This window comes from Anolis sagrei, chromosome 2 (genome assembly GCF_037176765.1).
Source record: "Anolis sagrei isolate rAnoSag1 chromosome 2, rAnoSag1.mat, whole genome shotgun sequence".
NCBI lineage: Eukaryota > Metazoa > Chordata > Lepidosauria > Squamata > Dactyloidae > Anolis > Anolis sagrei.
In genome coordinates, this window is record NC_090022.1 from 21,659,970 (window position 1) to 21,732,058 (window position 72,089).

Consider the following 72,089-nt stretch of genomic DNA (forward strand, 5'->3'; position numbering starts at 1 on the left):
ATCATATTGTACTTTGTTCTATCACTTGTTTACAGCCTTAAAACCTACTGAAAGATGTTATAGGACCAAACTGAGAATCATGTTTGTGATGAAAATGCAAGCAACAAACAAATGAGAGTTTAAGGCAGTGTTTCTCAATCTGGGGGTCGGGACCCTTGGGGGGGTCACGAGAGGGTGTCTGAGGGGTCGCCGAAGACCATCAGAAAACACAGTATTTTCTCTTGGTAATCTGTGTTACGTGTGAAAAGTTAGGTCCAATTCTATTGTTGGTGGGGTTCAGAATGCTCTTTGATTGTAGGTGAACTATAAATCCCAGCAACTACAACTCCCAAATGCCAAGGTCTATTTCCCCCAAACTCCACTAGTGTTCACATTTGGGCGTATTGAGTATTTGTGCCAAATTTAGTCCTGATCCATCATTGTTTGAGTCCACAGATGTAGATGAACTACAACTCCCAAACTCAAGATCCATGCCCACCAAACCCTGCTAGTGTTTTCTGATGGTCATGGGAGTCCTGTGTGCCAAGATTGGTTCAGTTCCATCATTGGTGGAGATCAGAATGCTCTTTGATTGTTTGGTGAATTATAAATCCCAGCAAGTACAACTCTCAAATGATAAAACCAGTCCCTCCCCCCAACCCCACTAGTATTCAAATTTGGGCATATTGGGTATTTGTGCCAAATTTGGTCCAGTGAATGAAAATACATCCTGCATATTGGATATTTACATTACGATTCATAACAGTAGCAAAATTACATTTATGAAGTAACAATGAAAATAATTTTATGGTTGGGGGTCACCACAACATGGGGAACTGTATTAAGGGGTCGCAGCATTAGGAAGGTTGAGAACCACTGGTTTAAGGGATCTTTTGAGTATAGTTTCATTTCTCACGTGAAAGAAAGAAAGGAACAGTGGAATTGGAAGTAAAGCATCTCTGTACTTTGTTTATTTTATGTATGGCAGAGATTTCCTTCTGGAATTAATAAAACTCAGAGATGGATCAGATTGTGCCCAAAGGCTGCTGAATCTGGTCTCAATAGCATCCTTGATTGTGATTCCTTGATGTGGTGTGGAGATGCTGAATGGGATGAATGAGTGTAACTTATGGCATTCATGGCTGAATTGGCAAAGAAGATCTCCCTTTCCAAACTTTAAAACAAAAGATTAAGTCATGCACTGATGCATCCTTTCCCATACAATGAGTATTTGGCCTCTGCAATAAGTCAATGATTCAGATGTTAATTTGTTGTTGATTCCTCTCCTCCCTTTTCCACACAGATCTGAAAAACAACAGTCCTGGGGTGCATCTACACAGTAGAATTAAAGCAGTTTGACTCCACTTTAACTGTCATGGGGTGGTTTGGTGAAGCACTAGCACTCTTGGGCACAGATGGCTAAGTAACTTGTAAAGCTACAGCTCCTATGATTCCATAGCAATGAGCCATGGCAGCTAAAGTGAAGTTAAATTGCATTAAGTCTATAGTATAGGTGGGGAAAATGGAAGGAAAAGGGAAGAGGGGCCGACCAAGGGCAAGATGGATGGATGGTATCCTTGAAGTGACTGGCTTGACCTTGAAGGAGCTGGGGGTGATGACGGCCGACAGGGAGCTCTGGCGTGGACTGGTCCATGAGGTCACAAAGAGTCGGAAGTGACTGAATGAATAAACAACAAACATAGATGGATCTCTGGACAATAGGTCAGGGATACAGATTTTATGTTGCAAAACCCACAAGGCATACACAAAAAAACAATGCCTTGTAAACTCACACTAGAAGCCCCCAGCAGGACTAAATATCAACAGGTTGGAGGTTCGAATCCCAGGAAAGCACAGATGGGCTCCTTCTGTCAGCTCTAGCTCCCCATGCAGTGACTTGAGAGAAGCCTCCCACAAGGGTGGTAAAACATCAAACATCCAGGCATCCCCTGGGCAACATCCTTGCAGACAACGACGTCTCTCACACAAATAGCGACTTGCAGTTTCTCAAGTTGCTACTGACATGGAAAAGAAATCTCACTATAATGGCCAAGATGCCAAATAAATGTTTTCCCAACCCATGTCATTTGGGGACCTCACCAAGAGATTTCTGCAGGGGAATTCCATTTCTGCAGGGGAATTTCTAGCCCCCTCCCCATGTGGGGTGAGCAGAGTGGGTCCTCAAAAGGGCTGCTCAGTCGCGGATACAGCTGCCGAACTACTCAACTGCCTCGGACCTTGAGGTAGAACGACTGAGTCCGTACCCACCGCCCATGTGCCAGTCTGTGACTAGGGGCTTCCAGATTTCACAGTCCTGCCCCCGTCGCCACTCGCTAATCGCCATGGGACTTTGGTTGGTTGGTTTTTGTTTTCTTTGGAAGACGCCTGTGCGTGGGTTTTTTTAATGTGTGGAGGTCAGTGCACAACTGAACAACACACAGTCTTCACAGATGAGGTTCCACTGGTGATGTAGTTTAACACAATGACCATGGCTTCTCAGTCTGTTGCAGCCTTCTTCCGCCTTCGCAGCCGTTGTAACATGTGCCATGTTATCCTCCGCCTGCTCCGCCGTTGAGGTCTTTGGGTCTTCGGACTGTGCTTGGTCTGGGACCTCCCCCACAGCCACTCCTGGGAGTGCACGACTCCAGTTGTTGTGCCCACAGGTTCATCGGAACACGCAAGCCCCCTCACCACGACAAGGTGACAGTCCATCGAGGGGGGAATTCCAGACAGGAAACAATCAGGGCTAACATATTCCAACAAAGGATTCCCCAGGCAGGAAGCAGCCAGGCTTTGAAGCTGCAAGGCCATTCAATGCTAATCAAGCCGGCCGATTGCAACATTCACACTTGCCTCAAACAGTCAAGAGTTCTTTCTCCCACCCTGGACATTCCACAAATATATAAACCTCACTTGCCTAGTTTCCAACAGACCTCACAACCTCTGAGGATGTCTGCCATAGATGTGGGTGAAACATCAGGAGAGAATACTTCTGGAACATGGCCATATAGCCCGGAAAACTCACAGCAACCCAATGATTCTGGCCATGAAATCCTTCAACAACACATCAAAGCAACTATTAATCAAATCATCTAGCAAACAGCCCACCCACATTAGAGTATTATGGCAGTTTGACACCACTTTAAGTGCCATGGGATCCTGGAATTTGCAGTTTGTTGTGGTCATTCTAGTCTCCAAAGAGTAAATTTTCTTGTATTTGCCATTGCTCACTGCAAGAGGTGTGCTCACACACTATGTTCAATATAGGAACAATCAGTGTGGACATAGACTACTGAACTGTGCACTGGTAGAATATCTCTTAGGTAGCATTTAACGTCTTTATGTGGGTGGCTGATATGTGCCCTGGTAGTTATTCAGAGTGTCAGCTGTAGATTGTTCCCTATTGAGGATTTAAGAACAGTTGTATATACACATACTGACTGGGAACAAGGACTTCTGAATTTGTATATTGCCAGCACGAACATATGTGCAATATAAACTCTTATTATTATGGTGTGCCTTTAGGTCATTTCTGACTTATAATGACCCTAAAGTAAGCTACCTCAGGGTTTTATGGGGCTGAGAGTATGCGACTTAGATAAAGTCACCCTGTGGATTTCCATGGCTGAATGCGGATTAGAATCCTGGTATCCAAAATCATAATCCAACGTCCAAAGGATTACATCAGGTTTAAAGTCAACACATTGCATTGCCTGTTACTTTTCTGATACTTTTCATTACTTTGAATAAATAAATATTTCAAAATAATGATATAAACATTTAAAAAATCATATGTAATGCTTCTAACATTGCTCATTCACTAATGGAGCAACTTTGTTTCCATTGTTTGTGCTACTTACCATATGTAGCTTTGCGACAGGAAACGGTGTTACTCATAATGTGTTAACCTTCAACCCACAAGTCTTCCCCTGCTACAAGCCTCCTCAGCCACCTCTCTTCGCTGTTGAGAGTTAGAGTTTAATCAGTGGAATTAGTGAAGTTTGATACCACCTTAACTGCCATGGTTTAGTGCTATGGTATCCTAGTAGTTGTAGTTCCCTCTTGTCCTTTGCTGAATGTAGCATTTGTTGGATTTTCTTAGTGGATCTGTAGATTGTGTTTCTTCATCAGCTTCACTATGTGGTCAGTGGTTCCCTTGATGTATGGCAAGAACACTTTTCCTCTGAGTGGATCTTTGTCTTGACTCTCATGGCTTGTTCTTGGTCTTTCAGCACTTCTGATGTCTAAGGTGGAGTATCCATTGGCCTGTAGAGCCCAGTTTAGGTGGTTTGGTTCACCTTGGTGGAGGTGGGCTTCGCAGATTCTTTTTGCATGGTCTGTCAAGGCTTTAATGGTGCTTCTTTTTTTACTTGGGTGATGGTTGGAGCTTTTATGCAGGTATCTATCTCTGTGTGTAGGTCTTCTGTAAACTGTGTGGACCAATTGTTGGTTGGGCTTTCAGATGACTAGGACATCTAGAAATGGCAGTTTTCCTTCTTTTTATTTTTCCATGGTGAATTGGATGTTGGGGTGGATGCTGCTGAGGTGGTCCAGGAACTTATTTCTTTATTTGTTTGTTTAGAGTATTTACTATATTCCACCCTTCTCACCCCGCAGGGGACTCAATGTGGATTACAATGCACATATACATGGCAAACATTCAAAGCCAATTAATATGCAACATATAAACAGACAAAGAGGCAATTTTAACATTCCACCTTCCCGGCTTCATATCTGCTTTGAACTGGATTATCTGAGGTCACACTGCCATATAACCAGTTCAAAGCAGATAATATGGGATTTTATACAGCTGTATGGAAGGGGTCTGATTCATGCAATTATGGTACATGGTGAATGGTAGGAAAACCCACCTGCAGTGATCAGCTGTGATTTTTATTTTATTTTCATGTGAAAAATGGTTTCACCTGGTAATGCCCACTCCTGTCCTTAAAAACCCATTAAATGCAATTATAATTGTACTGTATTTTAATTTTATGTCCAGGACACAAATATAATAATAATAATAATAATAATAATAATATATTTATTTACAGCTTTTATATTCCACCCTTCTCATCCCACAGGGGACTCAAGGTAGATTACAGTGTACACATATATGGCAAACATTCAATGCCAATTTTGATGTGCAGACATATACAGACTTACACAGAGGCTATTTAACCTTTTCTGGCCACCAGGGGAGCTGTCGCTTTCATCGTCCATCTGCGATGCTGATGAAGTACCTCTGCATTCCTTGCATGCTTCCCCACTGGAGTGCTTCTTTATGGCCTCATAAATTAGTTAATTTTAGCCTCCCCACACTTTTAAGGTGGTACCTTATTTTCCTACTTGAAAGATGCAACTGTCTTTCGGGTTGCAAAGGTTGACAACGGGCTACACAATGGTTGGAAACCCACTCCAATCTGGGCTGGCTTCGAACTCATGACCTTTTGGTCAGAGTGATCTTAATGCAGCTGACACTCAGCCAGCTGCGCCACAATCCCAACAACAACAATTTATTTATTTATTTATTTCGAGGTTTTATATACCGACCCTCTCACCTTCAAAGAGGGATTCGGACCGGTTCACAACATGTGTTAACATACAAAAAATATACAACAACAACAACAAAAACAACAACATGGATGTGGCTAACAAATTGAACTTTGAAAAGGAAACTGGGGGCCTGATTCTTGCAGCCCAAATGCCATTAAAGCCAGAACTGAAAAGTCGATGACAGATCCCAAGTGTACACTCTGCAAGAAGATTGTGCAGATGGACTACAAGCAGAGGCATAACATCTTGCTCAGATGATCCACTGGAACTCGTGCCACAAATACCATCTGCCTGCGACAACGAACTGGTGGGATCACAAGCCTGAAAATGTTACAGAAAACGAACATGTCAGACTACTCTGACACTTTCAAATTCAGAGTTTTGGAGCACAATAGTCCTGACCTCATGATCGTGAAAGTATGGATCATCGATGTTGCAATCCCAGGTGACAGCAGAATTGACAAGAAGCAACTGGAAAATCTGACACAATATGAAGATTTAAGATAGAACTGCAAAGACTCTGCCACAAGCCAGTAAAGTTGGTCCCAGTGGTGATCGACACACTGGGTACGGTGCCTAAAGACCTTGGCTTGCACTTAAAAACAATCAGCACTGACAAAATTACCATCTGCCAACTGCAAAAGGCTACCCTACTTGGATCTGCACGCATTATTCACCAATACATCAGACAGTCCTAGACACTTGGGAAGTGTCCAACGTGTGATCCAATACAACAGCCAGCAGTGATCTTGTTTGCTGTGTACTAATCTTGTTGTGTTTCAAATAAATAATAATAATTTTGTATTTGCTTTGTTTTATATTGTTATTGGGTCATAGAATCCTAGAATCCTAGAGTTGGAAGAGACCTCATGGGCCATCCAGTCCAACCCCCTGCCAAGAAGCAGGAATATTGCATTCAAATCACCCCTGACAGATGGCCATCCAGCCTCTGTTTAAAAGGTCGTGTAAGTTGCCTTGATTCCCTATGCAGAGAAAGGTGGGGATAGAAATTAAGTTAATAATAATAATTAACGGGCCAGGAAAAATATTGATTGCGGTGCATCCACACTGTAGACTTAACACAGTTTGATACCAGTTTAACTTCCTTGGGGAATTTCTATGGAATCTGGCAAGTTGTGGTTTTAGCAGGCCTTTAGCCTTCTCTGCCAAAGTGGACTGGTACTTACCCAAACTACAAAGCCCAGGACAGTTAAAGCGGTATCAAACTGTGTTAAGTCTACAGTGTGGATGCACCGCAATTAATATTTTTCTTACAGTGCAGATGCAATGATGTAGAGATAAGAAACATTGTTTTAAAATTAAGAAAAAAATAACCGAGGAGTGGTTGTGCCCGTGTATACAAAACCCGCGGATACGGAGGGCCGTCTACCCGCGGATACGGAGGACAGGCTATTGCATTGACTCTCCATGTATTGCATTGACTGTATACTTCCACCCTCTCGCTCGGAGGCCAAACAAAATGGCCGCCGCCGTGAAGTCAAAGCCGGAAACCCTATGTCTGAAGCAACTCTATGCTACTGGGCTTACGCTCTAGGCTGGACATTTCCTGTCTCTGTGATTTTCCGTCGCTTATATTGGATCGGAAAAGAGCGAGGCCGGGCCGTTTACTCCCCGCCAACCATTGAAATAAATCAACCAATCGTCGGACGGGAAGCGTTTAAAGTGGCAGCCTCGGTATCCAATAAGAAAAGGGTCCTGCGCAAAAGAAGGCGGGGCGCACGAAAATTGGATGCCGGAGTGCTATTTGGGGGAGCGGAGACCCCTTTCAATAGGTTCAAATGGGAAAGAAAAAGGCGGGAGTTAGATTTAAAGGGACAGGCACCTAAAAATAAGAAAGACTTAGGTGCATAGGTGTGTGTGGGCTAGCCATTAGGATATAATTGGAAGCAGGATATCAAGGCTATCAAAGGAATAATGCAAGGAGATGGATACAGATGAGGTTTGGAAAGGCAAAGGGAAGGAGTAACATTGTACCTACATATATATAGCTATATAGTTATTGCAAAATGGAGCAAACTCAGTTGTTGGACTGGGACGAGGAAGGGGATCCCAATGAGGCTTCTCATGGGAATACCCCCAAACCTGTTGGGCGCCTGCACCTTTTGAGCAGCAAATATGGCCCTGAAAAAGGTAAGGATGTCTACAATTAATGCCTTTATATTTATTAACATTGTGTATGTATATTTTATTTATATGCCACCTTTCTCCCAAAGTGGGATGCAAAGGTGACTTGCAAATACATTAAATTGCAAGGTTTCCAACACATTTTATTATATGCATTTATATTATTGTATTTATATGCTCCCTTTCCCCCAAAGTGGGATGCAAAGGTGGCATGCAAATACATTACATTGAAAGGTTTATACCACATTTTATTATATGTATTGATATTATTTTATTTATATGCCAGTTTTCTCCCAAAGCGGGGCACAAGAATGGGAAAACGTTATTTGCCGACTTTCTCTCAAAGTGCAATGCAAAGGTGGCTTGCTAATACATTACATTGAAAGGTTTCCAACACGTTTTATTATATGCATTTATATTATTGTATTTATATGCCAGCTTTCCCCCAAAGTGGAATGCAAAAGTGACTTGAAAATACACGAAATAGAAAGGCTTCCAACACATTTTATTATATGCGTTGATATTATTGTATTTATATGCCACCTTTTCCCCAAAGTGAGATACAAAGGTGGCAAGCAAATACATTACATTGAAAGGTTTATACCACATTTTATTATATGTATTGATATTACTGTATTTATATGCTACCTTTTCCCCAAAGAGAGATACAAAGGTGGCTTGCAAATACACTAAATTGAAAGGTTTCCAACACATTTTATTATATGTATTGATATTATTGTATTTATATGCCACCTTTCCCCCAAAGTGGAATGCAAAAGTGACTTGAAAATACATTAAATTGAAAGATTTCCGACACATTTTATTGTATGCATTTATATTATTATATTTATATGCCACCTTTTCTCCAAAGTGAGATACAAAGGTGGCTTGCAAATACATTACATCAAAAGGTTTCCAACACATTTTATTATATGCATTGATATAATTGTATTTATATGCCACCTTTTCCCCAAAGTGGCATGCAAAGGTGGCTTAAAAATACATTACATTGCAAGGTTCCCAACACATTTTATTATATGTGTTGATATTATTGTATTTATCTGTCAGCTTTCCCCCAAAGTGGGATGCAAAAGTGGCTTGCAAATACATTAAATTGCAATGTTTCCAACACATTTTATTATATGCATTGATATTATTGTATTTATATGCCAGCTTTCTCCCAAAGTGGGACACAAGAATGGGAAAACGTTAAATTAGGTGGCTTGCAAATACATTAAACTGAAAGGTTTCTAACACATTTTATTGTATGTATTGATATTGTTGTGTTTATATGCCAGTTTTCAACCAGAGTGGGATGCAAAGGTGGCTTGCAAATACATTAAACTGAAAGGTTTCCAACACATTTTATTATATGTATTAATATTATTGTATTTATATGCCAGTTTTCTCCCAAAGTGGGGCACAAGAATGGGAAAACGTTATTTGCCGACTTTCTCCCAAAGTGCAATGCAAAAGTGACTTGCAAATACATTAAATTGAAAGGTTTCAAACACATTTTATTATATGTATTGATATTATTGTATTTATATCCCACCTTCTCCCAGAGTGCGATGCAAAGGTGGCTTGCAAATACATTACATTGAAAGGTTTCCAACACATTTTATTATATGTAGTGATATTATTGTATTTATATGCTACCTTTTCCCCAAAGAGAGATACAAAGGTGGCTTGCAAATACACTAAATTGAAAGGTTTCCAACACATTTTATTATACGTATTGATAATATTGTATTTATATGCCAGTTTTCTCCCAAAGTGGGACACAAGAATAGGAAAACATTAAATTAGAGTGGGGCGCAAGGCAGCTTGCAAATACATTAAATTAAAAGGTTGTTGTTGTTGTTATTAACAACTGTATTTATACTCTGCCTTTCCCGCTGTAGGGACTCAAGGCAGTTAACAAACCCACACTTTTAAAAGCTCATTACAAAAGTTACAAAACAATTAAATCGTACAGTGTGGTAGAGACATATTAAAACATTACCAATACACTTAAAATAGTCTTTACAACTAAATTGTATTTATTGATATTGTTTCATTTAGATGCCACTCTTTCACCCAAGGTGGCTTGCAAAAACATGATTCCACGGCATTGGGCCATTGGAGTTAAAGTGGTGTCAAACTGCATTAATTCTATAGTGTAGATGCACCCTAAGAATGGGGCTATGCCAGGCATGGGTAAACTTGGGCCCTCCAGGTGTTTTGGACTTCAATTCCCACAGTTCCTAACTGTTATGATTTGAGGGAGTTTTATTTTGAACACTTATACCCCATCCATTCTCGACCTCCAGGGAGAGACTCAGGACGGCTACCTACAGGCAACAATTCGATTCCGAGACAATATAAACACATAATAAATACCTAAATATAAATATAAATATACATTAAAACAGTTGATGTCCAAAACACCTAGAGGGCCAAAGTTTGCTCATGCATGGGTTATGCTGCTTGTTTACAAAAGCCCTTCAGAAGTTTGCATAGAGAGCAAAACTGAAATCCTGTTGGATTAATTAATTAGTTTATTTTATTTACATATTTATACTCTGCTTTTCTCACCCCTGGGGAGACTCTAAGCGGTTTTAATCCCAAATAGAGGATTCTCATTGAATCTGTTGATGTACAGTGTATTATCATGTAGATCAGGCATGGGCAAACTTTGGTTTACTAGGTGTCTTGGACTACAACTCCCACAATTCCTGTTAAGAATTGTGAGAGTTGAAGTCCAAAACACCTGGCGGGCCGAAGTTTGCCCATGCCTGATGTAGATTAATCACATTAATTCAAAGGCTAGTTAGTTGAGACTGGCAATAGGATTTAGCCCTCAATTTGTGGTATAATTTAGAGCAGTTATTCTCAAACACTGGTCCTTCAGGTGTTTTGGACTCCAACCCCCAGCAGCTCCCTGTCCGTGGCTACCCCCAGCTCCTTCAGAGTCAAGCTAGTCACTTCAAGGATACCCTCCATCCATCTTGCCCTTGGTCAGCCCCTCTTCCTTTACTCTTCCATTTCCCCCATCATCATTCTCTTCTCTAAGCTTTCCTGTCTTCTCATTATGTGGGGAAAGGTATCTCCACTGAAGCTTTCTCTTCAACAAGCCAAATTTTTCAAAATTCAGTTATCACAGGGACCGAAAGTGAGGTGAAATCTACTGAACAGGGGTACAGACAGTAAAAGAAACACCAAGGGTATAAACCCTTCACTATTCTATCAAAAGCTTATATAGATGGCTGGCTGAAGTTACACTTAAAAATGTACCTGTTCCAACTTACATACAAATTCAACTTAAGAACAAACCTACAGAACCTATCTTGTTTGTAACTTGGGAACCACCTTTATATTGACTGAATGCACAAAGATAGTTTTTTTCGTACTCATGCCATGTGTAAAATCCAAATGACGGACATACCCGTGAAATTGGGGATTTCTTCAGATTTGAAAATAGTTTTTCTTAAGTGGTTACGAGGAAATTAGCAGGTTAAACTTTCTAAACTTTGGTGGGGCCTTTTGGGGGCTGTGTGATGCTGAGTTATGCCTTACATAATCGCCCTCCTTACATATTCCTGAACTAAGCAAGATTGTCGGCTAGCTTTAGATTAGCTTCAAACTATGATTCACCTTTGATTATGTAATCGTATCAGAGGTGCTTATGTCAGATTGAATAACCACTTACTGCCTATGATAGAAATGGGGTCAGGGAGGAAGTTTGAAAAAGTGTTTGAAGTGATGGTTTATTTATTTATTTATTTCAGATATTTATACCCCACCCTTCTCAACCTCCTCGGGGGACGGGGTGGCTTCCAGCCGGCAACAATTTGATGCCTCCAATGTACATATAATAAAATACGTAATAAAATCCAATATTTAAAACGTTGTTGTTGTTCATTCGTTCAGTCGTCTCCGACTCTTCGTGACCTCATGGACCAGTCCACGCCAGAGCTCCCTGTCGGCCGTTACCACCCCCAGCTCCTTCTAGGTCAGTCCAGTCACTTCAAGGATGCCATCCATCCATCTTGCCCTTGGTCGGCCCCTCTTCCTTTAAAACATTAAATCACATTAATTAATTAAAATCTGTTTCTGTTTCAGTAACAGCCTGGTGGCCTTATCTGAGCCGAATTCTGTAGTTAGAGACTCCATCAAGCATGTCCATAGTCCATTTCCATAGCAATTGTCATTATTGTCACTGTCATTGTCAGCAAGATTACCCGAAGGCCTGGTCCCACATCCATGTTTTTAACTTCTTTCTAAAGGAAAGGAGGGACGTCAATAACATAATTTCACTGGAGAGAGAATTCCACAGGCGGGGGGCCACCACTGAGAAGGCCCTGTCCCTCGTTCCCGCCAAGCGCGTTTGCGACAGAGGCGGGGCCTAGAGCAAGGCCTCCCCAGGAGATCTTAAACTCTGAGGTGGGACGTAGAAGGTTTGGTACTATTTCTCACTCAGAAAAAGTAAGCAAGACATATGGAAACACATTAAGCTGTTTTATGCTAAGTCAGAACCTTAGAATCATTGAATTGGAAGAGACCCCAAGGGCCATCCAGTCCAATCCCATTCTGCCAGGCAGTAAAACAGTCAAATTGATTTCAACAGATGGCCGTCCAGCCTCTGTTTTAAAACTTCCAGAATAGGGGTTCCCAAACTATGGCCTGAGGGCTGAATACGGCCCTCCAAGGTCATTTACTCAGCTCTCGCTCAGGGTCAACCTAAGTTTGAAACTTCTCGAATGCACACAACAACAACAACAACAACAACAACAACAACAATCCTATCTTATCAGCCAAAAGCAGGCCCACACTTCCCACGGAAATACTAATAAACTTATATTCGTTAAAATTGTTCTACATTTTAATTATTGTATTGTTTTAAACTGTTTTTGCACTATGAATAAAATATGTGCAATGTGCATAGGAATTCATTCATGCTATTTTCAAATTATAATCCGGCCCTCCAACAGTTTGAGGGACTGTTTAAAAAGTTTAAGGAACCCTTCCCCAGAGGATAAGATTCCACCACAGTCCCAGACAACATGCTACCTGAGAGTATGGTTGAATCTCCTTCTCTGGAGGAGGCTGGATGGCATCTGTCAGGAGCGCTTTGATTTACTCCATGGCAGAATTGCGTTGGATTGGATGGACATTGGTATCTTTTCCAAATCTCTGTGATTCTATGATTTTCATGTCTTGACTTCCTCCGTTTCCAGATTTCTGGATCTACCCAGGGGATAATGTCATTGGGCGCCTTGAAAGCTGTCAGATCTGCTTGCCTGCCTCGTCGGTCTCCAAGGCCCACGCTGTGATCGAGGTCCCCAGCTCTGATGGGCCCCACCTCTTGTATGACAAGGGCAGCCTAAACCGCACCCGGCGCCAACGGATGGTCTTGATCCCGCAGGTCCGCTACAGCCTTCAAGATGGGGACTCTTTAATCTTTGGTGATGTGGGATGCCAATATTTCATGTCGACGACAGAGGCTGAGCTTGAATCCCCCAATGACTCAATGGAGATTCCCCCAACCCAGAGAGTGGATGCCAGCACCCTGGTCATCGAGGAGACACCTGCGCCAGGGAGGAAGAAGCGGATGGGCTTTGGCGGGGTCCTGGTTCAGGATTCGGACAAGGAGGAAGAAGAGGAAGACGAGGTGAATGGAGCAAACAGAATCCTTCCTCACAAAACGGAAGATGGTAAGTTTTAAAGGAAGCCCATGTTTGGTCTTTCATCTCTTATAGTGCCAGTATTTAAGCTGCTATAACAAGCATGGGCAAACTTTGGCCCTCCAGGTGTTTTGGACTTCAACTCCCACAATTTCTAACAGCTGGTAATAATAATAATAATAATAATAATAATAATAATCCTTTATTTGTACCCCGCTACCATCTCCCGAAGGACTCAGTGTGGCTTACAAGAGGCTGAGCCCAAATACAACAATAAAAACAGCAGCAGCAACAACACAATAACTCAAAAAACAAAAAACAAAGCAATAATATTAACAACATCTAATGACGCAATTAAAAACAATGGCCGGGACAAATGTAATAATTAAAATTAAAAAGTGCTGGGCATGACAAGGTGGGGTGTTTGGAGGGGGATGGGCATGCAGATATCCTGGATCTCTGATAAAGTGCGTTGGGACACAATGCTAGGAGTTTCCTTATTCTGGAAAGGCACACTGGAACAACCACGTTTTCAAGCTCCTCCTAAAGATTGCTAGCGACGGGGCCTGCCTGATGTCCTTAGGGAGAGAGTTCCAGAGTCGAGGGGCCACCACCGAGAAGGCCTTATCCCTCGTCCCCACCAATCGCGCTTGCGATGCAGGTGGGATCGTGAGCAGGGCCTCTCCAGATGAACGAAGAGATCGTGTGGGTTCGTACACAGAGATGCGGTCCCGCAGGTAGGCGGGTCCCAAACCATTTAGGGCTTTGTAGGTAAACACCTGCACCTTGAATTGGGTCCGGAAAATGAATGGAAGCCAGTGGAGCTCCTTAAACAGGAGGGTTGACCTCTCTCTGTAAGGAGCACCAGTTAACAATCTGGCCGCTGCCCGTTGGACCAATTGAAATTTCCGGGCCGTTTTCAAGGGCAGCCCCACATAGAGTGCACTACAGTAGTCCAATCTGGAAGTGACTAAGGCATGGACCACCCTGGCCAGATCCGCCTTCACGAGGTACGGTCGCAGTTGCCACACGAGTCTTAGTCGTGCGAAGGCCCTCCCAGCCACCGCCGACACCTGAGCTTCAAGCGACAGTGATGAATCCAGGAGGACACCCAAACTGTGGACCTGTGACTTCAGGGGGAGTGTAGGCTGTTAGGAATTGTGGGAGTTGAAATCCAAAACACCTGGAGGGCCAAAGTTTGCCCATGCCTGTGCTTTGAGTCGCCTGAGGGCTGAGAAAAGCGGTATAGAAATAAAGTAAATAAATAAAGTAAATAAATAGTGAACACTATTTGAATAATCCTGACCAACACACATTTTGGTACCTCAAATGTTATTGAGCCATGCCTGTTGACGTGGTGTCAAATTGCATTAATTCTACAGTATAGTTTGGAAGCAAACAACAAACTGTAGCTTCTAATTGTACTCTGAATTCGGCTAAAAGGTCAGGGCTTGTTTATGGTGCGACAAGCATATTCTGAGGGTTTCATGCTGTCATTTTGGGTTGATGAAGTTCTCCATCGCAACCACCGTTTTGGTGAGCCAGAGGTTATATTCTGATGGAGTAGAAGAGAGTTTACATGTGGCAGCTGCATAAGAAATAGGGGACAATTTCATCCCGATTTCTCCTATGCAGCGTGTATCTCTTCCCCATCTCCCAAGACTCGAATATTTCCATTTTTCTCTCCAATCCCTTCCAAAGTAGTGCTACAAAGTGGTGTTTGCATCTTTTCCTGTTAACCTTTTGAGAGGGATTGCATAGAAAACAGAGATATTTGGGGGTAATACGGGCTTCTGTGGTGCTTATGAGGTTGGGATTGGATTTTGCACATTTTGTGTGCTTTTTACATGGTTTGTGGGCAAGATTTGCCTAAAACCAGTGCCATTTAAAAATAAAAATAAGAAAGGTTGGAGAACCAGTTGCATAAAAGTGGGGTATAAGGTGCATTTTTCAAATCCCTGTTTTATTTGAATGGTGTTAAGCATAGTAAAAAGGCAGAATTGGGGGAGGGGGGCCGTAACTTGGTTCATCTTTATATGTCGATCTAATCCGTATGATTTCAGATTCAGGAAGGAGAAACTATTAATTAGTTGTATTGTCGAAGGCTGTCATGGCCGGAATCACTGGGTTGTTGTAGGTTTTTTGGGCTGTATGGCCATGTTCTAGAATGGTCTCCAAGAAACAATTAGTTGTATTGTTGAAGGCTTTCATGGCCAGAATCACTGGGTTGTTGTATTTATTTATTTATTTATTTATTTATTTATTTTATTTCTATACCACTTTTCTCAGCCCTCAGGCGACTCAAAGCGGTGAACAACATCAGTACAAAATATCACAAAACAAGTATAGGGCAATTAAAAACAATTATCACATAAATCATTAACATCAGAATAACAATCATTAGCACCTCAACCGTAAAATCAGAATCCAGTCCCGTCATCCATTATTCCGTATTCCTATGTTCAATTACACTGTTTAATCAAATGCTTGTTCGAACAGCCAGGTCTTCACTTTCCTCCGAAACGCCAGCAGGGAGGGGGCCAATCTGATATCTGCAGTTCCACAGCCGAGGGGCCACCACTGAGAAGACCCTGTCTCTCGTCCCCGCCAAGCGCGCCTGTGATGCAGGTGGGACCGAGAGCAGGGCCTCCCCATATGATCTTAGTGTCCTAGTCGATTCATAGGAGGAGATGCGTTCGGAGAAGTAAGTAGGGCCAGAACCGTTTAGGGCAGTGTTTCTCAACCTGGGGGTCGGGACCCCTGGGGGTGTCGCGAGGGGGTGTCAGAGGGGTCCCCAAAGACTATCAGAAAACACAATATATTCTGTTGGTCATAGAGGTTCTGTGTGAGAAGTTTGGCCGAATTGTATCATTGGTGGGCTTCAGAATACTCTTTGATTGCAGGTGAACTATTAATTCCAGCAACTACAACTCCCAAATGTCAAGGTCTATTTTCCCTAAACTCCACCAGTGTTTACATTTGGGCATATTGAGTATTTGTGCCAAGTCTGATCCATATCCATCATTGCTTGAGTCCACAGTGTTCTCTGGATGAAGGTGAACTACAACTCCAAAAACTCAAGGTCAATGTCCTCCAGAACTTCCCAGTATTTTCTTTTGGTCATGGGAATTCTGTGTGCCATGTTTGATTCAATTCCATCATTGATGGAGTTCAGAAGACTCTTTGATTTAAGGTGAACTATAAATCCCAGCAACTTCAGCATTACCAAATGACAAAATTGATCACCCCCAATTCCACCAGTATTCAAATTTTGGGCGTATCAGGTATTTGTGCTAAATTTGGTCCAGTGAATGAAAATACAGCCTGCATGTTTACATTATGACTTTTAACAGTAGCAAAATTACAGTTATGGAGTAGCAACGAAAATAACGTTATGGTTGGGGGTCACCACAACATGAGGACCTGTACTAAGGGGTCGCGGCATTAGGAAGGTTGAGAACCACTGGTTTAGGGCTTTATAGGCTAAAGCCAGCACTTTGAATTGTGGTATAAAGTTATACACTTGAGAATTTGTTCTCCTCAGGAGATACAGATTTTTGGCTCAGTGGTATATGATACTCTGCTCTATGTCGCAGCCAGAACTCAACATAGAGCGGAGTATCATATACCACTGAGCCAAAAATTTGTGTCTCCTGAGGAGAACAAATTCTCAAGTGTATAACTTTTCCACCAGAAGAAGGCCTGAGGTAGGCCGAAACCGGTCATGGACGACTGATCTACAAGCTACTCATAAGAAGATACGACTGTACTAAAATTTGCACGATATTGTTTGTTGTCACTGTGAGGTTGAACAGTGCAGCATGTTTATAGACTGCTGTTGAATTACATTATTGTTTATCTTATATAAGTGGTATTTTTGTTGTATCCACTACTATCTCACTCAGGGTTTTATCATTTTTATCGTGCGCATTTGGCCTACTCATTGTGTTCTATCTCTTCGTTATTTTGCAACTATTTATTTTATTTTATTATTTCATATATCTTATTTTGATGTAATTTTTTTTTTGTTTCTTTGTATTTTATTTCACTGTATTGTATTTTTGGGCTTGGCCTCAGTGGTATCTACATCAAAGGAACGAAATGTGGCTATGAGAGTTTGAAAATTACTATGTTGAATATGATTATATTGTAGAAATACTTAATATTGAAGTATTTTACACACTGACTCAAAAATATCTGTAACCCCTGAGGAGAATTTGTTCAAGTTTATAACTTTGTAAGTACTTAAATGTGTTGTAACTTATGATATTTAATGATACAGATGTTCAATATGTATGCTACTGGAGTAAAACATTGATTTATACATTAATTTCAGTCCACCAGAGGAAGGCCTGAGGTAGGCCGAAACCGGTCATGGATGGCTGATCCACAAGCTACTTATAAGAAGATACGACTGTACTAAAAATTTGCACCATATTGTTTGTTGTCGCTGTGAAGTTAACAGTGCAGCATGTTTATATACTGTTGTTGACTTATATTATTGTTTATGTTATACAAGTGGTATTTTTGTTGTATGCATTTCATTCAGGAACCCATTTATATTATAGTATATAAATACTGATTTATTGTCAGTAAATGTTTGATTTTTCTACCTATTTTATATATCTATAAACCTGGGCCGCATAAGAATTTCTCAGGCAGAAAGGGGTCACAAGGGGAAAAAGTTTAAGAAGGCCTGATCTAGTGTGATTCTGGTAGAAGTTGACCATAGAGTTATGCTGGAAGACCAAAAGAGGTATTCTTCGATACAAAAATAGAGTTCTTTTAATTCCCATTTTTTTCCACTTTTGTCAGGCTCCTGTGCTTGTAACCCCAGAAAATGTGATGGCTGGTCATAGTGTAATCATGCCTCATGGGCACAGGTTTTCCCACTTTGCACAATGACCAAGCAATAGTCCTTTTCAGAAGCTACAATATGACTTATGGCAGTAGGAAAGAAGAAAACCTTTTCCTGGCTGTTTCCTCTGTAATGTTCCTTATCTCTTATGCAACTCTCTTCTACTCCACTAGAATATAACTACTGGCTCACCAAAACGACCCAAAATGACAGCACGAAGCAGGAAAATCTCAGTTTGGGGTGAATGCAATTTTCCTGCTTCCTGGCAGGGGGTTGGACTGGATGGCCCATGAGATCTCTTCCAAATCTATGATTCTATGCTGTCTTTTCTCCCCCATTAGGTTCAGTTTCCTCTGTTGAAGATTCTAGACGGTCCAATTTGGCCTCCTCCATGTTTTCTTCTCCTTCTGTTGTGCCAGAAAGGTATGCCATCTTTGAGTGCTAGTTTTGGGGAATGCTTTGGTAACTTTAATTATTGTAATACGTAAGGAATATATATGTTTGTATATATATGTGTGTGTATATATATGCACACACACACACTGTGGGAAGAATTGCATTTATCCATGAAGAGTGTTTCGGATTCTTATTTAATCTTGTTTCCTGTCATTTTCTTATGCTTGCTAACTTTTAAATAATCCTTGCACTGTTATTCACCATACCTTTTTTCTGAATATTGCTCAGAATGATAAAAGTAGTGAAAACTTAGTGGAACCTGAGAAGAAATATTTCAAGAAGCCCAAAAGATGATTACTTTACTAGTAAAGAAGGGGAATGGTTACTTTTAGAAGTTTCTAAAGCAGCAAATTCACATTTTTAAAAGGCTGTCCCCTTTAATAAATACCTTTAATACTAATCACGTGCTGTTTAATGTTAAACACATTATTTTCAAAACCAGGAATTGACTTTGAGCCACTCCTGGAATTTCCTATTGGTTGTCCACCCCTCCCCACCCTACATTTTGAGACACGGTCCCAGGGACAGAAAATTAATGCCCACCCCTGCACTAAAGGATAGTTGCAGAGCTGCACAAAGCTTATGAAAGTTACTATTTTGACAGCAAATCCCAGATGTCTTTAGGTTGCACTATATGGAAAATTCTAGTAACTGCTGTGCAAAAGTGTAACTACAGTCTCTGGGGAAGTAACTCTGGGGCATTAGATTAAATGGATTAAAAATTTAAAAATCAAGCTCCCATTAACTCATCTTTAATAAAATGGTTATATTCCTCAATGGACTAAGAAATACATTTTTAAAAGCTACCATTTCAGTATCTCTTGCCTGAAATGCTTGGGTAATGCAGAAGAGGTTTGGGCTTTGGATTTTTTTAAAAAAATATTGAAATACCTGTATAATGGGATATCTTGTAGATGGGGTCCAGGCTTTGTTTCATGCACAAAATTGTCTAAAACAGTGGTTCTCAAATTGTGGGCCCCCAGTGGCCTACAACTGTTTACCAGCTGTTAGGATTCCTGATAGTTGAAGGCCAAAACATCTGGGGACCTACAGGTTGAGAACCACTAGTCTAAAATATTGTATAAAATTGCCTTCAGGCTATAATAAACATTGCCTAAAGGTAATTTTATACAATATTTTAAATAATTTCGTGCATGAAACAGCTTGTATACACAGAAAGCAAAGGTGTCACTATTTCAGTGACCTCTGTGTACAATTTCAGACTTTGGGAATATTTTGGACTTTTAATCCTGGATAAGGGATGCTCTACCTTTATTGTTATATATATATCTATATATATATATATAGATATCTGCAGATGACAAAACCATATGATGAATTAAAAACCTGAATCTTATGCTTTGTCTCTGTTTTGTATATTTTAATATGTACCAAATCTTCTGAAAATATATTTTAATATGTTTATTTCAGTTAATGTTTTTAGGTGAATGTGTGTGTGAATGTTGCAACCCACCTCGAGCTGGCAAGTTTTGCCTTTCTTTTTTTTAAAAAAAAAACAAACTGTTCTTACCTGCATACATATTTAATGGCTTAGTAGAGGAATCACTACTGTTTCTTTGAGTAAGCCAGAAGTGTAAGTGTTTGAGTAGAGGAATCTGCTTTTAATTGTAACATTTATCGTTTGTATCCCACAGTGATGAGGAAAGTGGGGAACTCTCTGTCAGTGACCTGCCTTGTCCTTCCTTGCGCCTGCGCTTTGAAAGTCAGGATGCTGAAGTAACCGCCTTGGAGAATGGTGGCCCTCCTCCTTTGGACCAAGAAAGAGCAGCTGTTGAGTCAGGAACTGCTGAAGTTGAAGCAAAAGGCCTCCCAGGCATGGAAGACAATACAGCTGAGAAGCAAGGAGCTGCGCCTTCTGGCCATAGCCTTATAGAGAACTTCCAACTGGATAGTGATACTGATGAGGAAGATGAGGAGGGAGCTGGTAGCATGTCCAGACCATCAGGACCTGGAGACTTGGCAGAAGTTGACAAACCTCTAGAAATAAGCAGTGACACAGATGTGGACGAACCTGTGGTGATGGATCCAGATGCTACCAGTCAGAAGGCCCAGCCCACAGTTATCTATGTGAGCAGTGCTTCTGATCAGAAAGAAGTAGCAAAGGACTTGGCTATCCCAAAAGCCCAGAAAACTGCTGAAAATGGGGACGATGACACAGATGTAGAAGATGGGATGGAGAACCCAAGTGTTACGTGCCTTGAAAATCGTGGGCCTGAGCCTCAAATGAAAGGTGGCTGCGTTGGTATGGGAAAAGCAGAAGAACAATCACATCCCAAAGGCTCTCAGCCTGGTGAGAATGAGGACAGTGACACAGACGTGGAGGAAGTCACCCAAGAGCCAGAGGTGAAGGCTAAGTCTCAGCCATCTCATGAATGTCAGAACGGTGGTGCAGATCTGGTTGGCACGTCCCTTAAAGTGGACAATTCAGATGAGACTCTGAAGACTCATAAAGCTGCTCTGGACAGCGATGAGGATACAGATGTGGACGACACATTCCCGAAAGCTGAGACTTTGAAGACCCCTAAGGCTGCCCCAGACAGTGATGGGGATACAGATGTGGAAATGTCTAACTTGGTGCTGGAGAACTCACATGTTGCTCAGCCCCACAGTTCTCACTGTGGGGACAATGATTCAGATTTGGAGGACATCCCTCTCAAAAGGGCTGTGTGTCAAGTTAGCAGTTGCCTGGATCAACCGAGTGCTGATGCTAAAGAAGTATCTAATCTTAATGTTCAACAGCAGAGCAGTGAGGAAGTTGTCCATGAACAATCCAAGAGCTCAGATGGGAAGGAAAACCCAGAGATCATTGACAAGGGAGCCGTCTTGCCTCAAATTCAGTGCCTGCCTGCTCTCTCTCTGGATAGTGATACCGATGTTGAAGAGGAGGAGGAGAAAGTGGTGGTGGAAATTCAAGATGTGGCCTCCAAAGTGGAGCATAAACCCATAGTTGCTGGTTCTAGCAGAAGCAACCCTGAGAATCATTCTATTAGACCTCCAGATAGTCCTGGGTCTATTGAGGATAGTGATACAGATGTGGAAGTGGCTTCTCCATCCCGTAAGGAATTGGCAACTCGAGATGGTGATACAGGCGTAGAGGAAGTGGTTGCACCATTGCCAGTGAAACCCATAGAAGAGCAAGAGACTCAGCTATTAGCTCCTCGGAGATCTCACATGAATGGAGAGAAATTGGATGGCTCTGCAGCAGATGTGAGAGCCCACCATGAACCTTGCAAAAAGGATGAAGATACAGATGCAGAGGGAAACAAGTCCAGTTCAGGAGAGGAGAGCAGCACTGATGGTGAGTGAAGAGAAAGGAAAGGAAAGCAAATTTCCTTTCCTGCACTGGTAGACTTTCTAATTGGGGGATCTTAATAGATTTTTTAAAGACCTCAGTTCTGTGATCTGGTTAGGCATAAAGGATATAAATATGTTGAGGTCAAAAGGTCATTTCTCCAACTCTAAAATATAAGTTGTGGTGTCAAATCAAAAGCTGGGAACAGATGGCCTTCCAGATGTGATAGGATTGCAACTCTCATTATCCTGCACTGTTTTCTCATCCAGAAGAAAGGTGGGATATACATTCAATAAACAAATAAATAATAAGATTTCCCATGCTAGTTAGGAATGGTGGGAATTCCAGTTGTAACAGCACCAAGAAGGCCACAATTTCCATGCTGCTCTTATGTTGCAGAGAAATATCTGAGAAGTTGAACCTCCTTTTAGCTGTAGAATTACATTTGGACCCTAGTGTGACCTTGTATTGGTTTGGTGTCCTTTAGAAACTACAACACCGTTTGTTAATGCAGTGCATGCTGGGATATGAGATATACATGTGGGAGCTGCAGTAAAGCATTGCAATGTGGGTGAATTTTTCCTCAGCATTTGAGCCAATGCTGAATGGGATACTCAATTCCTTTTAATCCTTCCCATAATCTGCCAGCATTGTTTACTCACTGAAAATGATAAGATTATACTCTTTTTGTGGTGCTCCACCATCTACCTCTTAGAGAGTTTCTTCTAAAGATATTTTGTAGTTTATAAACTTCGCCCTCCTCCCAAAACCATATATATGGAAGTGCCATTGTCCCTGGTTGCATTTACACTAACGTTTCTCAACTTGGGGGTCGGGAGGGGGTTATGAGGTGGTGTGAAAGGGGCCGCCAAAGGCCATAAGAAAACATACTATTTCCTGTTGCTCATGGGGGTTCTGTGTGGGAAGTTTGGCCCAATTATTTCGTTAGTGGGGTTCAGCATATTTTTTGATTGAAAATGAACTATAAATCTACAACTTCCAAATGTCAAGGTGTATTTTCCCCAAACTCCACCAGTGTTCACATTTGGACATATTGAGTATTTGTCCCAAGTTTAATCCAGATCCATCATTGTTTGCGTCCACAGTGCTCTCAGGATGTAGGTGAACTACAACTCCAAAACTCAAGGTCAATTCCCACCAAACCCTTCCAGCATTTTCTGTTGGCCATGAGAATTTTGTGTGCCAAGTTTGGCTCAGTTCCATCATTGATGGAGTTTATAATGCTGTTTGATTGTAGGTTAACTATAAATCCCAGCAACTATAACTCCCAAATGGCAAAATCGACCCTCCCCCCAATCCCACCTGTGTGCAAATTTAGGCGTATTGGATATTTGTGCCAAATTTGGTCCAGTGAATGAAAATAAATCCTGCATATCAGATATTTACATTATGATTAATAACAGTAGCCAAATTACAGTTATGAAGTGGTTGGGGGTCACCACAACATGAGGAACTGTATTGAGGGGCCGTGGTATTAGGAAGGTTGAGAACCACTGATCTACACTAGAGAATGAATGCAGTTTGACACCACTTTAACTGTTGTGGCTCAATGTTATGGCATCATGAGAGTTGTAGTTTTACACAGTCTTTATCCTTTATTGCCAAAGAGGGCTGGTGCCTCAGCAAACTACAACTCCCATGATTTCCATAGCATTGAGCCATGGCAGATAATGCATTGAGATTCATGGCTGAACATTAGAAGTAAGAGGGTCCTGTTCCATTTTGTCCCCACAGATGATCAGGACCTGGATCTCCAGGCAACACAATGTTTTCTACCTTCTGAGCTCTCGCCGCCTGGGATTGAGACAACAAGAAATCCCAACGTGACAGGTGGGGAATGTTCCAGGATTCAAAGAGGAGCAGCTTTTGAGGACTTTTTAGGCTTGTGTGTACTTTGTGATTTTAATGCACTAGCTGCATGTAATATCAGTAATTCACATGCCTGGCCCTGAAGGTGAGGAAATGGTCATCTGTAGCTGTAGCCCAAAGCTGTTTTAGTATAGGGGCTAGTTCCCCTATCTCCTCACAGGCCACATTCTCACCTGCAAGCTCAATTACCAATTTTTCTCTGTAGTTTCTTTTGAAATGGACACTAGAAATCCCACTGTGCAAAAATGCCAGAACTTCCAGTGCTCTGTCTTAATGGTCTTCAGCTCCCTTTTTCAGCTCTATACATATTGATGCTTCCCTTGTCATGCAGTTATAAGTTTGGTCATTTTGATACCATTTTCACTAGAGCAGGCATGGGCAAACTTTGGCCCTCCAGATGTTTTGGACTTCAACTCCCACAATTTGGCTGTTAGGAATTGTGGGAGTTGAAGTCCAAAACACTTGGAGGGCCAAAGTTTGCCCATGCCTGCACTAGAGGATAACACTAATACTTTGCCTTCTTTTTTCCAATCCCATGCCAGATTCCCATCCGAACCTGGAAGAGGAGCCGACCCAGGACTTCAGATCTCCTCCTGCACAAACCAGCCTCCTATTTGGGAAAAGTAAGCTTGTTCAAGGCCTCTCTAATTAATAGCCCTTTAGTGTAATGCATTCCACTTGGGGCTGTATTTGAAGAGTGTCCAGAAACTCCTTCATTTGTTTTATAATTGTATTTTAATTGAATCTTTTAAATTATTGATATGGCTTGATTCTCTTCTATTTTTTTTTAGCTTCGATCTGTTTTTAACTGTATTGCTTTTTTAAAGTTGTTAGGTGCTGTGTGTCCCAATCTGGGGAAAAAGTAAAGCACAAACAACAACAACAACAGTACTTCTATAGTTCAGCTTGCACTCTGATGGTATTTTAGAGGGGATGCAAAGGAGCTGTTATCTGGCCATCATCATCATTCATAGTGACGTTGGCATTGATCTTCTTAATCTATGATTAGGACTAACAGAGGTTGTTATAGTCTCTTCTGGGATTACCCAGAAATCCCTCTTCTGTATCTCTGCTTCTTGCATTCAGTTCATCTGAAAACACTTGTGGAGCTTGTTCCCAAAAAAGTACCAAATATACCTGAACAAATTTTACAGGAACCTAAACAAAACATGCAGAGGATATGCGTTCTTTTGCTATAAAATATGCTGTGTTTAATTCTGTTTAAATGTTTGCATATTTGTATATTTTCAATCATTTGGTCATACTCAATTATTTGGTCATACTTTTAATTGTAAGCCACTTTGAGTCTCCTTTGGAAGAGATAAAATGGGGTATAAATAAACATAATACCATGTTGTTGAAGGCTTTCATGGCCAGAATCACTGAGTTGCTTTGAGTTTTCTGAGCTTTATGGCCATGTCCCAGAAGCTTTCTCTCCTGACGTTTCACCCACATCTATGGCAGGCATCCTCAGAGGTTGTGAGGTCTGTTGGAAATGAGGCAAGTGAGGTTTATATATCTGGAATACTGTCCATGGTGGGAGAAATAACTCTTTGTCTGCTTGAGGCAAGTTAAATGTTGCAATTGTTCACCTTGATTAGCATTGAATGGCCTTGCAGCTTCAAAGCCTGGGTTTTGGCTTTTGGCCTGGGTTTTGCCTGGGGGAATCCTTTGTTGGGCTTCCACAGACATATAAACCCTACCTGCCTAGTTTCCAACAGACCTCTCAACCTCTGAGGATGCCTGGCATAGATGTAGGTGAAATGTCAGGAGAGAATGCTTCTGGAACATGGACCTACAGCCCAGAAAAACGCACAGCAACCCAAACATAGCAACAACAATAACAACAATAACAAATTTTCCAAGCCTTGTACCAAAGTGACTTGATACATTTTGATAATTTTGATCTGTACACAATTTGCTGCCACCTATAACTCATTTTCATTTGGAAGCAAGCTCTACATTTTTCATTAAGGTTATTTATGAGTATGTGAACTGGCCCGATTTTCACAGATTTCAAGGTACATTTGGTGCAGTTGCAGTAAAAACAATTTGCAACCATTTCATTTGAACAAGCCCCAAAGCATGCTAGATTGAAATCTAGTGTCATAGCCTCGCCAAACCCTAAATGTGGGGGCGATGAGCCAAGTTTCAACTTGATGCTGCAAGAAGGCATTCTTCTTTTAAAGCTGGTGTAACACATAATTTTTATATAGTTCTCTTGGCGTTTTGTACTACTTACACCCTAGAGTGACAACTTCTGATATGAGCATGTTTTCATGAATGTGAAGGAGGCATACGTATGAGGGAAGTTCGTGTGATTGAATGGATCAAGTGTTTCTGTTTAATGTTCATGGCAGCAATGAAACCAGCTTGTAATTGCATCCTGTTTTTGATTTTCACAGCCTCTCTGATCAGGCACTCCTCTCCTATGAGCTTCCCAAACATTTCAGGTGAGGAAAACATATGAAATGGGGTGGGGCTGATTGTGGATGGACTGCCAGGAATCTTTCAGGTCTTCAAGTTCATAGTCTGCACTCACATAAACTCTTAATAGTTCTGACATCATTTGAATTGGTCAATATATGCTAAATTAGTGGTTCTCAACATGTGTCTCCCTAGGCGTTTTGGCCTACAACTCCCAGAAATCCCAGCCAGATTACCAACTTTTAGGATTCCTGGGAGTTGAAGGCCAAAACATCTGGGGACGCACAGGTTGAGAACCACTGTGCTAGATGTAGCCTGGTTGCTTTGCAACCCTCATGGAGCCTCACCAAGTTCTTTTTTAGTGTAAACACATCGCAATATGTGTTTCTCTTGCTGAAGGCAATTAGATACCTCTGACTTCTGGTACCCACCTCTTTCAAAGGTTTTGAGCAGGGTACCGTAGCTAAATCTAATAGATAAAAATACAAAACTGTTAAAAATGTATACATTAGAAACACAAAGTTTAAAACATACCTTACAAAAATTCATATTTCTAAATTATCAATTTATAACACTATAAAAATGTGTAACAAAATGTGAAAAACGTTCTGTTCTTGGTTTTAAAGAGTTATTTTCTGTGTAATTGTGTGGTAATTACTTTGAAAGTGGAGCCCTGGTGGCGCAGCTGGTTAAACCACTGAGCTGCTGAACTTGCTGACCGAAAGGTCAGTGGTTCAAATCTGGGGAGATGGGTGAGCTCCTGCTGTTAGGCCAACTTCTGCCAACCTAGCAGTTCGAAAACATGCAAATGTGAGTAGATCAATAGGTACCACTCCGGCGGGAAGGTAACAATGCTTCATGCAGTCATACTGGCCACATGACCTTGGAGGTGTCTACAGACAATGCTGGCTCTTCGGCTTAGAAATGGAGAGGAACACCAACCCTCAGAGTCGGACTCGACTAGACTTAATGTCAAGGGGGAAACCTTTTTTTTAATTTTGAAAGTAGTTGTTATATTCCAAAAACTTTGTTTTTGTGGCTGCCGCAAATGATGTTTGACACATTATTTTGTTCCTGGGTTATAAATGTCATTTCCTAATTGATTTTTTCATGAAAACTTGGGTTTTTTTTATTAAATTGCAAAAACTTTGTTTTTATGGGACATCCAGCAGCATACCTTGCTAGTTTTTCAATGACTATCTCATAAGAGTCTCAACCAATTTAACATAGTTTGTGGCAACCACAAAAACAAAATTTCTGGAGTATAACAACTGAAATAGAGTCTTGCTTATAATACACTTTATTTATAACCCGCCACCATCTCCCCATAGGGGACTCGGGCGGCTAACATGAGGCCAAGCCCATGAGGCCAGGCTTTTAAAAATGAACTTGAAGCATTCAAATCAAGAGTAAGGATTTGTTCGCGATCACAAAACTTTCAAACTGCACCTCAGCAGAACCCCCCGTTTCATCCTGATCTGAATTGTATAGGAGGGCATGCATCTCTTTCACAGAACGTAGACTCGCTTCACGGCTGCAATTCTAACTCCATGGTACACAGAGAGGGCGAAGAACCCAAAATGATGGATACAGTATAGTGTTTATACAACATAATAAACACACAATAACAAAATACATCATAGCAAAATATGAAATAACAAAATCAACAATATAAAACAGCATAGTAAAACCAGACACAGAGGGCGGGCCAAATGTATGAGGTAAAATGTTAAATGTTATCCAACCTTCACCCATTCAATGTCCTGTATTATCCAACACAGTCTGCCTTCCTGGATCCACAACTGTTTCAATACATTGCAATGTTTTGGTGCTAAATTCGTAAATACAGTAGTTACTATAGAACGTTACTGTGTATTGAACTGGCTTTTTCTGTCGATTTCTTGTAAAACATGAGGTTTTTGGTGCTTAATTTGTAAAATCGTAATGTAATGTGATGTTTAATAGGCTTTTCCTTAATCCCTTCTTATTATCCAACATTTTCGCTTATCCAGTGTTTTGCCAGCTTGTTTATGTTGGATAAGCAAGACTCTGTTGTACTTTCAAAGTAAATATCACACAATTAAACAGGAAAAAAAACCACTTTCAAACCAGGAGCATAATGGGAGTTGAAATCCAAAACACCTTTTTTGCATACTGTTAGAGATGGCAATAATAATAATAATAATAATAATTATAATTATTATTATTATTATTATTATCATTATTATTATTTTCTTATCCGACTTGAGGTGGGTTACAGAATTGCTAAAACACATAATCAAACACATAATTACTTAAAAACTCTGAAAAATACACATATTAAAACATATCTCCATAAAATGCAAATTAAAATATACAAAACAAAAGTTAGACATGGAATTGAAATTTAAAATTAATCATTAAAACTGTCTGGGTTGGGCTTGAACCAAGCAAGGTCTGTGTTATAATCAGTTTGATGATGAAGGCAGGCTGGGATGCAGTATGAAAACTCTTAGAATTTTATCTTCTTTTTCTCCCCATAGCGTTGAAATCCCCACTGAGAGAGGAGGATTCAGACTCAGATGCTTACGCATTGGAAGCTACTCAAGCATTCTGCACAGAGCCTGGGCCTCTCTCAGAAGAGCCCACACAGGCCTTTGTTGTGGAAGAGGAAGATGAGAGTATCCAGAATCCATCTGAAAGGAGTAAATGCTCTGTGCCAGACACACAAGACGAGGTGACAGTTTCAGCCACTAGCAAGCAGCAGGCCACCAGTCTCTCTGAGGAGAGCACTCAACTTTATTACATAGGATCAGCCTGTTCTGAACCCATCTCTCAGACTGCTGTGGAGGAGGTAGCAGAGGAGTGCAACAAAGAAGATGAAACTCAGGGAGGTCAATCCGTACAAATGCCTCTTGTGGGTAGCAGACAAACTTTGACATTGCAGGAGGCGAAAGGGAGCTCTACGACTGAGGAACAAGTGTCTGTGGTGGTCCCTGAAGGTGGAAGCATTGCTGAAGGCTCACAAAGTGCAGCAGGTGAGCCATGGGGATGCCCTGGACAGTGTTTGGTTGTCTAGCAATTGCACACACACCTGTGGCATGTAGACCCATTAGCCTGGCAGCCAGTGTGAGATGCTGGGGTTTGAGTGTTGGGTTGATACATGGGAGTTCTGAAATCACAACCCTTACTTAGCTATCAAGTTTCAATAGGTGGCCTTGGGCCAGTTCGCCTCCCGTTTATCTCATCTACAGAAAAAACTGGAAACACAGGGTGCTCAGCTGATGAATATTTATATTTTGTATGCAAGTGCTCTTCTATCCCTGACTCATTGGGGAGGAGGTTACCCCCTTTCCTTCCTCATTCAGGTTAGACTGTTGCAGGTTTCTGGGCTGAGAAGGCATTTGAAGTGTTTTCACATCTCTGGCTGGCTTTTTGGTTGGCCCACTTTAGAGGCGAGAGGAGAGACAAAACTGTGGATTACTGTGGCTATAGCCCAGGCATGGGCAAACTTTGTCCCTCCAGGTGTTTTGGATTTCAACTCCCACAGTAGGCTGTTAGGAATTGTGGGAGTTGAAATCCAAAACACCTGGAGGGACAAAGTTTGCCCATGCCTGGGTTGTAGTGTTGGAAGACCAGTCGCTGAATGGCCAATGCAGTCAGGAAGAGTCAGAAGCAATGGATTTTGTGTATGCGGCCGGGCCTGCGATCAGGTTTTTCACCCTGTCCATTTGTTGCCTCAGTCAGGGATTTGTTACCTGGACTGGGCTTTAGCACAGTGGGTTAAACCACCAGCTGCAGAAAATCTTGCCGATCGAAAGGTCAACAGTTCAAGCCCGGGTTGGAGTAAGCTCCTAACCTTCAGCCCAGCTTATGCTTACCTAGCAGTTCGAAAACCGCAATGTGAGTAAATAAATAGGTACCGCTTTGGCAGGGAGGTAATAAAAGGTGTCCATGCGGATATGCCAGTGATTCGGTTGGGAGAGTGTATAAGCTCTTCGGCATGGAAGATGAAGCTATAGCACCTCCCCATGGTTGGAGTTGAGCACAGCCTCCAGACGCTGGAGTTGGAAACAGATGGGAAGCCTTTACCTCTGTTTATGTACTGTCTGTCTTAGTCAATTGTATAATGGCATTGAATATTTATCATATATGTGTATATGTGGGGAAACAGGGCAGAATATAAATACAGTCGTGTCTCGCTTATCCAACCTTCGCTCATCCAACGTTCTGTATTATCCAACACAGTCTGCCTTCCACTTGGATTCACAGTTGTTACAATACATTGCGATGTTTTGGTGCTAAATTCATAAATGCAGTAATTACTACATAATGTTACCATGTATTGAACTGCTTTTTCTGCCAGTTTGTGGCAAACATGATGTTTTGGTGCTTAATTTGAAAAATCATAACGTAATTTGATGTTTAATAGACTTTTCCTTAATCCCTCCTTATTATCCAACATTTTGCTTATCCAGCATTTACGTTGGATAAGTGAGACTCTGCTGTAAAGTATATGATTATTGTCGAAGGCTTTCATGGCCAGAATCACTGGGTTGTTATAGGTTTTTTTGGGCTCTATGGCCATGGTCTAGAGGCTTTCTCTCCTGACGTTTCGCCTGCATCTATGGCAAGCATCCTTGCCAAGGATGCTTGCTATAGATGTAAGCGAAACGTCAGGAGAGAATGCCTCTAGACCATGGCCATACAGCCTGAAAAAACCTACAACAACCCTATATGATTATTATTATTACCTGCCTATCACAGCAGTTTCCTGCAAACAGAGGAACAGTATTACTGACCAAGTGAGATGTTGGAAGTGGAATGGATTTGTCCTGTGTTAAATAGGCAACAGATTTCAAACCATAAAACGGAAGTTATTATAGGAAACAGCTTTCAGAATCCTCAAGCCATCATAGCTGGCTGTACTGGTTAAAGGGAGATCTGAGAGTCTTTATTTTTGTGTGAGTTTTGAATAAATTGCCAATCTTAAGGGCTTGACTCCATGAATCTTCTGGAAAGGAGACCAAGGTTTAATTTGGCCTTCTCTGTGTGATTGAACCCAACTTGCAGTTCCAGCCCTAGGTTGGGAACTGTATTCTTTTACATCTGGAAAATGGGAAAGGATGGAATATGGGGAGCAGATTGAATTGATTTCTGCAGAATTATGGGTATGGAATTATGGCCAGAAGTAAGAAGGATTGATTAGCACTGCCTCTTAGTGGCAGAAAATAAAGTTGCACCCACCTGAAGCTGTTGCTTTACTTTTTAGATGGAGAGTTGGAAGAAAGGCTTTCAGTGCCAGTAAGACAACCAAGCGATGCTGACCAGGTGGGCATGATTTTGGCTTTATCTTTGTGAGAAAGTTCTTGAAGCATCTTACTCCTATTCCAGAGGGAAATAGAAAGTTTCACATTCCGCAGAGTTTCCTTTTATCCCAGGGGTGGGAAAAGTGTAATTTTTCCTTTGGAACAGTGTTTCTCAACCTGGGGGTTAGGAACCCTGGGAGGGTCATAAGGGGCCTTCAGAGGAGTCACCAAAGACCATCAGAAAACATAGATTTCTGATGATCTTAGGAACCCCTTTGACAGAGAAGGCTGAAGATCTCTCTGTCTTTCCTTCTCTTCATTTTTGGAAACAGATGGCGAATCCTCCCATCAAAAAGCCTTCCTCTGCTGTGATTGGTCAGCCTCTCAGCTGACCTCTCAGCCAAGGGGAGGTCTGTTTCTGAGACTCCACACAGGGAGGGGAGAGCAGGCGTGCTCGGCGCATGGCAGCATGGTGCGCATGTGTGGGGCGAGGGAGAGCGTGTGAGGCTGGAGGGAGGCTTGCACCAGTGAGGGCCCTTCCACACAGTTCTATATCCCAGAACATCAGGGACAAAAAAAATCCCATAATATCTGCTTTGAACTGGGTGATCTGAGTCCACACTGCCATATATTCTAGTTCAAAGCAGATAATGTGGGATTTTCTGCCTTGATATTCTGGGATATAGAATTGTGTGGAAGGCCCTAACTCCCTTCAAAGCATGGGGGTTCTGTGTGGGAAGGTTGGCCCAATTCTATCGTTGGTAGGGTTCAGAATGCTCTTTGATTGTAGGTGAACTATAAATCCCAGCAACCACAATTCCCAAATGTCAAATTTCTATTTTCCCACCACATTTGGGCATATTGAGTATTTGTACCAAGTTTGGGCTTGATCTATCATTGTTACAACTCCAAAACTCAAGGTTAGTGCCCACCAAACCTTTCCTGTTGGTTATGGGAATCCTGTGTGACTAGTTTGCTTCAAATCCATCATTGGTGGAGTTCAGAATGCTCTTTGATTGTAGGTGAACTATAAATCCCAGCAACTACAACTCCCAAATGACAATATCCACCCCCTCCATCCCCACCAGTATTCAAATTTGGGCATATGGGATGTTTGCGCCAAATTTGGTCCAGTGAATGAAAATACATCCTGCATTTCAGATATTTACATTACAATTCATTACAGTAGCAAAATACAGTTATGAAGTAGCAATGAAAATAATTTTATAGTTGGGGATCACCACATCATGAGGGAACTGTATTAAGGGGTTGCAGCATTAGGAAGGTTGAGAAACACTGCATTGACCTCCTTCCATCTTGAGATATTTTCACAATATAGATTGAATCCTGAGGCCAAACGAGTTCCCTCCTCTGACCTTATCCCTCTGCATATTCCAGGTGCCAGGATGTTCTAAAGAAGGGCCTCTGGAACCAGAAATCTCAACCCCTGCACAGCGGCACAACCTGCGCTCCTCTTCGACTCCTTCCCCAGCTCCTATCTCGCAAAGACGAAGCCTCCGCTGTCGCATCCGTGCAGGATCCACCGACACTCCGCAATCAGAAGAAAAGGCTACCCCCATCTCTAGGCGCAGGGGTCTGCGGCAACTGACCAGTTCAGCATTGTACATGGAAGAGCCGGAAAGAAAAACCGATCAGCCCAAAGAAGAGGAAGCAAGTCCCAACAAGAAGTCCAAGACTGCAAAGCTGACAGTAACCACGCGGCTGAGTCGAACCAAGGGTGCACAAAGGGAATCTGATGCCACTGGCAAGCTGAAAGAAGAGATGACGGTGACTGCAAGCAGCCCAGGGACGAGGGAGGTGACAAGGCGGGGGAGAAAGGGAGCAGCAACCCCACCTGTGAAGGAAGAGAAGCCAGAGCTCCGTCAGACCCGGTCCAGCAGGCGTTCAAACACTTCAGTGAACACGCCGAGCCCGAAGGGTTCTAGAAGAGCTGGTAAACCTGAGAAGGTGGGTGGAAGAAGGACTGAAAAGAAAACTTGGCTTCTGAAAATTAAAAACAGTGGATCCCTTTTTTTAAAAAAGTCAGATGGGTCTAATTTTTCATTCACCAGAGACTATCATTCTTCCCCACTGGTAAATGGTGCTGAGTGAGTGTGGATGTGCTAGAGTACATGTGTGAAATGAAAGGCTCATGGGATGAATATGATCCACCATAACATTTTATGTGACCTGAGAGGCTTTCAATACCAGGGCAACATAGCTACGCTTATACAGTCTTACTATTACAGCTGGACCTTTGAAATAAACCATAAGGCTGATGTGGCCCTCAGTGAAAATGAGTTTGACACCCCTATGCTAGATCATGAGTGTTTCATGTGGCTGCCATTTGACAATATGGGGATGTGATAGTCCCCTATTTCCTGTATCCACATGAGTCCTGGAAGTAGGCCGGGCTTTCGCACAATAGGTTAATCACCAGCTGAAGCTGCAGTAAATCCTGCCAACCAAAAGGTTGACAGTTCAAAGCCCGGGTCAGAGTGAGCTCTTGAACTTCAGCCCAGCTCCCTGCCCACCTAGCAGATCGAAAACAGAAATGTGAGTAGATAAATAGGTTCCACGCTAAAAGTGAGGAGGTATTTAGGCACAGCAATTCTATCAAAAGGAGAAAGTTTACAAACAAACAAAAAAAGCCCGGCAATGAGAACAGTCTCCAAGATGCCGAAAGATGGAAAAGCCTATATATACCTCTATCTATGTTGTCTGTCTTTTCATTGTATAATCGGCATTGAATGTTTGCTGTATATGAGTTCTGTGATCCACTCTGAGTTCCCGTTGGGGTGAGAAGGGCGGAATATAAATACTGTAAATAAAAAAAATATCAATATGGTGGGCCCAGTGTACATGGTTTAACCATGAGATGTTTTGACTAGTTAAGCCTTTTGAGTCTCCTGTGGGAGAGGTAAAGCGAGGTATTAATAATAATAATAATTTGACGTGTGATCCAATTCAACAGCCAGCAGAGTGTCTGCTGTGGACTCATCTTGTTGTGTTTCAGATAATAATAATAAATGATACGCTCCATTATCTCAAATCACATTTATTGTTTTGCATTTGTTTTAAGCTATTTTCATTGCTTTTTTATATATGCTGCCCTTTTATCCCAAAATTTAGGAATGGATATATATGTTTTAATAGATACTAAATGAGTATCACACGATGATAAACAATGAGTGTGTGCAATACTCAGAATCCATAGCCAGCATAGTTAGAGGGTTCTGGGGTTTACAGTCCCCCCAAAATAACACTTTTTAAGGTCTGGAACTTGTTTCTTCTTTCCCTCAGAACTCCCCAGCACAGTCCACACCATCCTCGGGAAGGAGGACGCGGCACCAGAGCACAGAGAGCAAACCGGTGGGAATTAAATCCCGGCCCCAATCCCAGACTTCTGTGGGCTATGGTGCTCCTGCTCCAAAGGTATTACATGCGTGCATTGGGTATAAGGAGGAGCTTAAGATGTTCCAAGGAAATTCACCAGCTCTGTTTCTTGGATTTTAGAGTTTAACATATAGGTCTGCCATTGATTAAAGTATCTATAGCCCCAGGTAATCTGACATTGTTGGGGATGAGTGAGTGAGCAAGGTGGCAGAGGCGGTGTGAAAAGCACAATGTAAAGTTATTATAGAAATCGAGTGGGCTGCCATATAAAAGATGGCTCCACACCCAACAAGGTAGAGCAATAAGGTGCTTACTGCATGAGGAGTGAAGCTGTAATGGCTCTTCTTTACCATTGGACTAGTTTTTGAAAAATGAGAAGTTTCCTAACAAATTGCTCTAGAGCTCAAACTATATCTGCCAGAATTTCTCCAGCTGGAATGGCCAGCGATCATTCGAATTTGGATAGTTGTGGTAGCTTTATCACACATTCAAAAGTGGCTATTTACATGATTCAGTTACCAAAATGAATTTAGAAGTTAAAATAACCCGGATTTCACTTTTCAATTGATTCCACACTTCGGTCCCTAACCTATCAGATAGGTGGGGACTTCCTGTAATCATTCTTGAGTAGTGAGGAAGACCTCCCTTTAGTGAATAAGAGTGGAAAATGTAGGCTGAGTCATACCACATTATGAAGAAGGCTGGGAATTTGAAGTAGCCAATGCCTTTGTCATCTGACTAGCTTAAACTAGCTTAGGGCCGAGCTTTAGCACAGCTGGTTAGTCATCAACTGCAATAGATGACACCAATCAAAAAGTTGATAGTTTTTTTTATTTTTATTACTTTTTCTTTATTAATTTTTCTTTACTATTATTGTTTTTTGTATTATTATTCTAAATAAAACAAAATGATTAAAAAAAGGTTGGCAGTTCAAAGCTCAGGTTGGAGTGAGCACCAAATTTTCAGCCCAGTTTATTATCCACCTAAGCAGTTCGAGTAGAGAAATTAGGCACCGCTTAAGCAGGGAGGTATTTTACAGCATCATGGAAAGGAAGTACCAGAAAATGCCTACAATCAAAGGAAGGAGGAAGTCTGTGATCAAGGGCTCTTTGTCAGGCGTGATAGCACCCCTGTGGCCGGAATCGAGCACAACCTCTGGGATGCCGAAGTTGGGAAAATGCCGACATAATTCTATCTGTTGTGTGTCCTGTCTGTTTAACTATGTTGAATGTTTGCCATTTATGTGTTCTGTGATCTGCCCTGAGTTCCCTTCAGGGTGAGATGGGTGGAATATAAATGCTGTAAATAAATAAATAATAAGTAAATGCCCAAATGTATTGGATAGCCTCAGCAGCAGGTCCATTTGCATGACCCACACTGGACTTACAGGTATGACTGTCACCAGTCACAGGATTTTCTTGGCAAAATTTGTTCAGAAGCCTTGCCATTATCTTTCTTTGAGGCTGAAAAAGTGTGACTTGCCCAAGGTCACCTGCTGAGTCTCATGGCCAAGTGGGAATTCAGACCCCGATCTGCAGAGTTGTAGTTCCAGCACTCAAACCACTAAATCATGCTGTCTTTCACTTAAAACGACACAATGTGAAAATAGTTGAAACAATGTAAAACACAGTACAACCCCTGTGGTTTCATTTACCCACATATGACAATCTTATGTCCTCTCTAGACATTTTCATAACCTCTAGTATGCCTCTATGGCATTCTTGAGCTAGAAGTCCTTTATTTTAGTAGAGTTTGCTATTATTTGCTATTTATGTATCTGATGGCGCAGCGGGTTAAATCGCTGAGCTGCTGAACTTGCTGACTGAAAGGTTGGCGGTTCAAATCCAGGGAGCAGGGTGAGCTCCCATTGTTAGCCCCAGCTCCTGCCAACCTAGCAGTTTGAAATATGTGAGTAGATCAATAGGTACCACTCTGGTGGGAAGGTAATGATACTCCATTCAGTCATGCTGGCCACATGACCTTGGAGATGTATACGGACAACGCTGGCTCTTCGGTTTAGAAATGGAGATGAGCACCACCCCCCAGAGTCGGACACGACTAGACTTAATGTCAAGGGGAAAACCTTTACCTTTTATGTGACACCAGGAAACATTCCTGGTAGATCCAGGGGCTCTTACTATAATGCTGACCATAGCACTTGTGAAAGTTGGATAAAATCAGTTGGTCCCCAAGGGATTATGACATTGCCTTGCCCTTGTTGGTTGTCGTTTAATCTTCGTGATTTGATTCTGGACTGCTGACTTTGGCTGGCTTACTCCTTTCTGCTAACTGTTTTGAGACTCTGCTTCTGATCAGTAGCATGTTTAAAACAGCCACTATGTATTTATCAAGCCACTTTCTCGCCTCGTCTCTCAGGTGCTGTTCACAGGAGTGATTGATGAGGAGGCGGAGCAGGTAGTGGCGGAACTGGGCGGTTCCCTGGCGGAATCTGTCTTTGACTGCACCCACCTTGTGACAGACCGTGTGTGTCGCACGGTCAAGTTCTTGTGTGCCTTGGCTCGAGGCATCCCCATCGTTACTTTGGACTGGCTGCAGAAGGTGAGTGGCTGCCTTGCCCCATGCTCTTGGGATTCCATAGTATTGAACCAGGGTAGTTAAAATAATTCCAATGTGCATTAATTCTTCAGTGTAGATACACCCTCAGTGTGGGAAACATGGATTTCCAGATATTCTTAGACTTCATCTTCCTGCACTCATATCCGGTGGTGAGATGTTGTCTTCATGTGAATAGGATGATATTTCATCCATTTCTTGTCTTTCTTACTTATATCCCATCCTTTTCTTTAACAGAGTAGGCAGAACTCCTTCTTCCTGGCACCAAAGAGCTTCCTTGTTCGTGATCCTGAGCAGGAGAAGAAATTCCAGTTCAGCCTCCCCACATCACTACAGACCGCACAGCGAAATGGAGGACTGTTTCAGGTAAGGTTATGATTAAGGCTTTCGTATGAAGACATCTGCCCTTTCGCTTTGCTATTCTACTGCTGAGTATGCATGTTCAGTGTGGAACATTTCAACACTCTAAAACAGTGGATGTGGCTCTTAATGAGACATGACACATTATCATGGAGTATCTGTGTCCTATACCACTGGAGGAATTACACCACCTGACACCTTCCGGGAAGTAGCAACCAATAGTGAAAAGACCAAGGCAGTGACATCTCCGGACCATCCCCTGTTCGGATATCTGCCAGCACGCCTATGGCTTAATTCAAGAAATAGTTTTCTATGATTGACAGTAAGCAAGAGTCCAGAAGTGGCAGGCTAAAACCCGGAACCTCAATCCATGGCTGATACCAAATGAGAGACTTCCTCCTGGGCACACAGAAAACTGGGCGATCTGGAAGGTGCTGAACAGACTGTGCTCTGGCACCACCAGATGCAGAGCCAACTTTGAGAAATGGGGCTACAAAGTGGAGTCCACAACATGCAATGTGGAGAAGAGCAAACCACAGACCACCTGTTGCAATGCAACCTGAGCCCTGCCACATGCACAATGGAGGACCTTCTTATAGCAACACCAGAGGCACATATTAAAAAGAACACAAATGGGTAACTCTAGCCTGAAGAAATGAGGATTATAATTTTCCAGGTTGTATTGATGAACACTTGATTTTGCTTTCAGTTTGCTTTTTAGCCTTTATATTTCAATTTATTAGGGAAGACAGGAATAAGTTGCTCCGAAAATCAGGGAACCTTCATACTCTAGCTGACCCTCCATGTTTGCAAGGTTTAATTTTTGTGGATTTGATCAATCTGGTATCTCAAAGAATCTCTGGGAAAGTTGTTCTCACAGGTTTAAAAAAATATGGGATGTTTTTCTTTGTATTTTTTCCATTTTTGTTAAAAACCTATTGTTCAGGGAAGTTAAGAAAACCTCTAATGGTGTCATGGGGAACAACTTGACTGGATGTTGCATGCAATGCAGATCCACTTGCCATAGTTTGGATGAATTGCAGCCCATAAGACAGGGACTTGGGTCTGTCAGCTTCCCATCCTTTCCTTTATCGCAGTGGTTTTCAACCTGTGGGTTCCCAGATGTTTTGGCCTTCAACTCCCAGAAATCAGCTGGTAAACTGGTTGGGATGTCTGGGAGTGGTAGGCCAAAACACCTGGAAATGCACAGGTTGAAAACTACTGCTCTATCCTTTCTTGCTATGATTTTGTGCAAACACAAACATGGCATGGATCTGTCTCCTTCTTTTCCAGGGCTACGAGATACATGTCACCCCTAATGTTAAACCAGAGCCCGAGCATATGAGAGATATCATTAAATGCAGCGGTGGGACATTTTTACCCAGAATGCCTCGAACGTACAAGGTAAGCAAGTGATGGTATACATATATAGAAGGGGGAAAGTGTACTGGCAGAAAAGGCTGATCAAAATGATCAAAGGTCTCGAAGCCAAGCCCTCTGGGGAGTGTATTGGGGATGTTTAGCTTGTAGAAGAGAAAGTTGAGAGGATACATGATAGAGAGATAAGAAATAATACTAATTATTATAATAATAATTTGATACACAACAAGATTGGTATACAGTAAACAAGATCAATATGCTGGCTTTTGTATATGATCACATGTTGGACACTTCCCAAGTGTCGAGGACTGTGTGATGTATCGGCGAATAATGTGTGCAGATCCAACCAGGGTAGCCTTTGGCAGCTGACAGATGGTAATTTTATTTATTTATTTACCATATTTGTAGACTGCCTTTCTCAGCACGGAGGCAACTCAAGGTGGTTCACAGTCAGCACCAATTATTTTTAAGTGCAGACCAAGGTCTTTAGGCACTGCACCTAGTCTGCTGATTACCACTGGGACCATCTTGACTGGCTTGTACCAGAGTCTTTGCAGTTCGATCTTATTGTGTCAGCTTTTCCAGTTGCTTCTCGTCAACTCTGCTGTCGTCTGAGATTGCAACATCAACTATCCATTTTCCCCCACGATCGTTGTAGTAACAACAACAACAACACTTTATTTATATTACACTCTTTCTCCCCAAGGGGAATCAGGGTGAATCACAGTACACATACATGGCAAACATTCAGTGCCGTTTTTGATAGACAGGACAGAGACAAAACAGAACAGAACAAGAAGAAGGTTGTGTCGACATCCAGCTTTTTTTGGTGCCTTGGAGGTTGTGCTCGAATCCAGCCACAGCGAGGTGCTGTCGCTCCATCCTCTATGACAAAAAGCCATCAGGACTTCCTTCTTTCTTTTGGTCGCCGGGCATTTTCTGATGTTTTTCTTTATGGTACTGTAAAATACTTGCCCCCGCTTGTTTTAGCAGTACCTAATTTCTCTGCTTACAGCTCAAGCTGTTTTCGAACTGCTTAGGTAAACAGTAAGCTGGGCTGACAGTCAGGAGCTCACACCGACCCGGGTCTTCAAACTGGCAACCTTTCAGTTGCTAGATCTTATCATTGTTGGTGATTTACCAGCCCTGCTAAAGCCCGACCCAATAATAATAATAATAATAATAATAATAATAATAATAATAATAACGACCTTGGCCTGCACTTAAACACAATTGGCGCTGACAAAACGACCATCTGTCAGCTGCAAAAGGCCATCTTACTCAGATCTGCATGCATTATACGCCAAGACATCACACAGTCCTAGACACTTGGGAGGTATCCGACGTATGATCTAATACAACAGCCAGCAGAGTGATCTTGTCTGCTGTGGACTCATCTTAGAATCATAGAATCATAGAGTTGGAAGAGACCTCATGGGCCATCCAGTCCAACCTCCTGCCAAGATGCAGGAATGTTGCATTCAAAGCACCCCTGGCAGATGGCTATCCAGCCTCTGTTTAAAAGCTTTCAAAGAAGGAGCCTCCACCACACTCTGGGGCAGAGTGTTCCACTGCTGATCTTGTTGTGTTTATAGTAGTAGTAGTAGTAGTAGTAGTAGTAGTAGTAGTAATAATAATAATAATAATAATATATTTGAAAAGCTGTCCCATGGATGGGAGATATTAAATTGGTTTTCTGCTGTTCTAGACACAGACTAGCAATGGATTCAAATTACAGGAAAAGAAATTTCAGTCAAACATTAGAAAAACTTCCTGATGGCAAGAGCAGTTCAGCAGTGGAATAGACTCCCTCGGAGTGTGATATAGTTTCCTTGATTGCCATCTGTCAGGAGTGCTTTGATTGTGTTTTCCTGTATGGCAGAATGGGGTTGGACTGGATGGTCCTTGTGATCTCTTCCAACTCTAGGATTCTGTGGAAAGGACAACTCAGTTTATATTTCAATCCATGCTTTTTATGGAAAATTAAAATTTCCTTTTGTTTTAAGGACAAGCGTGTCATCGTTTCTTGTCCGGACGACCTGCCCCTCTGTAAGCCAGCGCAAAATGGCAAAGTGCCGATCACCAATTCAGAGTTCATCCTGACGGGGATCTTACAGCAGAAGATCGACTTGGATGCCCATCGGCTGGATGCAGTGGCCATTTCCTCCCCTGCGTCTTCCCCCACGGCTCCCGCCACCAGGGCCAGCAAGAGGAGGGCTGTGGCAAAAACAGCCCCCGCCCCACCCAGTAGAGCAAAGAGACGGCGCTGATCCTGCCACTAAGTGTGGAGACGGTGCCTTACAAATTGTAAATAACTTTTCTTTCTCTGTCATTCTCAATAAATCTGGATTTAAAAACCGACTTGTTTTTTTGAAGTAGGGTATTGGAATAGGTGCCAGGAAGGAACAAAGTCTTACTAGCTGAACAAAACAGTGAAACAAAGGATTTTGAAAAGTTCTATTTCTTAAGTGGTTAAAATTCAAATTTCATTTGTTTATAAACTATTGCAGCAGTCAATCCTCTCTAAGATATATGATGATTTGATAAAGTGGTACCAATCTAAACTGAAAGGCCATCATCAATATACAAGTGGCCCCTTGGTATCTTTTAGGGTTTGGCACCAAGGCCTCCTGTGGATATCAAAATCTGTGGATAATCAAGTCCCATAACACTATGGAACAGTGGGTTAAACCCTTGAGTTGGCAGAACTGCTGACCGAAAAGTTGGTGGTTTGAATCTGGGGAGCAGGGTGAACTCCTGTCCATCAGCTCCAGCTTCTCATTTGTGGACATGAGAGAAGCCTCCCACAGGATGGTAAAATATCTGGGTGTCCTCTGGGCAATGTCCTTGCAGACAGCCAATTCTTTCACACCAGAAGTGACTTGCAATTTCTCAAGTCACTCCTGACAGAAAAAAAGTAACAAAAATTGAAAAATATTCTGTTCCTGGTTTGAAAGTGTTATTTCCTGTTTAATTGTGCAGAACTTACTTTGAATGTAGTTGTTATCCTCCAGAAATTTCATTTTTGTGGCCGCCAAAAACTATATTGAATTGGTTGAGACTCTATGAAATATTCATTGAAAACTAGCAAAATGTGCTGCGCAATATCCCACAAAAACGAAATATTTACAGTTTAATATTTTTTCTATGCTTTTATGATTGAACCAATTAGGAAATGACATTTATAACACAGGAACAAAAATGTGTTACATAGTGTTATACACAATGGCATAATAATAATAATAATAATTTATTTATACCCGCTACCATCTCCCAAGGGACTCGGTGCAGCTTACATGAGGCTGAGCCCACAATGCATCAATACAAGCAATACCAATTACAAAACTAAACAAAATACAAATACTAATACAAAGCAATTAAAATAAATCTCATACACAAAATAGCATAAACATTGAACAGTGGCACACAACACATTTAAAAACTATGGCTGGGCCAAATGTAATTAAGTTAAAAATAATGCTGGGCATGAACAAGGTAGAGGAGGTGGGGTGTTGGGGAAACGTACAAGCAGTCCTAAATCAGTATAAAGTGCTTTTGGAGGACATAATGCTAAGGGTTCATTAATAAAATGGTATACACCTTAAATAAAATCAAGGTTTGCTTTTTTGGAATGTTTATAATATTTTCAAGCTGTGGATGATTGATTTTGTGTATAGAAGGATCAACTGTACTTGCTTTTTAACCACAATTAAGCGACGTACCAAAGAGAGAACTGGATACGTAAAGCACTCCTGAGAGACGGGCTATCCAAAGTCTCAAAGCATTTAGAAGGCATAACAAAGAAAGTTCTTGCTTCTATTACTTCAGTGAGACCACAGAACCCACATTCGGTTTCTTATTCATATGCGGAAGGGAAATCGTCTTTAGGAATTTGTTAGATGCTACTAACAAATCTAATTTTTTTTATTTACAATATTTATATTCCGCCCTTCTCACCCTGAAGGGGACACAGGGCAGATCGCAGAACACATATACAGCAAACATTCCATGTCGTTTATACACTGACAAGACAGACAATTGTACTTAGAGGTAGATATAGACTTTCCCCTATCTTCGGCATCTTGGAGGGTTTTGCTAGGTTCTGGCCACCGGGGGGGGGGGGGGGGTGCTGTTTCGGCATTTCCCCTGCTGAAGAACTTTGTAAACTTCCTCCTTAATCAAGCACATGGAAATGGAGCCAAAAGTCTGTCTTCAGGAGTTGTGTGGAAGAACTTCCTGTGAGAGCCGTTCAGCAGTGGAACTCTCTGCCCCGGAGTGTGGTGGAGGCTCCTTTGGAAGCTTTTAAACAGAGGCTGGATGGCCATCTGTCAGGGTTGATTTAAATGCAATATTCCTGCTTCTTGGCAGGGAGTTGGACTGGATGGCCCATGAGGTCTCCTCCAACTCTTTCATTCTATGATTCTATGTGCGTTACCCGACTCCAAATGGCTCAAAACAGGAAAAGATGGGTAGAAGAGGGGGAAAAGACATGGGGTGGCTGGCCACCCCAGATAGGGAAAGATGACAGGGAATGACATGTTTTCCTCCTTTTGCCCCACGTTCCCCCCTCTCTCTCTGATGAGGTTCATTGAAGTGCTCTTCAGTATTGGAATCTAAGGATTTTTAAAACATGGGAAAATGAGCAAGTCCTCTATTATTTATTTGTGTTGCATCAAATGGCTGCCATCTATGTTGTATTTATTTATAGCATTTATATTCTGCCCTTCTCACCTAGAAGGGGACTCAGGGCAGATCAGAGGACACACATGGCAAACATTCAATGCCATTAAACAGATAGGACAGAAAACAGATAAGGGTATTATGTTTGTACCCCCCTCCCTCCCAACTTCGGCGTCCTGGAGATTGTGATCAATTCTCGCCACGGGGTGCTGTTGCTCCATCCTCTATGACAAAGCATTGATCACAGACTTCCCCTTCCTTTGGTTGCTGCCATTTTTCTGATATTTCTTTTAAGTTGCTGTTAAATACTTCTCTGCTTAAGCGGTGCCTAATTTCTCACTGCTGTTTCCAAACTGCGTAGACAGTAATCTGGACTGAAGGTTGGGTGCTCACCCCAACCCAGGCTTAGAACTGCCAATCTTTTGATTGGTAAGATGTATTGCTGCTTGGTGATTAACCAGCTGTGCTAAAGCTGCCTTGAGTCCCCTAAGGGGAGATGGGACAGGATATAAATAGTTTGATGATTAATCCTTTAGACTATTTTGTTAAATGACCTGTATATTCAGGAATAGTAGTAGTATTTCCGCATATAAAAACTCCTAGATGTACTGCTGGGAAATGTAAGACAGTTCTGGGAAATGTAGTTTTTTACAGCTTTGGTAACAGTTTTTCAAAGCCACCAACACATCCATTTGGAGACAATGCTTTCCTCCATTGCATCATCAGCACCATCACGGGCAATGACTCGCTGTCGAGTTGACTGTTCTCCAGAGACAGAGCAACACACATTAGGGTCCAAGTCCTCCCCCAAAAGGAGCTGGGCGTGTTTAGCCTGAAAAAGAGAAGGCTAAGAGGAGATATGATAGCCATGTATAAATATGTGAGAGGAAGCCACAGGGAGGAGGGAGCAAGCCTGTTTTCTGCTTCCCTGGAGACTAGGACGCAGAACAATGGCTTCAAACTACAAGAGAGGAGATTCCATCTGAACATGAGGAAGAACTTCCTGACTGTGAGAGCCATTCAGCAGTGGAACTCTCTGCCCCGGAGTGTGGTGGAGGCTCCTTCTTTGGAAGCTTTTAAACAGGCTGGATGGCCATATGTCAGGGGTGATTTGAATGCAATATTCCTGCTTATTGGCAGGGGGGGTTGGACTGGATGGCCCTCTTCCAACTCTATAATTCTAAATCCCTAGAGACTACTAAAATAGCACACCACCAATTTATTATAAATGTAGCATTTTATTATATGGAAAATTGTGGATTTTATGTACATCCTGTTTTTTTAAAAGTCCAAAAGTGGGAGTTTTGTCATAAATGGAAATAAACTAATTCACAATAGATCATACAAGAGGAGAAAACATTGGGAAAGGGCTAAGCTGATGCCATGAGCTGGAGGTTGTCAGAGAGCAACATCTATGAGAGGTGTAAGGGATAAACTCTTGACGACGGATTGGCAAATGTCCCATCTCATTGACTTTTCTCCTGTTGGACATTTCTAAAATTGCATTTCTTATGGATTTTACTTTTCGTCCATCTTGCTTTTCTCACAGCTCGACATGGTAAGCTAATGCATCTCCTGAACCAGCAGCACCTTGGGATAAATAGGGAACAATGGTGATTTGTTTTATCAGAAACAGGGAGCAAATTCATCCCAAACTTTTGCAAGGAAAGGCCTTTATTCCATTACTTAAAACTCTTTAGTTAGCCGTCCCCATTAGACCTTATATTCAGACCCACACAAGCAGAGCTATGTGAGTCCTTCAAATTGCCTACCAGGAAAGCAGTATGACTTTCCTTTTCTATGAATACAGACTATAGCATATGGTATTCCCTGGTGACCCACATCCAAGTATTAACCAGGCCTGACCCTGCTTAGTTCCTGGTGGCACAATGGGTTAAACCCAGCAGGACTGAAGACTGACAGGTCAGAGGTTCGAATCCAGGGAGAGTGTGGATGAGCTCCCTCTGTGAGCACCAGCTCCCCATGCGGGGACATGACAGAAGTCTCCCACAAGGATGGTAAAAACACCAAAACATCCAGGCGTCCCCTGGGCAATGTCCTTGCAGACGGCCAATTCTCTTGTACCAGAAGCGACTTGCAGTTTCTCAAGTCACTCCTGACACAAAAAAAAAAAACCCCTCTCTGCTTAGCTTCTAACATCAGATGAAATTTGGTACCTTCAGGTTATTCAGGCCCCATCTAACAATTTCTTTAAAATATTTTAAAAATAAATTATTCCATGGGGCCCCTAAGTGAATAACTGAAATAGTGGATAAGTGAAACCATGCATATCGGTTCCATGGAAACGTGGAAGGAGGTTGTACTGTATACAGGAACAGCTTACTTAGGCTCTAAGTAGAATGGTACCTATAATCTTGATGCTCAAAATGTTGGCCTGAAGATCAAACAATGTAGAACTGTTCCTGCCTTGTATATAATAGCCTCAATGTCTTTAACTCTTATGGTGCCAAAACAAAGAACAAAATCACAGAGCTGGAGGTATTACCCATATACCTGCATTTATAATCCTGATCTTGTTTATCCATCTGATTCTCAAGATCAGTAGTTCTCAACCTATGGGCCCCAAAGTATTTTAGCCTACAACTCACAGAAATCCCAGCCAGTTTACCAGCTGTTAGGATTTCTGGGAGTTGAAGGCCAAAACATCTGGGGATCTAGAGGTTGAGAACCACTGCTCAAGATCATCAGACATGTGCAGAGACTACATGAAATCTTCCAATTCTAATTCAAAGCACTTAAAAGTAAACCCAGAATGTTATAATTGTGTAGTGAGGAAAGGACTCAGGAGGAGCAATTTCCCTTTGGAATAAGCCATTTCATATTAAAATATATATATTTAAAACTGGCAAAAACAGCTGCTACTCTGGTTACTCTCAGTTGCAGACATATGCAAACCCCTGCAAGGCTGTCATGCTACAAATGTGGGGTATGGACCTTCCCCCACTTTTAAATGATATAACTTCAGAGGCCCATGAAGGCAGTTCCATCTTGCCTCCTGCACTGTGCTTATAATATAATATAATATAATATAATATAATATAATATAATATAATATAATATAATTGTATATACATATAATATTGATAATATTATAATGTAATACAATATACTAATAATAATAATAATAATAAAATTATATATTTTATATTAAATGTAATATTACTAATAATATTACAGTATAATGTTATAGTTGTTGTTGTTGTTGTTGTTCATTCGTTCAGTCGTTTCCGACTCTTCGTGACCTCATGGACCAGCCTACGCCAGAGCTCCCTGTCGGCTGTTACCACCCCCAGCTCCCTCAAGGTCAGTCCAGTCACTTCAAGGATGCCATCCATCCATCTTGCCCTTGGTCGGCCCCTCTTCCTTTTGCCTTCCACTTTCCCCAGCATAATTGTCTTCTCTAGGCTTTCCTGTCTCCTCATGATGTGGCCAAAGTACTTCAACTTTGTCTCTAGTATCTTTCCCTCCAGTGAGCAGTCGGGCTTTATTTCCTGGAGGATGGACTGGTTGGATCTTCTCGCAGTCCACGGCACTCTCAGCACTTTCCTCCAACACCACAGCTCAAAAGCATCTATCTTCCTTCGCTCAGCCTTCCCTAAGGTCCAGCTCTCACATCCGTAGGTTACTACAGGGAATACCATGGCTTTGACTAGGCGGATCTTTGTTGCCAGTCTGATGTCTCTACTCTTTACTATTTTATCGAGATTGGACATTGCTCTCCTCCCAAGAAGTAAGCGTCTTCTGATTTCCTGGCCACAGTCTGCATCTGCAGTAATCTTTGCACCTAGAAATACAAAGTCTGTCACGGCCTCCACGGTTTCTCCCTCTACTTCCCAGTTGTCAATCATTCTTGTTGCCATAATCTTGTTATAGTACAATGTAATATATAATATTAATATTGTGCTATGGCAATAATATAATATATTGTATTTACCTTTTACTTGTAAGCCGCTCTGAGTCCCCTTCGGGGCGGCATATAAATGTCGTAAATAAATAAAAAATATATTCCTTCTGTTCTACCCAATCTTACTCGCTATTTAAATACCCCAAAAACTTACTATTGATGAAAAAGGGCATGTCAGACTTAAGACCCTGGTACAGCTTCCAAGTCAAGAGCTGTGCTCTCATAGTTAGGTCTCAAATCTTTATGTTCTACCTCCAGTTCTTACGTGTCTAGACATGGTAGGCAAAGACACGCCTTCGAAGGAGGGACCTTGGGCCTGATCTCACCCCTGTTCCTTCCCACTGAAAGGGTTTTAGCTGAAACTGGAGAGAACGAAACTAAATGTGCAACTAGAAGAAGCAGAAAACACGTATCAATGTCAACACAAAAAAGTTCTCTCCCTGAAAAAAAGAATGCAATGGCTTGAATGAACCATTTTACACCGTACAGTCAATATATAAGGCTCAGGAAGGTGTTTTTTGTGTGAATGACTACTCTCAGCATTCCCCAGCAGAGATATGGAATCAAACCCCACCCTGTCACCTGTGAAAACACAATTACCTTTCCAAAAGGAAGACTCATAGCACCTAGCATTTGAAGCTCACTCCTCCAACAGACAAAAAGTTATGCGGATGAGTATCAGGAAGGGAAAAATTATATCAGCTTGAGGAATCAGGTGTCCCATCTGAAGAAAGCAAAGAAAGGAACAAGGCACTCAGACTTTCAGAAGAAGGTTCAGGCTGCTAAGCCAATCACATTTACAAGGGAGAAAGTCACATTTTGTTCAAGAAACTTATTTTTGTGTGCACATGTTTAGGATTTTGTGGCTAGTCAATAATAATAATAATAATAATAATAATAATAATAATAATTTTTTTTTTAAAATGACTACAGGAATGGCACCAGATCCTCTCTGTTCTTGAAAGCTAAGTGGAGTCACTATTGGTTCCCATTTGAGTGGGAGATTGCCAAGGAATCCAAACTTCCTTCTAGAACAGGGGTCCACAAACTTTTTAAACAGAGGGCCAGGTCACAGTCCCTCAAACTATTGGAGGGGCAGATTATAATTTGGAAAAAAACATTAATGAGTTCGTATACACACTGCACATATTTTAAACAATGCAATAATTAAAATGAAGAACAACGTTAACAAATATAAACTTATTAGTATTTCAATGGGAAGTGTGGGCCTGCTTTTGGCTGATGAGATAGGATAGTTGTTGTTGTGTTCTTTCAAGTCACTTCAGACGAGGTCACTTCAACCTCGCTCAGGTTGACCCTGAGCGAGGGCCGGGCAAATGACCTTGGAGGGCCGTATCTAGCTCCCGGGCCTTAGTTTGAGGACCCCTGTTCTAGAAAGTATGCAAAAGAGAATGAATTTGGTAGCATAAGCTTTCATAAACTGGGTCTACTTTCTTGGATGCACACTAGACTTGGTCTACCAAAACTGATGCTACCAACTTCATTCTCTCAATCATATATGGTATATTGTATGGTTTTTAATTTAGCTGCTTTGAGAGAGAAGGGGGGGATATAAATGCATATTTAAAAACCTCAAAGGTGAGACAACATATCTTTCTATACTGCCATTCCAGACTAACAAAAGCTATTTTAAAAATTGTCTTTAGAAAGTTTGTCTCATGGAGAGCTTTATGGGTTGACCCAAAGTTTTGAACATTATGACCCTACAGCATATTCTCCCTGTCCTACCCAATCCTTTTTGCCATTTAAATACAGCAGACATCAGCTAGTACTGAAAATTAAAAAGGTATGTCAGACTCAAAACCTTGCTACAGCTTTTCAGTCAGCAGCTGAGCTCTTGTGATTAGTTACGTCTCAAGTCTTTGTGCTCTACCTCCAGTTCTTACGTGTCTAGACATGGGAGGCAAAGACACGCCTTCGAAGGAGGGACCCTAGACCTGACCTCATCCCTGTTCCTACCCACTCAAAGGGCTTTACCTGAAAGTGGAGCAAAGCAATATATTTCCCACAAAACTATTTGTTAGTTTCAACAGATAAAGGTACTCTCTCTGAAAACAAGAGTGGGCAATGGCTCATGAATGAACCATTTGACACTATATAGTTGGCTTGTAGGGCTCAGGTAAACACTACAATTGCCAGAATCAGCAGAGAGAATGCTAGGAGCCATAATCCAAAAAGAAAAAAAAATGCACCAACTTGCCTAAACAGGTTAAGCCGTACACACAGGGCTCTGAATCTCCTATTCTGCATGTTATATGTATTATGGTCCCTCTGAAATTCCTTGTTTTCCCAAAAATACAAGCAGCGAAGGAAATGTCCAGTAATATCACAACCCACCAGACCCTATTTTATAACCAGCAAAATCATAATTACCTTTTTAGGGCTGTTTTCAAAGAAGAGATTCAGCACCCAGCATTTAAGCTCACTTCTCACACAGACAAAAAGTGACACTGATGAGCTTCAGGACAGGATGCCAGCCAGAGGAATCAGGTGTCCCATCTGAACAGGGAAGAGAGCAAGGCATTCTGACTTTGACAATAAGGTTCATACTGCAAACTTTGTCGCTACTAAGTTTACTAAAGGCTTCTTGCTAAGTAATAGCAAGGATCTGAACCATTCTATTACAGCACTAAAGCAGATGTTATGGCTTAGTTAAGTGTGTTATCTACTTACTGTATAAAACAAAGCACTGAGTTTGTAGTTGTTGAACTTTGCATTTGCTTAGCTTAGCTTGGCTCTGTTTAGAGCTGGTAGCGCATCTGAGCTGGAAGCAGCAGGTGGCTGTTTTGTTGCTGGGAGCTGACATGTGGTGTTTGGAAGCTGGAAATCTAAATGACCAATCAAGGGCATCTTGTTTTCAACAAAAAAGACAGAAAATGAACTGTGTACTACTTTTGTTTTCTGTCGTCAAAGAAAGAAGACTCACTGAAGAAAGTGTTTGCTATTATACTGTGGTGAGATCAACTATTCTGACTTGCTTTGTTTCATTGTTGAACTAAAGTTAATGAACAATTTTCTTTTCTACTTAAAGCCACAACTGACTCATGTGTATTTTTGAGTTCAGGGTTACACTATGTTAAAAGGGGCTGAAATATCTTTAACAAGATATGTGCTTGCTTCCACAATTGCTATCATCAGTCTGACAAACTTCAGCATACTCCTGGGGGAACAAGTCACATGGTATCTAAGGGACTTATTTCTGCGTTAATATGTTTAGGATTTTGCTGCTAGTCCATAGAAGTAATAACAATAAAAACAAAAACAAAAAAGTCACCCAACATGTCAGACTTAAGACCTTGGTATAGCCTTTCAGGCAGCACTGTAATGCCACGGTTAGGCCTTATTCTTTGTACTCTACCTCCAGTTCTTACGTGTCAAGACACGGGAAGCAAAGACACGCCTTCGAAGGAGGGACCCCCGGAATTAACCTCACCCGTGTTCTTTCCCACTCAAAGGGTTTTCATATAAGCTAGCTCAAAAGAAGCCAAATTTGCAAACAACAGAAGTAGGAAATATTTATCAATGGAAATGTACAATCATTCTCTCCCTAGGAAAAAAATATTGGGCAATGGCTAGAATGGACCATTTAATACTATATAGTTAATTCAAACCATTCAGGAAAATGTTCTTTTGTGGATTACAACTCACAGAATTCCTCTGCCAGCACAGCAAAGCTGTAGATGCCACACAAAGAAGTAATGAAACCACTTGCTAAAATGGAATAACAAGTGCAAGGACTATTTGGAAAGTAAGGTTACAAGGCATGTAGCTCTCATGGAGAATTTTCTTGGGAGAAGTTGGTATTACTGCTGTGTAACAGGAAGCCAGAGGAAGTGAACGAGCAGTGCCATTTGTGAGTAGCTCATCAACTGGCATTGTGGTGAAAGTTAGGGGTGAGCATCCTCATTGCGTTCCCAAGTGCTAAGTTTGCGCTGTAATATGCTGCCTAAATGCTAAGCCATGAACGCTGCTGTGATTCATTGCAAAATCATTTGTTTGTGGAGAGGACATAATGTCAAGACAGCATGTGGCAAAATGGGTATGGAATATATTGAGACCCTGAAGAAACTTCACAGAGCCATCCAAAACAAAACGTCATGGGATGCTGATGGCGGGAGCCTGTCTCCTTCATGACAATGCACGTCTCCACACTGCTCATGCAACATAAGAGTTGTTGACTTCATTTGGTTGGGATGTTTTAAGCCACCCCTCTCACAGCCCCGATCCCACACCCAGTGACTATAATCTGTTCACTAAATTGAAGGAACACCTTGCTGGAAAACACTTTTCTGACGACAAGGTGAAAATCAAAGTGATGAACTGGCTGAAAAAGACAGAGGAAAACTTCTATGACACAGGCATCAAAACCCATCCCATGGATAACAACATGTATTGAACCAAATGGTGATTACGTGGAGAAATAATGTAATACCTATGTTACAATCCATGTAAATTTTATTAAAATATATTCATTCTTTGTATTTAAAAAAAACTTTTACTCATGTAATTCTTGTAGAAATACAAGCCTCTGAGTTCACCATGCTGCTCTCCTTATTTACAACCTCTCCAAGACTCCTTGTTCTTCCTCGAAATATCAGTAGTGGCAGAGGATTCGCCTGCTAATATTATAACCCACAAGACCACACTCTATAATCAGCAAACACATAATTACCTTTTTCAGAAGACAGTACTGTTTTCGATGCAAAGATTCAGTGTCCAGTATTTACGTTCATTTCACAAACGAACAAAAAGTGACACAAATCATTGTCAAGAAGAAAATGACATCAAGCTCCACATTTCTCCTGTAAAAAGATATTAAATATAACTAGACTAAAATAGGCTGGGCTACTTGGAGAAATAAAATTATATTTTTCAACCCCTTGAGGCTCTCTTCTCTATAACCTTTTTGTACGGTATTGCCAGATTGAAACCAGGAGAGATTTGTGTTGCATTGATCAACCGAGATATGGAAGAAGTGAAGTTCATTTGGCTCACTCTTTCAACATTTCTTTCAGTGTTTACACCAATGTAAAGTCACAAGAGGATTCTGGTTAATGCTTCTCAAGAATCAATCACAGACTTGGAAGAGACCTCCCACCCGTGGGCCATTCAGTACAACTCCCTTCTGCCATGCAGGAAAATACAATCAAAGCCATCCAGTCTCTTCTTAACAACTTTCAGAGCCCCTGTATTAGAAGAAAGGCAGGATCAAAATAAAACACACAAATAAAAATTGCTGACACCCATGGAAAATGTCATGTCTAGCCAGGGTTGCAAACCTGAAACCAGCTCCCACCAAACATTGGTAAGATTAAATTGCAGACAGGGAAGATCAAATTCTCTGAATAGATTTCTTAAAGAGGAGGGTGCTAATCCTGTCCTGTCTGCACCCTGCATTTGTAAATAGAAACTTGCCTATTAATTGGAAATGTATTAAGTAATTGGAAATGTATTAAGTAAGCATTTCCTACTTCTCCCTGTTGAGGAAAGGTGCTAATCGCTTGCTAAATTTATATGCACCAGGCTGCTATTAGAGAGGGTATGTAGGATTAATGCAGTTTGACATCAATTTAATTGTCGTGGCTCAAGGTTATGGAATCCTGGGAGTTCTCTTGACAAATAGTGCTGGTTCCTCACCAAATAACAACTCGCAGGCCAGAACAAAAAGTGGTGCCAAACAGCATGAAAGTGGTGCCAAACAGCATGAATTCTACAGAGAAGACTAAAGCCCTTCCAAAACTACATGGGGTTGGCTTTGAAGACTGTCCGGAAGTTTCAAATGGTCCAACTGACGGCAGCCAGATTATTAACAGGAGCGGAGCTCAGGGAGCATACAACTCCTTTGTTGCTCCAGTTCCACTTTGCCAGTCTGCTACCAGGCACAATTCAAAGTGCTGGTTTTAGCCTATAAAGCCCTAAACCAGTGGTTCTTAACCTGTGGGTCCCCAGATGTTCTGGCCTTCAACTCCCAGAAATCCTAAGAGTTGGTAAACTGGCTGGGATTTCTGGGAGTTGTAGGCCAAAACACCTGGGGACCCACAGGTTGAGAGCTACTGCCCTAAATGGTTCTGGCCCAACTTACCTGTCTGAACGCATCATCCCTTATGAACCTGCTCGGACTTTAAGATCGTCCGGGGAGGCCCTGCTCTTGATTCTGCCGGCATCACAAATACGTTTGGAGGGGATGAGAGACAGGGCCTTCTCAGTGGTGGCCCCTTGGCAATGGAACGTCCTTCCTGGGGACATTAGATTGGCCCTCTCTTTCTTAACATTTCGGAAAAGAGTCAAGACTTGGTTGTTTGAGTAAGCATTTGAAAAGGCAAAGTGAATGACATAGGATTTGGACAATGTTTTTACTAGGAGACATAATTGATGTATGTTTTTAATACTATTCTTATGGTTTTATATTATGTGTTTATGCTTTAAAATGTTTTCTGGTGTATTGGGCATCAAATCGTTGCCTCTGTAAACCGCTATGAGCCGCCTGAGCAAATAAATAAGCAAATAAACACTATATCAGTGTTTTCCTACTTTGGACTCCAACTCCCAGAAGCCTCAGCTGCCTTGGTCAAGGATCAGGGATTCTGGGAGATGAAGTCCAAAACACTTAGAAGACTAGTTTGGGAAACTTGGGTTCCTAGATTATTCCAATTCCTAATAACCGACTTACCGGATAACTGGTCTAAAGTTTGGGGCATTTCCGAACCACCTTTCATCCGCTGCCATTTCGCTTCTCCGATGGAGACGGATTTTACTTCGTCCCTCACCAGACCGAAATGCGAAACGCCCGCGACTTGCTGAAGCGTTTTCCTTCACGCAAAGCATGCCGGGAGCCCGCGCAACTGAAAAAGTTTCCTCTCCTCTTTCCCCATTGGCCAAAGGAGAAGGGGCGGAGCTTCCTCCTCCGCATTCCCTCTCCCTCCCCCTGTCCTTGCGCCAAAGCCGGGTTTCCATTTCAACTACGCATGCGCACTGAACAGAGCAGTGTCTTTCAGTGTTACAGAACTCCACCTCCCAAGCTTCCCTCGCTTAGCCCACCAGTGGAAGGAATTCTGGGAGTTGTAGTCGAACAACACCTGGAGGGAGTTGTGTAGCTATGGGAGGCAGGAAGGGCCAAATGAATTGGCCAGAGAAGAGTTCCGCCTCTCATAGAATCATAGAATAATAAGAGTTGGAAGAGACCTCGTGGGCCATCCAGTCCAACCCCATTCTGCCAAGAAGCAGGGATATTGCATTCAAAGCACCCCTGACAGATGGCCATCCAGCCTCTGTTTAAAAGCTTCCAAAGAAGGAGCCTCCACCACACTCCAAGGCAGAGAGTTCCACTGCTGAACAGCTCTCACAGTCAGGAAGTTCTTCCTCATGTTCAGATGGAATCTCTCTCTTCCACTAACTATGAAACTTTCCTCCACTTCCCCAAATTTCTAGCACTGCAGAGAATGAGAATAGTTCACACATTGCAGTTTGACATTGCTTTAATTGCTCTGGCTCAGTGCTATGGAATCATGGGAGTTGTAGTTTTGCAAATGAAATGTGTGTTGCCAATGAAATAGCAGTAATTATAATCATAATATTATTATTCATGGCTCAATGATAAAGAAACAGAATGTCCTAGTGTGTGCAAAGGTTACATGCCACCACATTTTCCCCTTCCTCCAAACCCCTCTTTGAAATTATATCCAAAATGATAACTGGAGCACTTTGAAATGAGCACAACCCAGGAGCAACTTGAGAAACTGCAAGTCGCTTCTGGTGTGAGAGAATTGGCCGTCTGCAAGGACGTTGCCCAGGCAATGCCCGGTGATTTTGATGTTTTTATCATCCTTGTGGGAGGCTTCTCTGCTGTCCCCGTATGAGGAGCTGGAGCTGTTAGTGGGAGCTCACCCGCGTCTCCCCGGATTCGAACCTGCAACCTGTCGGTCTTCAGTCCTGCCGGCACAGGGGTTTAACCCACTGCGCCACCGGAGGCTCCTCAGCACAAACCAATGAGAAAATGGCTATGCATGGCATCCTTAAGTAACTGGTACGTATCTCTAACCTCTGCCTTTTCTTTTGCTCACTCAGCTTGAAGTGTCACTGGTTCTGCTCCCCCTCCCTTTTTCATTCTTTCATTTCTTTCAGGCCTTGTTCCTCTTGATCTGCTTAATTTCCTTTTGTCCCAAAACTGCTCCGGACCAGCTGCACTTACTCTGCATTTCGCTACGGCTTTTAGCATATTGCTGGAGGGTGGATCTGCTTATAAACGTGGAGCATCTGGACAGATGAAGACTGCTCCATATTTTTATTCTAAACAAAGGATGCCTGGCACACTATTCCCCTTCTGGATATATTTGAAAAAAGCAATTAGGAACCTGTTTCCAAGTTCTACAAGAATATTATTAAAGTTTTTCGTTGAGTCTAAGGGCCCTTCCACACAGCTGAATAAAATCCCACATTATCTGCTCTGAACAATAATAATAATAATAATAATAATAATCTGCTATCTACAGAAGGCCACCTTACCGGGATCTGCACGCATTATTCGCCGATACAGCACACAGTCCTAGACACTTGGGAAGTGTCTGACGTGTGATCCAATACACAGAATTAAAACACAGTGGAAAAAGTAAAATAACAAAATCAAAATATCAAGATGCGTGCTATTAAGATGCACCCACAAGTCTAAGGTGCACCCCATTTTAGAGATGTTTATATGGGAGGAAATGTGCATCTTAGTCCTGAAGAAATACAATAAATGTGAAGTTGTTTTTTAATCAATGAATAATAAAATGTAATGAATTTTTCTATTTCCTTTAAAAAATATATACTATCACAAAGAAATGGGGAAGAATATAATCACAAAGAAATAGAAGTCAAAAAGAAATAGAGGTCAGAAACTGCTTTGAGTTCCCCCAGGCAGGCCTGTAGTGAGGGGGTGGTTTAGGGGTTCAACCCCCCCCCCCCGAAATGTTTCAGATTTTTAAAAAAACCTGGTTTACTCATGAATTTTAACTGGTTAACCAAATCCCCATGCTAAGTCTATAAGATGCAAAAAATTAAGAGTCCCTTCAGAACTGCAAGCACTATCTCAAGCAAATATTGACAATTTATTCACACTGTCATTACTTGCAGCAATAGCCGATGTAGCGAAGCAACCAAGTTGTGTGTGTGTGTGTTGAATGATCTCATTAAGGAGGCCAGACTTGGTGGAGGTGGTTGACAGGGGCGGAGCTGCAGGTTATTGAAAGCTGCTCTACCCCCTGCTGTGCTCTTTGCTTCAGTGTGAGCTAGGAGACAGGTTTCAACCCCCCCCTCTGTGAAATTTTCAACCCCCCCCCCGAAAATTTCAACCCCTCCCGAAATTTTTTTCTGGCTACGGCCCTGCCCCCAGGGGTGAGAAAGGTGGTATATAAATACTGTAAATAATAAATAATAATAAAGAAGAAGAAAAGGTAGACAATGATGTTGATGACTTGCTACCAGACTCGTTTCAATGCTCGAAGTAGGTACAACACAGCCAGTAGAGCTGTTTGAACAAGAGGGTTGGCTGCTCCCTGTAACTTGCTCCAGTTAGTAACCTGGCCACCGATCTTTGCTTCCGGGCCATCTTCAGGGGTAGCCCCACGTAGAATGCATTACAGTAGTCCAATCTTGAGGTAACTAAGACGTGGACCACCAAAGCCAAGTCATCTAGGGACCCACTGTGATAGTAGTACTTGGAGGTCTGTCAATACTTTTGTATTTTGATCATTAACACACATTTTGATCATTAACACACATATATGAAAAGATAAAGACATAAGACAAAAGCCCATTAAAATCATTCATAGCAATAAAATATAAATGTAAATTATAGTAGAGTCTCACTTATCTACATAAACGAGCCAACAAAACGTTGGATAAGTGAAAATGTTGGATAATAAGGAGGGATTAAGGAAAAGCCTATTGAACATCAAATTACATTATGATTTTACAAAGTAAGCACCAAAACATCATGTTTTACAACAAATCTACAGAAAAAGCAGTTCAATACATGGTAAGGTTATGTAGTAATTACTGTATTTATGAATTTAGCACCAAAACATCGCAATGTATTGAAACAGCTGTGGATCTGCGTGGGAGGCTGACTGCATTGGGTAATATAGAATGTTGGATGAGCGAAGGTTGGATATGCAAAACACTACTGTAATAACTTAATATATGTGTGTGTGTGTACAGTATTAATATATATGAACAATCTAGGTCACATTCACATTATATACATAATATTCTCAGTGGTAGCCCCTCGGCTGTTGAATACCCTCCCTATTATTAGACCTTCCACTTCCCTTTTAACAGTCTGGAAAAAAGTCAAGACGTGGCTTTTTGAACAAGCATTTGCAAATGCAGAGTAAGTGACATAGGAAAATGGAATGACTAGACAATGAGTCTGGACAACGGTTTTAACAGGGAGACACTATGAATTTATATTTTATTGATTTGGTTAGTTTTTATTTTATGTTATGTTTTTTAAATTGTATTTATGATATTGTAAGCATTGAATTTTGCCCTGTTAACCGCCTTGAGTTGCCTACAGGCTGAGAAAGGCGGTATACAAATACAGTGTGTGTGTGTGTAGTTATTCCATATATATATAGAGTTATTCCATATATATATATATGTGTGTGTGTGTGTGTGTGTGTGTGTGTTTCTGTAGATTTGTTGTAAAACATGATGTTTTGGTGCTTACTTTGTAAAATCATATATATATATGGAATAACTATACACACACACACTGTATTTGTATACCGCCTTTCTCAGCCCGTATATATATATATATGGGGGGAGGAATATGAATGCAATCTATGGAATTATGTGCAATTCCATAGGGCCCTAAGCAAGTAGTTCCACTGCCAAGCTGCTTTTACTGTGAAGTTCCTTCTAATTTCAATCACATCCAAACTCTCCTGCAAATTAAGCTCATTAGACCTGGTCTATCCCTCCAGAGCAGCAAAGAACAGAACTTCTCCTTCCTCTTTGTGCCAACTTTCAAGGTATTTAAAAATATGTCCATGTTAATCATGTTGCTCCGTCTTCTTTTCACATGCCCAGCTCTTTCATCCTGTCCTTTGTCTCTTATTGCCCTTCTCTGAACTTGCTCCAACTTGTCTATATCCATTTCCAAATCAGGCACCCAGAACTGAATGCAATACTCCAGAAGAGGTCTGAAAGGCTGATGATATTAGTGGGACTATTCATTCCCTGATCTTGGAAACTATGCTTGCATGAATGCAGGTTAAATGAGTCTTTGCTGCCATCTATAAAATGCCCATTTATGCTTAGCAGGAGCAGTCAGATCTTCCGGTCATTGAACCATAGCTGGTTCATCTTTTCATTCTTGGAGTTTAATTCTGTTAGTAAAAGCATACAGGGTCAAAACGCATTGACAATCACTTAAATTCCATTCCAATGGGATATAATTTACAAGAATATGCGCATCTCCAAATGCCAAAGCTTTTCGTAATATACAGTTAGATACAAGAGGGATGTTTTTTTATAATGGGGCCACAGACCCAACTTTGGCCTCTCGCCCTGCGGCGCCGTTTGAATTCCAGTAATCCCATTATGTTTGACATCCATAGTGAAAAATAGCAGCAACCCCACTCTTTCAAGATATGTGTTTTTATTTTATTTGCAGATACAGTATGAACCCTGTCTCCACTATTGAGATGAAAGACTTCTGGACCAAGAATACCGAAGAATTGCACTGAAAGAAAATGCTTAGAGAGAGGACATATTTTGTTAGATGTGGAAAAATTAAACATGGATATGTGGAGTTGTACTGTATATGTAAGAAGCCCCTGGTGGCAGAGTGGGTTAAAACACTGAGCTGCTGAACTTGCTGACCGAAAGGTCTCTGGTTCGAATCCGGGGAGCGGTGTGAGCTCTCGCTGTTAGCCTCAGCTTCTGCCAACCTAGCAGTTTGAAAACATGCAAATGTGGGTAGATCAATAGGTACCGCTACAGCAGGAAGGTAATGGTGATCCATGCAGTCATGCCGGCCCATGACCTTGGAGATGTCTATAGACAACGCCGGCTCTTTGGCTTAAAAATGGAGATGAGCACCAACTCCCAGAGTCGGACACGACTGGACTTAATGTCAGGGGAAAACCTTTACATTTACTTTTACTGTATATGTATTTAGTTACTGGTTGAATTTTTAAACTAATCAAAAGCAGAGATTTTGGAGAGTTATATCATGTGTTATAAATAGAGAGAGGAAGAGAGGAGAGAGATTGATAACAGGGAGACAGACAGAAAGACAGACAGAGGTAGATAGATAGATAGATAGATAGATAGATAGATAGACAGACAGACAGATAGGTAGGTAGCTAGAGGGATCGATGATAGAGCAGAATTGAAATAAATACATCAGTGAAACGGTGGCCCCTTCTATACTGCCAAATAAAATCCAGATTATCTGCTTTGAACTGGATTATATGGCAGTGTAGACTCATATAATCCAGTTCAAAGCAGATAATGTGAATTATCTGCTTTGATAAACTGGATGATATGGCAGTGCAGAAGGGGCCTGGACTCTGTAATGGAGATTGCTATCCAGCAACACCTGGACAACCATACAATCTCCACAGCCCTACTGTAAGGAGTATAAATGTTACACATAACCAGCCACTAGATGTCCACCTTGGACTTTGTTTCTGCTTTTTTATGAAAACCTCCTGTTAGGAAATTCCTTCCAAATTTCCTTTGTCCAGTGACTCAAAGTTGAACCTGTCTCATAAGTCACTCTGTGCCCCTAGGCTATCAGTTTCTCTAAGCCATTCCTTTCTTGCCTCCTTTATCAGATTCAGCTGTCTACCTGCCTATTGGAAAACCTGGGATCCTTGCCAAATAGAAAGGCTCCAGACTGGAACATCCTAGTGTTTTAAGATTTCACTTTGCAAGCAGAGGTTTGGATTACTGTCTGCTGGGGATGCTTTACACCTGGATTTCCTACACCATCAGAGTTAGGATTAGAGGATCCTCTCTCTCTTGTTCCCACCGACTGTGCCTGAGACCGGGGTGAGATCGAGAGAAGAGCCTCCCCGGAAGATCTTAAGAGATCGTGTGGGTTAGTAGGGGAAAATGCGGTCACACAGATAGGCAGGTCCTGAACCATTTAGGGCTTTATAGGTGATGACCTGCACCTTGAATTGGGACCGGAAGCTTATTGGCAGCCAGTGGAGCTGTTTGAACAGGAGAGTTGCTACCACTCTATTCCGCTTTGGTTAGACCACACCTGGAATATTGTGTCCAATTCTGGGCACCACAATTCAAGAGAGATATTGACAAGCTGGAATGTGTCCAGAGGAGGGCGACTAAAATGATCAAGTGTCTGGAGAACAAGCCCTATGAGGAGCGGCTTAAGGAGCTGGGCATGTTTAGCCAGAAGAAGAGAAGACTGAGAAGAGATATGATAGCCATGTATAAATACGTGAGAGGAAGCCACAGGGAGGAGGGAGCAAGCTTGTTTTTTGCTTCCCTGGAGACTAGGACGCGAAACAATGGCTTCAAACTACAAGAAAGGAGATTCCATCTGAACATGAGGAAGAACTTCCTGACTGCGAGAGCCGTTCAGCAGTGGAACTCTCTGCCTCGGAGTGTGGTGGAGGCTCCTTCTTTGGAAGCTTTTAGACAGAGGCTGGATGGCCATCTGTCAGGGGTGATTTGAATGCAATATTCCTGCTTCTTGGCAGGGGGTTGGACTGGATGGCCCATGAGGTCTCTTCCAACTCTTTGGTTCTATGATTCCCTGTAACTTGCTCCAGTTAGTAACCTGGCCGCTGATCTTTTCACCAGCTGCAGCGTCTGGGCCGTCTTCATGGGTAGCCCCATGTAGAGTGCATTACAATAGTCCAATCTTGAGGTAATTAAGGTGTGGACCACCAAAGCCAAGTCATCTGGGGACCTGCAGGTTGAGAACCACTGTGATAGTAGTACTTGGAGGTCTGTCAGTCTTAAGGTCACCATAAGTTGAAGTCAACTTGACAGTAGTAGTGCTAAGAGGTGTGGGGCATATTATGTGTGGGGCAGCTTAGTTTGGAGATCATGATGCATTAGCTTTACAAACAACCTACCTATAAGCACTCAACACAGCTGCCCAAATTTTTGCATTCTCCATGGGTTGTTGCAATAGAGACTGTCACGAAGAGGATTTCCAATTCAGGATTTACTGCTGTGCCACAACCTCTGAAACCAATCCAGATTTCACTCCCCAGCTGGTGTCCTGACCCTACTGGCGAAGCATCTGTTAATGGATGATTTGCTTCGTCCGATCTTGACACAAGAGCACATTGTGCCACCCACGAGGGCCTTCCCTTTGCAGGAGCCCAAGGAACAAGGAGCAGGGTGAGAAATGAGTGGGAGAAGATCTCCGTTCGGGAACAGGTGTGCCTCTTGAGCGCATGCCCCAACCGTAATCCCCTAAAACCCCTTTTCCTCTCAAGAAGGAAGGCGTTTGCGTGACATCCAGCCTTATCCTGTTCTACTGTGGTATTTTCAGACTTGAACTAATTGCCCGATTTCCTTCAAAATGGGCTTTGGACTTGCTTGCGCAGTGGTGACTCAATGGTTATGAAATTACGGAGAATTTGAAGAATTGCATTTTTTCTTTTTCTCACAGTCAGGTGGAACAATAAGTCCACTTGCTATCCTCCAGGTGTATTGAACGACAGCCCCTATCATCCCTAGATGGCTGGGGGTGATAAGAATGGCATGCCACGACATCTGGGGGTTCTGGATTCAGAATGTCAATACTATAATGTCTGGGTAGGTTTACATTCCCCCTGAAATGCTTAGGAATGCTCCTGGATCCTTCTATCCAAATGTCATTTTTGATTGATAAGATATTCAGGAGTGATAACAAGCACTTGTTTTCAATGCTATGGAATCATGGGAGCTGGAGTTTTGCAAGGTTTTAGCTTTCTCTACAAAAGAGTTATGGTGCCTCACCAAAGCACACATCCCAGGATCCCGTACATTAAGCCATGGCACTTAAAAACTGCCTTAATTCTTAAGTATCGATCAGGCATGGGCAAACTTTGGCCTTCCAGACATTTTGGACTTCAAATCCCATAATTCCTAAGAACCGGTAGGCTGTTAGGAATTGTGGGAGTTGAAGTCTAAAACACCTAGAGGGCCAAAGTTTGCCCATGCCTGTTTTTTTTTTCATGTCAGGAGCAACTTGAGAAACTGCAAGTTGCTTCTGGTGTGAGAGAATTGGCCATCTGCAAGGACATTGCCCAGGGGATGCCCAGATGTTTTGATATTTTACCATCCTTGTGGGAAGTTTCTCTCATGTCCCTGCATGGGGAGCTGGAGCTGACAGAGGGAGCTCATTCACATTCTCCCCGGTCTTTAGTCCTGCCAGCACAAGGATTTAACTCATTGTGCCCCCAGGGGCTTCTTCCATGCCTGGTGTAGATGCACCTCCATTTAAGCAACGTTGATTTTTTGATGTATTGATTTTTAACTATAAGCTCAATCTAAGTGATCCCATGTGGATGTTTGTTTTTTAATGGACTTTAAACAGATATATCAGCCTCCCAGGATCCCTGAGATTATAACCAATAGATAGAAACAATGCGTTCTTGTAGGTTTTTCGGGCTATATGGCCATGTTCTAGAAGCATTCTCTCCTGACGTTTTGCCTGCATCTATTATAGAAGCATTCTCTCCTGACGTTTTGCCTGCATCTATACTAGAAGCATTCTCTTCTGACATTTCGCCTGCATCTATTCTAGAAGCATTCTCTCCTGATGTTTCACCTGCATCTATTTTAGAAGCATTCTCTCCTGACGTTTTGCCTGCATCTATTCTAGAAGCATTCTCTTCTGACATTTCGCCTGCATTTATTCTAGAAGCATTCTTTCCTGACGTTTTGCCTGCATCTATTCTAGACAGAAACAATGTTTAAAACACATGAGTAATAAAACATCTAAAAACAGACATTAAAAGAAGCTAAAAACTCTTGAGATTGACAAGCTCATTGACATAAGGAATCCTACTGATTGTTGTGGTATATTCTCAAGTCAGTTCTGACTTATGGCAACCCTTCATTAGGTTTTCTTGGCAAGGTTTCTTTGGAGGAGGCTTGCTCTTGCCTTCCTCTGAGGCTGTGAGAGTGTGACTTGACCAAGATAACTCAGTGCATATCTCTGGCGGGACGGGGATTCACAATGTAGCCTCGTCTAGTCCAACACTCAAATAACTTCACCACACTGGCTCTCAATAAAAGCCAACTTGCATACAACGATTAGCAGGTGCATTTACACTGTAGAATAGTACATTTTGACAGCACTTGGACTGCTATGACTTAATGCTGTGAAATCCTGGAATTTGTAGTTCAGTAAGGCACCAGCACTCTTTGGCAGAAAAAGCTAAAGACCTTGTAAAACTACAAACCTGCTAGGATGTTTCTCTTAATGTTTGGCTCAGATCTGCTGCTTCACAAACTCTGGCTTCTAGAATGACAGACAGCAGTTCTCTTTCATCTGCTGGTGGAAGAAATTACTTTCCTGGACTCCCAAAATATTCTTGCTGGTCATTCCAATGGTGGTCCAAAACATAGCTTTGTAAGCTTTGACTATGTTTCAGTCTTCAAGTTGTTTGAAGACCACTATTACCTTGGTCTTTTTCCTCCGGCTGAATACATACAGGGCCGGGCACAGCAGGTTAACTGCCAGCTGCAGGAAATCTTGCCAACTGAAAGTCTGACAGTTCAAAGCCTGAATAAGGGTGAGCTCCTGACATTTATTTATTTATTTGCTGTATTTATATACCGCCTTTCTCAGCCTGAAGGCGACTTAAGGCAGTTTACACTTGGCACAATTTGATGCCCCCAACAGCATAAATACACCTCACTACCTCTGAAGATGCTTGCCATAGATGCAGGCGAAATGTCAGGAGAGAATGCCTCTAGACCATGGCCATATAGCCCGAAAAAACCTACAACAACACAAATACAATTTAAAAACATTTAGCAAATAATATAAAAACAATACAAAACCAATAAAAGCATATATCCTCAGCGTCTTCTTACTAAAATCATTTTCATTTACCCCAGGCTCTGCCTACCTAGCTGTTTTGAAAACAGTAATGTAAGTAGATAAATAGGTAACTCTTAAGCAGGAAGGTATTTGTGGCACCCATAAGGAAATGCCAGAAAAAAATGCCAGCGATTCAATCAAGGAGAAAGTTTACGAACAAAGCTCTTCAGCAGGGAAAGTGAAGTAATAGCAACCCCCCCCCCCCCCGGTGGCTGGAACCAAGCATAGCCTCCAAGATGCCAAAGATGGGAAAGCCTATATATACCTCTACGTACAGTTGTCTATCTTGTCAATATATAATGGCATTGAATGTTTGCTGTATATGTGTTCTGTGACCTGCCCTGAGTTCCCTTCAGGGTGAGAAGGGTGGAATATAAATACTGTAAATCTGTGTTTCTCAACCTGGAGGTTGGGACCTCTGGGGGGGGGGGGGTTATCAGAGGGGTCACCAAAGACTGTCAGAAAAGACAGTGTTTTCTGTTGATCAAGGGGATTCTGTTTGGGAACTTTGGCCCAATTCTATTGTTAGTGGGGTTCAGAATGCTCTTTGATTGTAGGTGAACTATACATCCCAGCAACTCCAACTCCAAAATGTCAAGGTCTATTTTCCTCCAAACTTCACCAGTGTTTACATTTGGGCATATTGAGTATTCGTGCCAAGTTTGGTCCAGATCCATCATTGTTTGAGTTCACAAACAATGGACTACATCTCTGGATATAGGTGAACTACAACTCCAAAACTCAAGGTCAGTGCCTACCAAACCCTTCCAGTATTTTCTGCTGGTCATGGAAGTTCTGTGTGCCGAGTTTGGTTCAATCCATCGGTGGTGGGGTTCAGAATGCTCTTTGATTGTGGGCGAACAATAAATCCCAGCAACTACAACACCCAAATGACAAAATCAATTCCCCCAACTCCACCAGTATTCAAATTTGGGCATATCAGGTATTTGTGCCAAATTTGTTCCAGTGAATCAAAATACATCCTGCATATCCAATGTTTACATTATGATTCGTAACAGTAGCAAAATTACAGTTGTGAAGTAGCAACAAAAATAATTTTATGGTTGAGGGTCACCACAACATGAAGAACTATATTAAGGGGTCATGGCATTAGGAAGGTTGAGAACCACTGCTGTAAATAAACTCCTTTAACCATTTCATGGACCAAAAAATATAATCCTCAAGATGTGAAGAAACTGCATCTCCCATCGGTCCTAGTAAGTGTAACCAATACTGAGGAATGCTGAGAGCTGCAGCTGAACAACATCTGGAGAGCCATGCTTCATCCATTCCTACCTTTAAGTGTTATCCAGAATATACCTGGCTATCTTCTGAAAGCCAAAAAACAAACAAACAAACAAAAAACCAAAATTAAAACCAAAACCATCCCAGTGGTGCCAATTTAAAATGCAAAACAACAAGGAAAGGCGACTTTCATGCCCTGTTTTGTAAGAACTCAGTGGAATTTGGCCAGCCATGCATGGAAACTAAATACTGGGCAGGACAGATCTTGATCTAAGCATAATCGTTATTGCCGAAAGCGTGCTATCACATGTTTTCTGGTGCACTGTTTGCTACGCTTTTTTGATTTCCTGAAAGAAAGGATTCACTTGCTAAAACTCCCAGAATTTTTTTGGATGTCCTATAGTTCATTTTCCTCTCTTCTCACAACTTCTTGCAATGATTCTTAATGGTCAGATAACATCAAGAGATGACAGGATGCACATTTCTAAGAAATGATTATGCTTGTTAGTGATGGTGAAATTCATCTACGCACAAAAGTTTCATTTTAGTCCATCTGACTTTTCCTTTCTGTTAAGTGTCTCAGACAAGAACAAGAATGATATATAGATCAGATTTATTCATGCAGGATTAATAATAACATGGGAGCTCTAGGGTTCTAGGAATGATAATCTTAAAAGTAATGTTCCCAAGGCCTGATAGAATGAAGGATTCATTTTTTTATCTCAAGGTCCTCCTCTAAATATCATTATACAGAGAGTTTGAAGAACGCTGCATTGTCAAAGGCTTTTTCCTAGTCTCCAACAGACCTCACAACCTCTGAGGATGCCTGCCACAGATGCAGGTGAAACGTCAGGAGAGAATGCTTCTGGAACATGGCCATACAGCCTGAAAAACTTACAACAACCCAGTGATTCTGGCCATGAAAGCCTTCGACAATTCATGGAGCTGTAGTTTGGTCATCTTGTAAAACTCTAACTCCCATTACTCCATTAGCATTGAGCAATGGCTGTTAAAGTGCAGTCAAACTGCATTAATTCTACAGTATAGGTGCACCCTTAAACACAATCTGATGTTGCTTGATTAATCATGTCCTGATTTGGTAATACTTACTAACCAGTAAAAGCTTATCCTTAATGTTTTTGCCCCTCCCCCCTTTTTTGGTTAAAAGGATTAGCAATGATATCTGAAAAATTCTGAACAGCAATTGTGAAACCTGTAAACATGCCTTTTCATGAGTTCCAAACATGTGGCAAGCGCTCTCATAGTTTAACCACATGAGAAAAATGTGCTGTTTCTTATCAGAATCTTACAAATATGCCCCAGTATCCATTGCTTTAGGAGCTAACCAGAAATCCAAACCCTTGTACTACAGTTCACAAAACCCCCAAATTATCTCTTTCCCCTTTGGAAATATGCAACGGGAAGTTGTTGCTAAATGCGAGAGAAATAAGGTTGAACACTGTGAAAACCATGCACTGCATGGCTATCAGCCCAGTAGACTCAAATCAAGGAAAAGCTTTATGAGAACTACCACTCCTCTTGGCGTCCCCCCAGCAACAGCAAGGGTATCCCTCTGGGCAGCTCAACCAGGAAACCCCAACTGGATGGCCTCCCACAAGGGTCTTCCTCCAGGGGCAAACCAAGAATGGGCAACTTGGAAGTCCTTGAACAGACTCAGAAGCGGAGAGGGCAGATCAAAAGACAACCTGTCACAATGGCACTACCTAACAGAATCCTTCACCTTGTGTGACCGTGGAGCAGAACAGACAACTCCGCATCTGTATGCTTGTCCACTATGCCCTGCCTCATGTACAGAGGAAGAATTGATGGAGGCTACAGACAATGCGGTTGCTGTTGCCCGTTTTTGGTCAAAATATATTTTGCCACTTGTGCTCCTTCTATTTTTATCAGTTTTATACTAATGTATGCAATGCTTTTGATACAATATATATATATATATATATATATATATATATATATATATATTTCCCCTTTGGAAACAGTGTTTTAGATATGAATTCAACTAAGTGAGCCTGAGGATTGGTCTAGTTAGTTTCCTCCAAGGTCCCTGCTTTCTATAATTATTTGTGGTTGTAAGTGGCTCTAAAAGGAGGCAATGTAATGCAGTGGTTTGAGCATTGGAGACCAGTGTTTGAATCCCCATTCAGCTATTAAGCCCTCTGAGGCCCCTTCTATAAAGCTGTATAAAATCCACATGGAACTGGATTATATAATGGCAGTGTAGACTCAGATAACCCAGTTCAAAACAGATATTGTGGATTATCTGCCTTGATATTTTGGGTTATATGGCTGTGCGGAGGGCCCCTGAGTGACCTTGAACATGTCAACCTCAGAGGAAGGCAAGGGCCAACTTCTTCTAAGTAAACCTTGCCAAGAAAACCCTGTGATTGGGTCCCCACAGGTCAGATACAACTGGAAGGGACACAAAAACAATGAAGTTGTTCCAAATACTGTAGGGCATAGCCATACTGCAAACTCATAGCAGTTTCATAACATTTTAACTACCATAGCTCTATCTTATGGAGCTAGAAGAGGCATTTGAAGAAGAGGAAACATTCAAAAGCTAATGGACTGCAAAGTAACCATAATGTGGAGAGAGCTATCACGTTGCCATCTGGAGAACCGAAGTAGGTTGTTTCAAAGGGCCAAGCCTTGAGAGATTTCCTGCCTTCATTTGAGAAGGTAGAATTCTAGAAATAGATTTGAAAGAGTCCCCGAGAGTCATCCAGCCCAGCCTCCTGCCATGCAGAAACACAACTAAAGCACTCCCAACAGATGGCCATTTAGACTAGGGACTTCATCATATTGAAGCTATACTCCAAGGAAGCACATTCCACTGTTGAACAGCTCTTCTTCCTAATGATCAGGTGGAATCTCTTCTCCTAAAGTTTGGATCTATTGCTCTATGTCCAAGTGTCTGGAGCAGCAGAAAAAGGCTTCCTCCCTCCTCAATGTGATATCCTTTCAAACGTATACATGTCTATCGTGTCCCCTCTTCTCCTTCTCTTCTCCAGGTTAAACATACCCAGTTCCCTAAGCTGCTTCTTATAGGGCTTGGCTTCCAGACCTTTTACCATTTTGGTCATCTTTTCCTGCTGATGGTGACCATCCCTGATTATATCCACTTACAACGAGGTGATCCCTCATTGTCCGAGGATGATGGTCCTCCAAGTGTAGTATCCTGGTGGTGGGTCCGTAGGTGACTGTGGAGCCCTATTCTTGATCTGCATCTTCTCCCGCAGTGAGGGCATCGGTTTCCAGGTGGAAGGCAGTCCCATTCGGGGTTGGCTTGATGCACCTTCCTCTTGGCACATTTCTCTCTTTCACCCTCCATTTGTGCTTCTTCAAATTCTACAGCACTGCTGGTCACAGCTGACCTCCAGCTAGAGTCTTTCCAGTTCTCTGTGTCTATGCCAGAGTTTTTAAGGTTGGCTTTGAGCCCATCTTTAAATCTCTTTTCCTGCCCACCAACATTCCATTTTCCATTCTTGAGTTCAGAATAGAGCAATTGCTTTAGTAAACAGTGGTTGGGCATCTGGACAACGTGGCCGGTGCAGCGGAGTTGATGGCGGAGGACCATCACTTTGCTTTTTCCAGCAGGTTGACATTTGTCTGCCTGTCTTTGCAAAAGATTTGCAGGATTTTTCAGATATCCAGTAGAACATTTAGGAAACCATCAAAGAACAATAATACTCAGGAAGCAATATGGCCACCTGGAGAATCCAAGAAGGTCCAGATTTCAGAGTTACAAGGTTGCCGAAGGGAGCATTCGTGGTTTGGCCACTGACCAGACTTGGATTGTGAACTGCTCCTATGAGTTCCTTGCCATGCAGCAATATAAAGCAGTGGAGCTTTTCCTAGCATCAATGTGAATATATTTTTGCAGGATTTTGCAGGGTGTTGTGTTAAAAGCACAGAAGCAAAGCCATTGAAAATACCTATTCTATGCAATCCAGCTGGCATTCCTTGGCTCCTTCTATGGCTCGAATCCAGCAGCCCCAGCCGGCCTTGGAGCCGTGCATTTGATCCCAATGACCTCCAGACAGCACCCATAGCAACCGCCCTTTTCCCATAGAGAAGGGCTTGCATAGTTTGCCATCAAAGCTGGCGGCCCTCGTTAAACTATTAACTTGTTCTCTCCTTGGATCTCTGCCATGACTTTGGACGGGTCGGAAGGGCTTTCTCTCTTTCTCTCTCAGAATGCAGTGCATTCAAGTTGCAACTTGGGCCCTTTAAGAAAGGGTGCCCTTCTCCTTCCAAGAGACCGAATGCTAATTCGTGCTTCTCCGGAATGTCTGTCCCATGACTTGACTTCCCTTCTCTGTATTCTTGAAAGTGAAATGAATTCTGGTTTCCCCTTGGGCTAATCTTGCCAGGGAGAACAGGATTCTGTGGGTTAAAAGCAGGTGGGGGGATTGGAGCCCTTGAACTGAAAAATGTACTGAAACTATTCTTTTCCCGAATGATGCCAAAGTACATTTTGCCCTCCATATCCACAGATTCTGCATCCACACATTGCGCCATACACAATTTGAAAAAAAAATATTTTTAACAAATCCAAAACGCATTCCTCAATTTGGCCTTTTTAAAATATTTGAGCCACCATTTTTCTATACCATTGCATATATGGAATCTGAGCATCCTACAGATTTTAGCATCCACAGGGGCACATGGAACCAAACCCAAGAAGATACCATGGACACACCATATAAGAGTTTTTGAAACATTTGCTGTTGTGACATACTTTGTAGACATAAATTATTTTGAGACACAGTGATTCAGCTTTACTAGCAAACAAGAGGTTAAACCAACCCTTATAAGAGATAGCAACACATCCATAAACTGTAATAGCAAAATGCATAGGGACACAAATAATAATAATAATAATAATAATAATAATAATAATAGAGATTTAAAGATAGAACTGCAGCCCCCCCCCCCCCCAGTGGATCCAGCAGGTTAAATGGTTGAGCTGCTGACCGAAAGGTTGGTGGTTTGAATCCAGGGAGTGGGGTGAGCTCCCGCTGTTAGCCCAGCTCCTGCCTACCTAGCAGTTCAAAAACATGCAAATGTGAGTAGATCAATAGATACTGATTTGGCAGGAAGGTATCGGCACTCCATTCAGTCATGATGGCCACATGACCTTGGAGGTGCCTACGGAAAACGCCGGCTCTTCAGCTTAGAAATGGAGATGAGCATCAACCTCCCAGAGTCAGACTCTTGCACAAACCAGTAAAGGTGGTCCCAGTGGTGATCGGCACACTGGGTGCAGTGCCTAAAGACCAATAATAATAATAATAATAATAATAATAATAATAATAATAATAATTTATTAATTTATAGTATTTATATACCGCCTTTCTCACCCCTGGGGGGGACTCAAAGCGGTTTACACATAAATAATGGCAAGATTCAGTGCCTTACGTTGGGCACCGATACAATGCCAGTACAAACAATTACAATAATAAAACCACAATTAAACATAAATCATAATTAAAACAATACATCAACAAGCACTAGAACAATAAAACAGTCTCGTCAGTCGAATCGCTGTTCCAATCAATGTCCCTCTAAAATGCTACATACATCTACTGTCTGAAGGCCTGGTCCCAGAACCATGATTTAATAATAATAATTATTATTTATAATAATAATCTGCCCTCACTCGCTGAGACGTCTCAGGGCGGATTCCAACAAAAAACAGCAAACATTCAATGCCAAACAAATACATAAATAAAAAAGACTTGGCATGCATACCTGATATGTTGAAAATTGATTGCTGGAGGGGTTTTCAGGGGAGAGGAACTGACCTTCCTTTCTGGGAGTTGTAGTTCACTCACAACC

At 41.8% G+C, this 72,089-nt stretch overlaps 1 protein-coding gene and 1 long non-coding RNA gene across 2 annotated transcripts; one reads left to right on the top strand and one right to left on the bottom strand.

Annotated features, from left to right (window-relative positions):
* The first annotated feature begins 7,235 nt into the window (after nt 1-7,235).
* On the top strand, nt 7,236-41,649 carry MDC1 (mediator of DNA damage checkpoint 1). Its single transcript, XM_060759395.2, has 15 exons — nt 7,236-7,686; nt 12,900-13,376; nt 18,546-18,627; nt 20,316-21,979; nt 23,729-23,824; nt 24,406-24,486; nt 26,269-26,316; nt 28,813-29,307; nt 31,542-31,600; nt 32,977-33,546; nt 34,882-35,013; nt 37,351-37,533; nt 37,786-37,914; nt 39,202-39,312; nt 41,295-41,649. Exons 1-15 carry the CDS (start codon nt 7,563-7,565, stop codon nt 41,556-41,558), a joined length of 4,515 nt encoding a protein of 1,504 aa, XP_060615378.2. The 5' UTR covers nt 7,236-7,562; the 3' UTR covers nt 41,559-41,649.
* A 3,537-nt stretch (nt 41,650-45,186) lies between these two features.
* On the bottom strand, nt 45,187-54,759 carry LOC132765180 (uncharacterized). Its single transcript, XR_009630407.2, has 5 exons — nt 54,585-54,759; nt 52,587-52,716; nt 50,288-50,413; nt 48,494-48,617; nt 45,187-45,558 (listed from the first exon to the last, which is right to left on the bottom strand). It is a non-coding gene; the product is annotated as an uncharacterized lncRNA (long non-coding RNA).
* Between the last annotated feature and the right edge of the window lie 17,330 nt (nt 54,760-72,089).

What these genes read in the sequence shown, in the direction of transcription:
- MDC1 (XM_060759395.2), top strand. Translation starts at nt 7,563, where the DNA reads ATGGAGCAAACTCAGTTGTTGGACTGGGACGAGGAAGGGGATCCCAAT. An exon ending in AAGAAATCCCAACGTGACAG is followed by an intron (nt 23,825 to 24,405) that starts GTGGGGAATGTT and finishes ATCCCATGCCAG; the next exon opens with ATTCCCATCCGAACCTGGAA. An exon ending in GAATGCCTCGAACGTACAAG is followed by an intron (nt 39,313 to 41,294) that starts GTAAGCAAGTGA and finishes TTTTGTTTTAAG; the next exon opens with GACAAGCGTGTCATCGTTTC.